At 45.9% G+C, this 72,089-nt stretch overlaps 2 protein-coding genes across 2 annotated transcripts; one reads left to right on the top strand and one right to left on the bottom strand.

Annotated features, from left to right (window-relative positions):
• Positions 1 to 40,204: 40,204 nt before the first annotated feature.
• Positions 40,205 to 52,684, bottom strand: LOC135556062 (COP9 signalosome complex subunit 6). Its single transcript, XM_064988948.1, has 10 exons — positions 52,612 to 52,684; positions 50,844 to 50,969; positions 46,085 to 46,216; positions 45,640 to 45,728; positions 45,383 to 45,445; positions 44,199 to 44,246; positions 43,992 to 44,106; positions 43,742 to 43,834; positions 40,834 to 40,934; positions 40,205 to 40,642 (listed from the first exon to the last, which is right to left on the bottom strand). The coding sequence occupies exons 1-10, from the start codon at positions 52,652 to 52,654 to the stop codon at positions 40,502 to 40,504; spliced, it is 951 nt and encodes a 316-aa protein (XP_064845020.1). The 5' UTR covers positions 52,655 to 52,684; the 3' UTR covers positions 40,205 to 40,501.
• A 264-nt stretch (positions 52,685 to 52,948) lies between these two features.
• On the top strand, positions 52,949 to 57,310 carry LOC135556061 (F-box/LRR-repeat protein 12-like). Its single transcript, XM_064988947.1, is given in 4 exon segments — positions 52,949 to 53,161; positions 53,283 to 53,358; positions 53,728 to 54,593; positions 54,595 to 57,310. Coding segments are annotated over 4 exon segments (1,203 nt in total). The 5' UTR covers positions 52,949 to 53,060; the 3' UTR covers positions 54,755 to 57,310.
• The last annotated feature ends 14,779 nt before the right edge of the window (positions 57,311 to 72,089 follow it).

Genomic DNA, 72,089 nt, shown 5'->3' with positions numbered 1-72,089 from the left:
ACTAACTAACTACCTCTATTTCTCTACCCCACTAACCTCCACCCCACACACTCTCTACCTCTCTAACCCACTAATTCTCTAACTCTCTACCCCACTAACCCACAAACTTTCTACCTCTCTACCCCACTCACTCTCTACCCCACTCACTCTCTCTACTCACTCACTCTCTACCTCTCTACCCCACTAACTCTCTATCTCTCTACCCCACTAACTATCTACCCCACTCACTCTCTACCTCTCTACCCCACCAACACACTCACTCTCTACCTCTCTACCCCACTCACTCTCTACCTCACTCACTCTCTACCTCTCTAACTCACTCACTCTCTACCCCACTAACTTACTACACCACTAACTCACTCACTCTCCGCCTCTCTACCCCACTAACTCTCTACCCCACTCACTCTCTACCTCTCTACCCCACTCACTCTCTGCATCTCTACCTCACACACTCTCTACCTCTCTACCCCACTCACTCTCTACCTCTCTACCCCACTCATTCTCTACCTCTCTACCCCACTCACTCTCTACCTCACTCACTCTCTACCCCACTAACTTACTACCCCACTAACTCACTCACTCTCTGCCTCTCTACCCCACTCACTCTCTACCTCACTACCCAACTACCTCTCTACCACACTACCCCACTACCTCTCTACCCCACTAACTTTCTACCTCTCTACCCCACTAACTCTCTCTACCTCTCTACCCAACTAACTTTCTACCTCCCTACCCAACTAACTTTCTACCTCTCTACCTCTCTACCCCACTCACTCTCTACCTCTCTACCCCATTCACTCTCGACCTCTCTACCCCATTCACTCTCTACCTCACAACCCTCTACCACACTAACTTACTACCCCATTTACTCACCCTATATACCTCTCTACCCACTAACTTTCTACCTCTCTACTGCTCTACCTCACTACCCCACTACCTCTCTACCTCTCTACACCTCTACATCTCTACCTCACTACCCGTCTCACTCTCTACCTCACTACCCCACTCACTCTCTACCTCTCTACCCCACTCACTCTCTACCTCTCTACCCCACTCACTCTCTACCTCACTAACTACCTACCTCTCTACCCCACTAACTACATACCTCTCTACCCCACTAACTACCCACCTCTCTATTTCTCTACCCCACTAACTCTCTACCCCACCCACTCTCTACCTCTCTAACCCACTAACTCTCTATCTCTCTACCCCACTCACTCCCTACCTCTACCTCACTCTACTCTCTACCTCTCTACCCCACTCACTCTCTACTTCTCTACCACACTCACTCTCTACCTCTCTACCTCACTCACTCTCTACCCCACTAACTTACTACCCCACTAACTCACTCACTCTCTGCCTCTCTACCCCACTCAGTCTCTACCTCTCTACCCCAATCACTCTCTACCTCTCTACCTCACTCACTCTCTACCTCTCTACCTCACTCACTCTCTACCTCTCTACCCCACTAACTCTCTACCCCACTAACTTTCTACCTCTCTACCCCACTAACTACCTACCTCTCTACCCCACTAACTAGCTACCTCTCTACCCCACTAACTAACTACCTCTCTATTTCTCTACCCCACACACTCTCTACCTCTCTAACCCACTAACTCTAACTCTCTACCCCACTAACCCACAAACTTTCTACCTCTCTACCCCAATCACTCTCTACCCCACTCACTCTCTCTACTCACTCACTCTCTACCTCTCTACCCCACTAACTCACTCACTCTCTACCTCTCTACCCCACTAACTCTCTATCTCTCTACCCCACTAACTATCTACCCCACTCACTCTCTACCTCTCTACCCCACCAACACACTCACTCTCTACCTCTCTACCCCACTCACTCTCTACCTCTCTACCTCACTCACTCTCTACCTCACCTCACTCTCTACCTCTCTACCTCACTCACTCTCTACCCCACTAACTTACTACCCCACTAACTCACTCACTCTCTACCTCTCTACCCCACTAACTCTCTACCCCACTCACTCTCTACCTCTCTACCCCACTCACTCTCTACATCTCTACCCCACTCACTCTCTACCTCTCTACCTCACACACTCTCTACCTCTCTACCTCACACACTCTCTACCTCTCTACCCCACTCACTCTCTACCTCTCTACCCCACTCATTCTCTACCTCTCTACCCCACTCACTCTCTACCTCACTCACTCTCTACCCCACTAACTTACTACCCCACTAACTCACTCACTCTCTGCCTCTCTACCCCACTCACTCTCTACCTCACTACCCAACTACCTCTCTACCACACTACCCCACTACCTCTCTACCCCACTCACTCTCTACCTCTCTACCACACTAACTCACTCACTCTCTACTCCACTCACTCTCTACCTCTCTACCCCACTAACTTTCTACCTCTCTACCCCACTAACTCTCTCTACCTCTCTACCCAACTAACTTTCTACCTCCCTACCCAACTAACTTTCTACCTCTCTACCTCTCTACCCCACTCACTCTCTACCTCTCTACCCCACTCACTCTCGACCTCTCTACCCCATTCACTCTCGACCTCACAACCCTCTACCACACTAACTTACTACCCCATTTACTCACTAACTATATACCTCTCTACCCACTAACTTTCTACCTCTCTACTGCTCTACCTCACTACCCCACTACCTCTCTACAACTCTACACCTCTACATCTCTACCTCACTACCCGTCTCACTCTCTACCCTACTCACTCTCTACCTCTCTACCCCACTCACTCTCTACCTCTCTACCCCACTCACTCTCTACTTCTCTACCACACTCACTCTCTACCTCTCTACATCACTCACTCTCTACTCCACTAACTTACTACCCCACTAACTCACTCACTCTCTGCCTCTCTACCACACTCAGTCTCTACCTCTCTACCCCAATCACTCTCTACCTCTCTACCTCACTCACTCTCTACCTCTCTACCCCACAAACTCTCTACCCCACTAACTTTCTACCTCTCTACCCCACTAACTACCTACCTCTCTACCCCACTAACTAGCTACTCTCTACCCCACTAACTAACTACCTCTCTATTTCTCTACCCCACACACTCTCTACCTCTCTAACCCACTAATTCTCTAACTCTCTACCCCACTAACCCACAAACTTTCTACCTCTCTACCCCACTCACTCTCTACCCCACTCACTCTCTCTACTCACTCACTCTCTACCTCTCTACCCCACTAACTCACTCACTCTCTACCTCTCTACCCCACTAACTCTCTATCTCTCTACCCCACTAACTATCTACCCCACTCACTCTCTACCTCTCTACCCCACCAACACACTCACTCTCTACCTCTCTACCCCACTCACTCTCTACCTCTCTACCTCACTCACTCTCTACCTCACTCACTCTCTACCTCTCTACCTCACTCACTCTCTACCCCACTAACTTACTACCCCACTAACTCACTCACTCTCTACCTCTCTACCCCACTAACTCTCTACCCCACTCACTCTCTACCTCTCTACCCCACTCACTCTCTGCATCTCTACCCCACTCACTCTCTACCTCTCTACCACACTCAGTCTCTACCTCTCTACCCCAATCACTCTCTACCTCTCTACCTCACTCACTCTCTACCTCTCTACCCCACAAACTCTCTACCCCACTAACTTTCTACCTCTCTACCCCACTAACTACCTACCTCTCTACCCCACTAACTAGCTACCTCTCTACCCCACTAACTAACTACCTCTCTATTTCTCACCCCACTCACTACCTCTCTAACCCACTAATTCTCTAACTCTCTACCCCACTAACCCACAAACTTTCTACCTCTCTACCCCACTCACTCTCTACCTCACTCTCCCTCACTCACTCTCTACCTCTCTACCCCACTAACTCACTCACTCTCTACCTCTCTACCCCACTGACTCTCTATCTCTCTACCCCACTAACTATCTACCCCACTCCTCTCTACCTCTCTACCCCACCAACACACTCACTCTCTACCTCTCTACCCCACTCACTCTCTACCTCTCTACCTCACTCACTCTCTACCTCACTCACTCTCTACCTCTCTACCTCACTCACTCTCTACCCCACTAACTTACTACCCCACTAACTCACTCACTCTCCGCCTCTCTACCCCACTAACTCTCTACCCCACTCACTCTCTACCTCTCTACCCCACTCACTCTCTGCATCTCTACCCCACTCACTCTCTACCTCTCTACCTCACACACTCTCTACCTCTCTACCCCACTCACTCTCTACCTCTCTACCCCACTCACGCTCTACCTCTCTACCCCACTCATTCTCTACCTCTCTACCCCACTCACTCTCTACCTCACTCACTCTCTACCCCACTAACTTACTACATCACTAACTCACTCACTCTCTGCCTCTCTACCCCACTCACTCTCTACCTCACTACCCAACTACCTCTCTACCACACTACCCCACTACCTCTCTACCCCACTCACTCTCTACCTCTCTACCACACTAACTCACTCACTCTCTACCCCACTCACTCTCTACCTCTCTACCCCACTAACTTTCTACCTCTCTACCCCACTAACTCTCTCTACCTCTCTACCCAACTAACTTTCTACCTCCCTACCCAACTAACTTTCTACCTCTCTACCTCTCTACCCCACTCACTCTCTACCTCTCTACCCCATTCACTCTCGACCTCTCTACCCCATTCACTCTCGACCTCACAACCCTCTACCACACTAACTTACTACCCCATTTACTCACTAACTATATACCTCTCTACCCACTAACTTTCTACCTCTCTACCTCACTACCCCACTACATCTCTACAACTCTACACCTCTACATCTCTACCTCACTGCCCCAGTCACTCTCTACCTCTCTACCCACTAACTTTCTACCTCTCTACCCCACTCACTCTCTACCTCTCTACCCCACTCACTCTCTACCTCTCTACCACACTCACTCTCTACCTCTCTACCCCATTCACTCTCTACCCACTAACTTACTACCCCACTAACTCACTCACTCTCTGCCTCTACCCCACTCAGTCTCTACCTCTCTACCCCAATCACTCTCTACCTCTCTACCTCCTCACTCTCTACCTCTCTACCCCACAAACTCTCTACCCCACTAACTTTCTACCTCTCTACCCCACTAACTACCTACCTCTCTACCCCACTAACTAGCTACCTCTCTACCCCACTAACTAACTACCTCTCTATTTCTCTACCCCACACACTCTCTACCTCTCTAACCCACTAATTCTCTAACTCTCTACCCCACTAACCCACAAACTTTCTACCTCTCTACCCCACTCACTCTCTACCCCACTCACTCTCTCTACTCACTCACTCTCTACCTCTCTACCCCACTAACTCACTCACTCTCTACCTCTCTACCCCACTAACTCTCTATCTCTCTACCCCACTAACTATCTACCCCACTCACTCTCTACCTCTCTACCCCACCAACACACTCACTCTCTACCTCTCTACCCCACTCACTCTCTACCTCTCTACCACACTAACTCACTCACTCTCTACACCACTCACTCTCTACCTCTCTACCCCACTAACTTTCTACCTCTCTACCCCACTAACTCTCTCTACCTCTCTACCCAACTAACTTTCTACCTCCCTACCCAACTAACTTTCTACCTCTCTACCTCTCTACCCCACTCACTCTCTACCTCTCTACCCCACTACCTCTCTACCCCACTCACTCTCGACCTCTCTACCCCATTCACTCTCGACCTCACAACTCTCTACCACACTAACTTACTACCCCATTTACTCACTAACTTTCTACCTCTCTACCTCACTACCCCACTACATCTCTACAACTCTACACCTCTACATCTCTACCTCACTGCCCCAGTCACTCTCTACCTCTCTACCCCACTCACTCTCTACCTCTCTACCCCACTCACTCTCTACCTCTCTACCCCACTCACTCTCTACCTCACTAACTACCTACCTCTCTACCCCACTAACTACATACCTCTCTACCCCACTAACTACCCACCTCTCTATTTCTCTACCCCACTAACTCTCTACCCCACCCACTCTCTACCTCTCTAACCCACTAATTCTCTATCTCTCTACCCCACTCACTCCCTACCTCTCGACCTCACTCGCTCTCTACCTCTCTACCCCACTCACTCTCTACTTCTCTACCACACTCACTCTCTACATCACTCACTCTCTACTCCACTAACTTACTACCCCACTAACTCACTCACTCTCTGCCTCTCTACCACACTCAGTCTCTACCTCTCTACGCCAATCACTCTCTACCTCTCTACCTCACTCACTCTCTACCTCTCTACCCCACAAACTCTCTACCCCACTAACTTTCTACCTCTCTACCCCACTAACTACCTACCTCTCTACCCCACTAACTAGCTACCTCTCTACCCCACTAACTAACTACCTCTCTATTTCTCTACCCCACACACTCTCTACCTCTCTAACCCACTAATTCTCTAACTCTCTACCCCACTAACCCACAAACTTTCTACCTCTCTACCCCACTCACTCTCTACCCCACTCACTCTCTCTACTCACTCACTCTCTACCTCTCTACCCCACTAACTCACTCACTCTCTACCTCCCTACCCCACTAACTATCTACCCCACTCACTCTCTACCTCTCTACCCCACCAACACACTCACTCTCTAACTCTCTACCCCACTCACTCTCTACTTCTCTACCACACTCACTCTCTACCTCTCTACCTCACTCACTCTCTACCTCTCTACCTCACTCACTCTCTACCTCTCTACCTCACTCACTCTCTACCCCACTAACTTACTACCCCACTAACTCACTCACTCTCTGCCTCTCTACCCCACTAACTCTCTACCCCACTCACTCTCTACCCCACTCACTCTCTGCGTCTCTACCCCACTCACTCTCTACTTCTCTACCCCACTCACTCTCTACTTCTCTACCCCACTCACTCTCTACCTCTCTACCTCACACACTCTCTACCTCTCTACCCCACTCACTCTCTACCTATCTACCCCACTCACTCTCTACCTCACTCACTCTCTACCTCTCTACCCCACTCACTCTCTACCTCACTCACTCTCTACCTCACTCACTCTCTACCCCACTACTTACTACACCACTAACTCACTCACTCACTCTCTGCCTCTCTACCCCACTCACTCTCTACCTCACTACCCAACTACCTCTCTACCACACTACCCCACTACCTCTCTACCCCACTCACTCTCTACCTCTCTACCACACTAACTCACTCACTCTCTACACCACTCACTCTCTACCTCTCTACCCCACTAACTTTCTACCTCTCTACCCCACTAACTCTCTCTACCTCTCTACCCAACTAACTTTCTACCTCCCTACCCAACTAACTTTCTACCTCTCTACCTCTCTACCCCACTCACTCTCTACCTCTCTACCCCACTCACTCTCGACCTCTCTACCCCATTCACTCTCGACCTCTCTACCCCATTCACTCTCGACCTCACAACCCTCTACCACACTAACTTACTACCCCATTTACTCACTAACTATATACCTCTCTACCCACTAACTTTCTACCTCTCTACCCACTCTACCTCACTACCCCACTACCTCTCTACAACTCTACACCTCTACATCTCTACCTCACTACCCGTCTCACTCTCTACCTCACTACCCCACTCACTCTCTACCTCTCTACCCCACTCACTCTCTACCTCTCTACCCCACTCACTCTCTACCTCACTAACTCCTACCTCTCTACCCCACTAACTACATACCTCTCTACCCCACTAACTACCCACCTCTCTATTTCTCTACCCCACTAACTCTCTACCCCACCCACTCTCTACCTCTCTAACCCACTAATTCTCTATCTCTCTACCCCACTCACTCTACCTCTCGACCTCACTCCTCTCTACCTCTCTACCCCACTCACTCTCTACTTCTCTACCACACTCACTCTCTCTCTACCTCACTCACTCTCTACTCCACTAACTTACTACCCCACTAACTCACTCACTCTCTGCCTCTCTACCTCAGTCTCTACCCCTACTCAATCACTCTCTACCTCTCTACCTCACTCACTCTCTACCTCTCTACCCCACAAACTCTCTACCCCACTAACTTTCTACCTCTCTACCCCACTAACTACCTACCTCTCTACCCCACTAACTAGCTACTCTCTACCCCACTAACTAACTACCTCTCTATTTCTCTACCCCACACACTCTCTACCTCTCTAACCCACTAATTCTCTAACTCTCTACCCCACTAACCCACAAACTTTCTACCTCTCTACCCCACTCACTCTCTACCCCACTCACTACTCTCTACTCACTCACTCTCTACCTCTCTACCCCACTAACTCACTCACTCTCTACCTCCCTACCCCACTAACTATCTACCCCACTCACTCTCTACCTCTCTACCCCACCAACACACTCACTCTCTAACTCTCTACCCCACTCACTCTCTACTTCTCTACCACACTCACTCTCTACCTCTCTACCTCACTCACTCTCTACCTCTCTACCTCACTCACTCTCTACCTCTCTACCTCACTCACTCTCTACCCCACTAACTTACTACCCCACTAACTCACTCACTCTCTGCCTCTCTACCCCACTAACTCTCTACCCCACTCACTCTCTACCCCACTCACTCTCTACCTCTCTACCCCACTCACTCTCTACTTCTCTACCCCACTCACTCTCTACTTCTCTACCCCACTCACTCTCTACCTCTCTACCTCACACACTCTCTACCTCTCTACCCCACTCACTCTCTACCTATCTACCCCACTCACTGTCTACCTCACTCACTCTCTACCTCTCTACCCCACTCACTCTCTACCTCACTCACTCTCTACCTCACTCACTCTCTACCCCACTACTTACTACACCACTAACTCACTCACTCACTCACTCTCTGCCTCTCTACCCCACTCACTCTCTACCTCACTACCCAACTACCTCTCTACCACACTACCCCACTACCTCTCTACCCCACTCACTCTCTACCTCTCTACCACACTAACTCACTCACTCTCTACACCACTCACTCTCTACCTCTCTACCCCACTAACTTTCTACCTCTCTACCCCACTAACTCTCTCTACCTCTCTACCCAACTAACTTTCTACCTCCCTACCCAACTAACTTTCTACCTCTCTACCTCTCTACCCCACTCACTCTCTACCTCTCTACCCCATTCACTCTCGACCTCTCTACCCCATTCACTCTCGACCTCACAACCCTCTACCACACTAACTTACTACCCCATTAACTCACTAACTATATACCTCTCTACCCACTAACTTTCTACCTCTCTACCTCACTACCCCACTACCTCTCTACAACTCTACACCTCTACATCTCTACCTCACTACCCGTCTCACTCTCTACCTCTCTACCCCACTCACTCTCTACCTCTCTACCCCACTCACTCTCTACCTCTCTACCCCACTAACTACCTACCTCTCTACCCCACTAACTACATACCTCTCTACCCCACTAACTACCTACCTCTCTATTTCTCTACCCCACTAACTCTCTACCCCACCCACCCTCTACCTCTCTAACCCACTAATTCTCTATCTCTCTACCCCACTCACTCCCTACCTCTCCCCACTCACTCGCCTCTACCTCTCTACCCCACTCACTCTCTACTTCTCTACCACACTCACTCTCTACCTCTCTACCTCACTCACTCTCTACCCCACTAACTTACTACCCCACTAACTCACTCACTCTCTGCCTCTCTACCCCACTCACTCTCTACCTCTCTACCCCAATCACTCTCTACCTCTCTACCCCACTCACTCTCTACCTCTCTACCTCACTCACTCTCTACCTCTCTACCTCACTCACTCTCTACCCCACTAACTTACTACCCCACTAACTCACTCACTCTCTGCCTCTCTACCCCACTCACTCTCTACCTCTCTACCTCACTCACTACCTCTCTACCCCACTACCTCACTCACTACCCCACTCACTCTCTACCTCTCTACCCCACTAACTCTCTACCTCTCTACCCCACTAACTCTCTACCTCTCTACCCCACTAACTCTCTACCTCTCTACCCCACTAACTTCTACCTCTCTACCCCACTACCTCTCTACCCCACTCACTCTCTACCTCTCTACCCCACTAACTCACTCACTCTCTACCCCACTCACTTTCTACCTCTCTACCCCACTAACTCTCTCTACCTCTCTACCCAACTAACTTTCTACCTCTCTACCCAACTAACTTTCTACCTCTCTACCCCACTCACTCTCTACCTCTCTACCCCATTCACTCTCGACCTCTCTACCCCATTCACTCTCGACCTCACAACCCTCTACCACACTAACTTACTACCCCATTTACTCACTAACTATCTACCTCTCTACCCACTAACTTTCTACCTCTCTACCTCTCTACCTCTCTACCTCACTACCCCACTCACTCTCTACCTCTCTACCTCACTCACTCTCTACCTCTCTACCTCACTCACTCTCTACCTCTCTACCTCACTCACTCTCTACCCCACTAACTTACTACCCCACTAACTCACTTTCTCACTCTCTGCCTCTCTACCCCACTCACTCTCTACCTCTCTACCCCACTCACTCTCTACCTCTCTACCTCACTCACTCTCTACCTCTCTACCTCACTCACTCTCTACCTCTCTACCTCACTCACTCTCTACCCCACTAACTCACTCACTCTCTGCCTCTCTACCCCACTCACTCTCTACCTCACTGCCCCACTACCTCTCTACCACACTACCCCACTACCTCTCTACCTCTCTACCTCACTCACTCTCTACCCCACTAACTTACTACCCCACTAACTCACTCACTCTCTGCCTCTCTACCCCACTCACTCTCTATCTCTCTACCCCACTCACTCCCTACCTCTCGACCTCACTCGCTCTCTACCTCTCTACCCCACTCACTCTCTACCTCTCTACCTCACTCACTCTCTACCTCTCTACCTCACTCACTCTCTACCCCACTAACTTACTACCCCACTAACTCACTCACTCTCTGCCTCTCTACCCCACTCACTCTCTACCTCTCTACCCCACTCACTCTCTACCTCTCTACCCCACTCACTCTCTACCTCTCTACCCCACTCACTCTCTACCTCTCTACCCCACTAACTACCTACCTCTCTACCCCACTAACTCACTACCTCTCTACCCCACTAACTCTCTACCCCACTCACTCTCTACCTCTCTAACCCACTAACTCTCTAACTCTCTACCCCACTAACCCACAAACTTTATACCTCTCTACCCCACTCACTCTCTACCCCACTCACTCTCTCTACTCACTCACTCTCTAACTCTCTACCCCACTAACTCACTCACTCTCTACCTCTCTTCCCCACTAACTCTATCTCTCTACCCCACTAACTATCTACCCCACTCACTCTCTCTACTCACTCACTCTCTACCTCTCTACCCCACCAACACACTCACTCTCTACCTCTCTACCCCACTCTCTACTCTCTACCCACTCACTCTCTACTCTCTACCACACTCACTCTCTACCTCTCTACCTCACTCACTCTCTACCTCTCTACCCCACTCACTCTCTACCTCTCTACCCCACTCACTCTCTACCTAACTCTACCCCACTAACTCACTACTCTCTACCTCTCTACCCCACTAACTCTCTACCTACCCCACTCACTCTCTACCTCTCTACCCCACTCACTCTCTACTTCTCTACCCCACTCACTCTCTACCTCTCTACCCCACTACACTCTCTACCTCTCTACCCCACTCACTCTCTACCTCTCTACCCCACTAACTCTCTACCTCACTCACTCTCTACCCCACTAACTTACTACCCCACTAACTCACTCACTCTCTGCCTCTCTACCCCACTCTCTCTACCTCACTACCCAACTACCTCTCTACCTCACTACCCCACTACCTCTCTACCCCACTCACTCTCTACCTCCACTCACTAACTCACTCACTCTCTACACCACTCACTCCCCACTACCTCTCTACCCCACTAACTCTACCTCTCTACCCCACTAACTCTCTAACTACCTCTCTACCCACTAACTCTACCTCCCTACCCAACTAACTCTACCTCTCTACCTCTCTACCCCACTCACTCTCTACCTCTCTACCCCACTCACTCTCTACCTCTCTACCCCACTCACTCTCTAACCCTCTACCCACTAACTTTCTACCCCATCTACTCACTAACTACCCTCTCTACCCCACTAACTTTCTACCTCTCTACCCCACTCACTCTCTACTTCTCTACCCCACTCACTCTCTACCTCTCTACCTCACTCTCTCTACCCCACTAACTCTACCCCACTAACTCACTCACTCTCTACCTCTCTACCCCACTCACTCTCTACCTCTCTACCCCACTCACTCTCTACCTCTCTACCCACTCTACTCTCTACCTCTCTACCCCACAACTCTCTACTACCCACTCCTTTCTACCTCTCTACCCCACTAACTACCTACCTCTCTACCCCACTAACTCTCTACCTCTCTACCCCACTAACTCTACCTCTCTACTCTCTACCCCACTACACTCTCTACCTCTCTACCCCACTAATTCTCTAACTCTCTACCTCTCTACCCCACTAACTCTCTACCTCTCTACCCCACTCACTCTCTACCTCTCACTCTCTCTACTCACTCACTCTCTACCTCTCTACCCCACTAACTCACTACCTCTCTACCCCACTACACTAACTATCTACCCCACTCACTCTCTACCTCTCTACCCCACTCACTCTCACTCTACTACTCTCTACCCCACTCACTCTCTACCTCTCTACCCACTCACTCTCTACCTCTCTACCTCACTCACTCTCTACCTCTCTACCTCACTCACTCTCTACCTCTCTACCTACCCCACTCACTCTCTACCCCACTAACTTACTACCCCACTAACTCAGTCACTCTCTACCTCTCTACCCCACTAACTCTCTACCCACTCACTCTCTACCCCACTCACTCTCTACCTCTCTACCCCACTAACTCACTCTCTCTACCCCACTCTCTCTACCCCACTAACTCTCTACCTCTCTACCCCACTCTTTCTCTACCTCTCTACCCCACTAACTTTCTACCTCTCTACCCCACTCTTTCTACCTCTCTACCCCACTCACTCTCTACCTCTCTACCCCACTCACTCTCTACCTCTCTACCCCACTCACTCTCTACCTCTCTACCTCACTCACTCCCTACCACACTAACTTACTACCCCATTTACTCACTAACTATCTACCTCTCTACCCACTAACTTTCTACCTCTCTACCTCTCTACCTCACTACCCCACTCACTCTCTACCTCTCTACCTCACTCACTCTCTACCTCTCTACCTCACTCACTCTCTACCTCTCTACCTCACTCACTCTCTACCCCACTAACTTACTACCCCACTAACTCACTCACTCACTCTCTACCTCTCTACCCCACTCTCTCTACTCTCTACCTCCACTCACTCTCTACCTCTCTACCCACTCACTCTCTACCTCTCTACCTCACTCCTCTCTACCTCTCTACCTCACTCACTCTCTACCCCACTAACTTACTACCCCACTAACTCACTCACTCTCTGCCTCTCTACCCCACTCACTCTCTACCTCACTGCCCCACTACCTCTCTACCACACTACCCCACTACCTCTCGACCTCTCTACCTCACTCACTCTCTACCCCACTAACTTACTACCCCACTAACTCACTCACTCTCTGCCTCTCTACCCCACTCACTCTCTATCTCTCTACCCCACTCACTCCCTACCTCTCTACCTCACTCCTCTCTACCTCTCTACCCCACTCCCTCTCTACCACACTACCCCACTCACTCTCTACCTCTCTACCTCACTCACTCTCTACCCCACTAACTTACTACCCCACTAACTCACTCACTCTCTGCCTCTCTACCCCACTCACTCTCTACCTCTCTACCCCACTCACTCCCTACCTCTCTACCCCACTCGCTCTCTACCTCTCTACCCCACTCACTCTCTACCTCTCTACCTCACTCACTCTCTACCCTCTACCCCTCTAACTTCTACCTCTCTACCCCACTAACTCTCTACCTCTCTACCCCACTAACTACCTACCTCTCTACCCCACTAACTAACTACCTCTCTATCACTCTACCCCACTAACTCTCTACCCCACTACTCTCTACCTCTCTACCCACTAATTCACTAACTCTATACCCCTCTACCCCACTACCTCTCTACCCCACTCACTCTCTACCCCACTCACTCTCTACCACTCCCTCTAACTCTCTACCCCACTACCCCACTCAACTCTACCTCTCTACCCCACTAACTCTACCTCTCTACCCCACTAACTATCTACCCCACTCACTCTCTCTCTCTCTACTCACTCTCTACCTCTCTACCCCACCAACACACTCACTCTCTACCTCTCTACCCCACTCACTCTCTACCTCTCTACCCCACTAACTCTCTACCTCTCTACCTCACTCACTCTCTACCTCTCTACCCCACTCACTCTCTACCTCTCTACCCCACTCACTCTCTACCTCTCTACCTCCACTCCTCTCTACCCCACTAACTCACTACCCCACTAACTTTCACTCTCTACCTCTCTACCCCACTAACTCTCTACCCCACTCACTCTCTACCTCTCTACCCCACTCCTCTCTACCTCTCTACCCACTAACTCTCTCTACCTCTCTACCACTACACTCTCTACCTCTCTACCCCACTAACTCTCTACCTCTCTACCCCACTCCCTCTCTACCTCACTCACTCTCTACCTCTCTACTACCCACTAACTCACTCACTCTCTGCCTCTCTACCCCACCCTTCTACCTCTCTACCCAACTACCTCTCTACCACAACCCCACTACCTCTCTACCCCACTCACTCTCTACCTCTCTACCCCACTAACTCACTACCTCTCTACACCCACTCACTCTCTACCTCTCTACCCCACTAACTCTCTACCTCTCTACCCCACTAACTCACTCTACCTCTCTACCCCACTCTTTCTACCTCTCTACCCCACTCACTCTCTACCTCTCTACCCCACTAACTCTCTACCCCACTCACTCTCTACCTCTCTACCCCACTCACTCTCTAACTCTCTACCTCTCTACCCCACTCACTCTCTACCCCTCTACCACACTCACTCTCTACCCCACTAACTTACTACCTCTCTAACCACTCACTCTCTACCTCTCTACCCACTCACTCTCTACCTCTCTACCTCACTCACTCTCTACCCCACTAACTCTACCCCACTAACTCACTCAATCTCTGCCTCTCTACCCCACTCACTCTCTACCTCTCTACTCACTACACTCTCTAACTCACTCTCTACCTCTTCTACCCCACTCTCTACCCCACTACTACACCTCACCTCACCCTCTACCCCACTAACTCTACTCTCTACCCCACTAACTCCCTCACCTCTCTATCTCTACCCCACTCGCTCTCTACCTCTCTACCCCACTCACTCTCTACTTCTCTACCACACTCACTCTCTACCTCTCGACTTCTCTACCCCACTCACTCTCTACCTCTCTACCCCACTCACTCTCTACCTCTCTACCCCACTCACTCTCTACCTCTCTACCTCACTCACTCTCTACCTCTCTACCTCATTCACTCTCTACCCCACTAACTTACTACCCCACTAACTCACTCACTCTCTGCCTCTCTACCCCACTCACTCTCTACCTCTACCTCACTGCCCCACTCCCTCTCTACCCCACAACCTCTCTACCCCACAACCTCTCTACCCCACTCACTCTCTACATCTCTACCCCACTGACTCACTCACTCACTCTCTACCCCACTCACTCTCTACCTCTCTACCCCACTAACTCTACCTCTTTAACTCTCTGCCCCACTACCTCTCTACCCCACTCACTCTCTACCTCTCTACTACACTAACTTACTACCCCATTTACTCACTCACTCTCTATCTCTCTACCCCACTCACTCTCTACCTCTCTACCCACTAACTTTCTACCTCTCTACCCACTAACTTTCTACCTCTCTACCCACTAACTTTCTACCTCTCTACCTCACTACCTCTCTACACATCGACACCTCTACATCTCTACCTCACTACCCCACTCACTCTCTACCTCACTACCTCTCTACCACACTACGCCACTACCTCTCTAACCCACTACCTCTCTACCCCACTCACTCTCTACCTCTCTACCCCACTCACAATCTCTACCTCCCTACCCCATTCACTCTCTACCTCACAACTCTCTACCTCTCTACCACACTAACTTACTAACCCATTTACCCACTCACTCTCTACCTCTCTACCCCACTAACTTTCTACCTCTCTACCCACTAACTTTCTACCTCTCTACCCCACTAACTCACTCACTCTCTACCCCACTCACTCTCTACCCCACTAACGTTCTAACTCTCTACCCCACTAACTACCTACCTCTCTACCCCACTAACTACTTACCTCTCTATTTCTCTACCCCACTAACTCTCTACCCCACTCACTCTCTACCTCTCTACCCCACTAACTCTCTACCTCTCTACCCCCTAACTCTCTACCTCTCTACCCCACTAACTCTCTACCTCTCTACCCCACTAACTTTCTACCTCTCTACCCCACTAACTCTCTAACCCACTAACTTTCTACCTCTCTACCCCACTCACTCTCTACCTCTCACTCTCTACCTCACTAACTCACTACCCCACCAACACACTCACTCTCTACCCCACTAAGTCTCTACCTCTCTAACCCTCTACCTCTCTAACCCTCGACCTCTCTAACGCCACTACCTCTCTTACGCCACTCCCTCTCTAACGACACTACCTCTCTACCTCACTCCCTCTGTACCCCACTCAGTCTCTACCTCTCTACCCCACTAACTCACTACCTCTCAACCCTTCTACCTATCTACACCACTATCTCTCTACCTCTCAACCTCACTACCTCTCTACCGCTCTTCCTTTCTACCCCACTAACTCTCTACATCTCTACCCCACTAACTCTCTACCCCACTCACTCTCTACCTCTCTACCTCACTCGCTCTCTACCTCTCTGCCACACTTACTCTCTACCTCTCTACCACACTGACTCTCTCCCTCTCGACCTCTCTAACCCACTCACTCTCTACCTCTCTACACCACTCACTCTCTACCTCTCTACCTCACTCACTCTCTACCCCACTAACTTACTACCCCACTAACTCACTCAATCTCTGCCTTTCTACCCCACTCACTCTCTACCTCTCTACCCCACTAACTCACTCACTCTCTACCCCACTCACTCTCTACCCCACTAACTCTCTACCTCTCTACCCAACTAACTTTCTACCTCTCTAACAACTAACTTTCTACCTCTCTATCTCTCTACCCCACTACCTCTCTACCCCACTCACTCTCTACCTCTCTACCCCATTCACTCTCTACCTCACAACTCTACCTCTCTACTACACTAACGTACTACCCCATTTACTCACTCACTCTCTATCCCACTCACTCTCTACCTCTCTACCCCACTCACTCTCTACCTCTCACTCTCTACCTCACTAACTCACTACCCCACCATCACACTCACTCTCTACCCCACTAAGTCTCTAACTCTCTACCCCACTAAGTCTCTACCTCTCTAACCCTCTACCTCTCTAACCCTCGACCTCTCTAACCCTCGACCTCTCTAACGCCACTACCTCTCTTACGCCACTACCTCTCTAACGACACTACCTCTCTACCTCACTCCCTCTGTACCCCACTCAGTCTCTACCTCTCTACCCCACTCACTCTCTACCTCACAACTCTACCTCTCTACTACACTAACTTACTACCCCATTTACTCACTCACTCTATACCTCTCTACCCCACTAACTTTCTACCTCTCTACCTCTCTACCTCACTACCCCACTACCTCTCTACCCCACTCACTCTCTACCTCTCTACCCCACTAACTTTCTACCTCTCTACCCCACTAACTACCTACCTCTCTACCCCATAACTACCTACCTCTCTACCCCATAACTACCTACCTCTCTATTTCTCTACCCCACTAACTCTCTACCCCACTCACTCTCTACCTCTCTACCTCGCTCACTCTCTACCCCACTAACTTACTACCCCACTAACTCACTCACTCTCTGCCTCTCTACCCCACTCACTCTCTACCTCACTACCCCACCACCTCTCTACCACACTACCCCACCACCTCTCTACCCCACTAACTCTCTTACCTCTCTACCCCACTCACACTCTACCTCTCTACCCCAATGACTCACTCACTCTCTACCCCACTAACTACCTACCTCTCTACCCCACTAACTACCTACCTCTCTTTTTCTCTACCCCACTCACTCTCTACCTCTCTAACCCACTAATTCTCTACCTCTCTATCCCACTCACTTTCTACCCCACTCACTCAATTCAATTCAATTCAAGGGGCTTTATTGGCATGGGAAACATGTGTTAACATTGCCAAAGCAAGTAAGGTAAACAATAAAAATTAACAGTAGACATCACACATACAGAAGTTTCAAAACAATAAAGACATTGAAAATGTCATATTATATATATATATATACAGTGTTTTTACAAGGTACAAATTTGAAAGGACACAAGATAAAATAAATAAGCATAGATATGGGTTGTATTTACAATGGTGTTTGTTCCTCACTGGTTGCCGTTTTCTCGTGGCAACAGGTCACAAATCTTGCTGCTCTGATGGCACACTGTGGAATTTCACCCAGTAGATATGGGAGTTTTTCAAAATTGGATTTGTTTTCAAATTCTTTGTGGATCTGTGTAATCTGAGGGAAATATGTCTCTCTAATATGGTTATACATTGGGCAGGAGGTTAGGAAGTGCAGCTCAGTTTCCACCTCATTTTGTGGGCAGTGAGCACATAGCCTGTCTTCTCTTGAGAGCCATGTCTGCCTACGGCGGCCTTTCTCAATAGCAAGGCTATGCTCGCTGAGTCTGTACATAGTCAAAGCTTTCCTTAATTTTGGGTCAGTCACAGTGGTCAGGTATTCTGCCGCTGTGTACTCTCTGTGTAGGGCCAAATAGCATTCTAGTTTGCTCTGTTTTTTTGTTAATTCTTTCCAATGTGTCAAGTAATTATCTTTTTGTTTTCTCATGATTTGGTTGGGTCTAATTGTGCTGCTGTCATGGGGCTCTGTAGGGTGTGTTTGTGTTTGTGAACAGAGCCCCAGGACCAGCTTGCTTAGGGGACTCTTCTCCAGGTTCATCTCTCTGTAGGTGATGGCTTTGTTGTGGAAGGTTTGGGAATCGCTTCCTTTTAGGTGGTTATAGAATTTAACAGCTCTTTTCTGGATTTTGATAATTAGTGGGTATCGGCCTAATTCTGCTCTGCATGCACTATTTGGTGTTCTACGTTGTACACGGAGGATATTTTTGCAGAATTCTGCGTGCAGAGTCTCAATTTGGTGTTTGTCCCATTTTGTAAAGTCTTGGTTGGTGAGCGGACCCCAGACCTCACAACCATAAAGGGCAATGGGCTCTATGACTGATTCAAGTATTTTTAGCCAAATCCTAATTGGTATGTTGAAATTTATGTTCCTTTTGATGGCATAGAATGCCCTTCTTGCCTTGTCTCTCAGATCGTTCACAGCTTTGTGGAAGTTACCTGTGGCGCTGATGTTTAGGCCAAGGTATGTATAGTTTTTTGTGTGCTCTCACTCTCTATCTCTCTATTCACTCACTCTCTACCTCTCTTCCCCGCTAACTCACTACCCCACCAACTCACTCACTCTCTACCTCTCTAACCCACTAATTCTCTACCTCTCTACCCCACTAACCCACAAACTTTCTACCTCTCTACCCCACTCACTCTCTATCTCTCTACTCACTCACTCTCTACCTCTCTTCCCCACTAACTCACTACCCCACCAACTCACTCACTCTCTACCTCTCTACCCCACTCACTTTCTACCTCTCTAACTACCTACCTCTCTATCTCTCTACCCCACTAACTCTCTATCCCACTCACTCTCTACCTCTCTAACCCACTAATTCTCTACCCCACTAACTCTCTACCTCACTAACCCTCTACCTCTCTAACCCACTCACTCTCTACCTCTCTACTCACTAACTCTCTACCTCTCTACTCCACTAACTCACTACCCCACCAACACACTCACTCTCTACCTCACTAAGTCTCTACCTCTCTACCATACTAAGTCTCTACCTCTCTACCCCTCTACCTCTCTTACGCCACTACCTCTCTAACGCCACTACCTCTCTATCGCCACTACCTCTCTAACGCCACTACCTCTCTACCTCACTCCCTCTGTACCCCACTCAGTCTCTACCTCTCTACCCCACTAACTCACTACCTCTCAACACTTCTAACGCTCTACACCACTATCTCTCTACCTCTCAACCTCACTACCTCTCTACAGCTCTTCCTTTCTACCCCACTAACTCTCTACCTCTCTACCCCACTAACTCTACACCACTCACTCTCTACCTCTCTACCCCACTCACTCTCTGCCTCTCTACCCCACTCACTCTCTACCTCTCTACCCCACTCACTCTCTACCTCTCTACCCCACTCACTCTCTACCTCTCTACCCCACTCACTCCCTACCTCTCGACCTCTCTACCCCACTCACTCCCTACCTCTCTACCCCACTCACTCTCTACCTCTCTACCTCACTCACTACCTACCTCTCTACCCCACTCACTCTCAACCCCACTAACTCACTCACTCTCTGCCTCTCACCCCACATACTCTCTACCTCTCTACCTCACTACCCCACTACCTCTCTACCACACTACCCCACTACCTCTCTACCACACTACCCCACTACCTCTCTAACTCTATACCCCACTAACTCACTCACTCTCTACCCCACTAACTTTCTACCTCTCTACCCACTAACTTTCTACCTCTCTCTCTCTCTACCCCACTACCTCTCTACCCCACTCACTCTCTACCTCTCTACCCCACTCACTCTCTACCTCTCTACCCCACTAACCCTATACCTCTTTAACTCTCTACCCCACTAACTCTCTACCTCTCTACCCCACTAACTCTCTACCTCTCTACCCCACTAACTTTCTACCTCTCCACCCCACTAACTTTCTACCTCTCCACCCCACTAACTACCTACCTCTCTACCCCACTAACTACTTACCTCTATATTTCTCTACCCCACTAACTCTCTACCCCACTCACTCTCTACCTCTCTACCCCACTCACTCTCTACCTCTCTACCCCATTCACTCTCTACCTCTCTACCCCATTCACTCTCTACCTCACAACTCTCTACCTCTCTACCACACTAACTTCCTACCCCATTTACTCACTCACTCTCTATCTCTCTACCCCACTCACTCTCTACCCCTCTACCCCACTAACTTTCTACCTCTCTACCCACTAACTTTCTACATCTCTACCCACTAACTTTCTACATCTCTACCCACTAACTTTCTACCTCACTACCCCACTACCCCACTACCCCTCTACACCTCTACACCTCTACACCTCTACCTCACTACCTCACTACCTCACTACCTCACTACCTCACTACCTCACTACCCGACTCACTCTCTACCTCTCTACCCCAATAACTCTCTACTTCTTTAACTCTCTACCCTTACTCACTCTCTACCCCACTCACTCTCTATCTCTCTACTCACTCACTCTCTACCTCTGTACCCCACTAACTCACTACCCCACCAACTCACTCACTCTCTACCTCTCTACCCACTCACTCTCTACCTCTCTACCCCACTAACTCTCTACCTCTCTACCCCCTAACTCTCTACCCCACTAACTTTCTACCTCTCTACCCCACTAACTACCTACCTCTCTATATCTCTACCCCACTAACTCTACCCCACTCACTCTCTACCTCTCTACTCACTCACTCTCTACCTCTCTACCCCACAAACTTTCTACCCCACCAACACACTCACTCTCTACCTCTCTACCCCACTCACTCTCTACCTCTCTACCCCACTCACTCTCTACCTCTCTACCCCACTAAGTCTCTACCTCTCTACCCCACTCACTCTCTACCCCACTAACTCACTCACTCTCTACCCCACTAACTCTCTACCTCTCTACCCCACTCACTCTCTACCTCTCTACCCCACTCACTCACTCACTCACTCACTCACTCTCTACCTCACTCACTCTCTTCCTCTCTACCCCACTCACTCTCTTCCTCTCTACCCCACAACCTCTCTAACTCTCTACCCCACTCACTCTCTACCTCTCTACCCCACTAACTCACTCACTCTCTACCCCACTCACTCTCTACCTCTCTACCCCACTAACTCTCTACCCCACTAACTCTCTACCTCTCTACCCTACTCACTACCTACCTCGCTATCTCTCTACCCCACTAACTCTCTACCCCACTGATAGAGGAAATTATGGTTGACATGACTAATTATGTATACATTCCAATCAGAACTGACTAGTCAAAATGCTATAATGTACTGTACATGTGAATTTTCTCTCTTGCTCCCATTCCCAATTGTATATAATGTAGTCAGGAGTTTAGTAACAATGAAGGTCTGTTCCTTAGTTCATTCAGTTGTACAATCTCCAGGTGGTGGGAACGGCCCATCTCCAGACTGTCTAGAATGTTGATTTATACTGACTGGCCTTGACTTCGTGCTGATAACGCGAAGGCTCCAGAGCTAGAGGGCCCCTCTACTTGTGAAATAGATAGAACGTTTAGAAAACGCTGACGTCATTTTCAGTTTATAACCTGTGGAAATATGGGTTAGTACTCTATTGTAATAAACGCTGTTACCTTTGGCTTTTAAGACTGGTCTCGATCTACTTCATGCATAATTAATGAACTTACAACTCATTAATGAATTAGAAATGAGTGCGAATTGGTTTTGGCAATAAAACATACAGGAATTTAGAATTCCTCTATCACCCACTAATTCTCTACCTCTCTACCTCTCTAACCCACTAATTCTCTACCTCTCTACCCCACTAACCCACTAACTTTCTACCTCTCTACCCCACTCACTCTCTACCCCACTCACTCTCTATCTCTCTACTCACTCACTCTCTACCCCACTCACTCACTCTCTACCCCACTCACTCTCTACCTCTCTACCCCCCTAACTCTCTACCTCTCTACCCCACTAACTCTCTAACCCCCTAACTCTCTACCCCACTCACTCTCTACCTCTCTAACTCACTAATTCTCTACCTCTCTACCCCACTAACTCTACCTCTCTACCCCACTAACCCTCTACCTCTCTAACCCACTAACTTTCTACCTCTCTACCCCACTCACTCTCTACCTCTGTACTCACTCACTCACTACCTCTCTACCCCACTAAATCATTACCCCACCAACACAATCACTCTCTACCTCTCTACCCCACTAACCCTCTACCTCTCTAACCCACTAACTTTCTCCCGCTCTACACCACTCACTCTCTACCCCACTCACTCTCTACTCACTCACTCTCTATGTCTCTAACCCCACTAACTCACTACCCCACCAACTCACTCACTCTCTACCTCTCTACCCCACTCACTCTCTACCCCACTCACTCTCTACCTCACTAACTCTCTACCTCACTAACTCTCTACCTCTCTACCCCACTAAGTCTCTACCTCTTTACCTCTCTAACCCTCGACCTCTCTAACCCTCGACCTCTCTAACGCCACTACCTCTCGACCTCACTCCCTCTGTACCCCACTCACTCTCTACCTCTCTAACCCACTCACTCTCTACCCCACTCACTTACTACCCCACTAACTCACTCAATCTCTACCCCACTCACTCTCTCCCTCTCTACCCCACTCACTCTCATTCTCTACCCCACTAACTCTCCAACCCACTAATTCTCTACCTCTCTACCCCTCTAAATTTCTACCTCTCTACCCACTACCTCTCTACCCCACTAACTCTCTAACCCTCTACCTCTCTAACCCTCTACCTCTCTAACCCTCTACCTCTCTAACCCACTCAGTCTCTACCTATCTACCCCACTAACTCACTACCTCTCAACCATTCTCTCTCTACCTCTCTACACCACTATCTCTCTATCTCACTACCTCTCCACCACTCTAACCTACTAACTCTCTACCTCTCTATCCCACTAACTCTCTAGCCCACTAACGTTCTACATCTCTACTCACTCACTCTCTACCCCACTAACTAACTCACTCTCTACCTCTCTACCCCATTAACTCTCTACCTCTCTACCCCATTAACTCTCTACCTCACTAACGATCTACCTATCTACCCCACTAACTCTCTACCCCACTCACTCTCTACCTCTCTACCCCACTCACTCTCGACCTCTCTACCCCACTCACTCTCGACCTCTCTACCCCACTCACTCTCGACCTCTCTACCCCACTCACTCTCGACCTCTCTACCCCACTCACTCTCGACCTCTCTACCCCACTCACTCTCGACCTCTCTACCCCACTCACTCTCGACCTCTCTACCCACTCACTCTCGACGTCTCTACCCACTCACTCTCGACCTCTCTACCTCACTCACTCTCCACCCCACTAACTTACTACCCCACTAATTCACTCACTCTCTGCCTCTCTACCCCACTCACTCTACCTCTCTACCCCACTAACTCACTCTCTCTCTACCCCACTCACTCTCTACCCCATTAACTCTCTACCCCACTAACTTTCTACCTCTCTACCCCACTAACTTTCTACGTCTCTACCCACTAACTTTCTACCTCTCTACCCACTAACTTTCTACCTCTCTACCCCACTAACTCACTCACTCTCCACCCCACTCACTCTATACCTCTCTACCCCACTAACTCTATACCTCTTTAACTCCCTACCCCACTAACTCTCTACCTCTCTACCCCACTAACTTTCTACCTCTCTACCCCACTAACTACCTACCTCTCTACCGAACTAACTACCTACCTCTCTAACCCACTAACTCTCTACCCCACTCACTCTCTACCTCTCTTACCCACTAATTCTCTACCTCTCTACCCCACTAACCCACAAACGATCTACCTCTCTACCCCACTCACTCTCTACCTCTCTACCCCACTAACTCACTACCCCACCTACTCACTCACTCTCTACCTCTCTACACCACTCACTCTCTACCTCTCTACCCCACTAACCTTCTACCTCTCTACTCCACTAACTACCTACCTCTCTACCCCACTAACCTTCTACCTCTCTACCACACTAACTTCCTACCCCATTTACTCACTCACTCTCTATCTCTCTACCCCACTCACTCTCTACCCCTCTAACTTTCTACCTCTCTACCCACTAACTTTCTACATCTCTACCCACTAACTTTCTACCTCTCTACCTCACTACCCCACTACCCCACTACCCCACTACACCTCTACACCTCTACACCTCTACCTCACTACCTCACTACCCGACTCACTCTCTACCTCTCTACCCCAATAACTCTCTACTTCTTTAACTCTCTACCCTTACTCACTCTCTACCCCACTCACTCTCTATCTCTCTACTCACTCACTCTCTACCTCTGTACCCCACTAACTCACTACCCCACCAACTCACTCACTCTCTACCTCTCTACCCACTCACTCTCTACCTCTCTACCCCACTAACTCTCTACCTCTCTACCCCCCTAACTCTCTACCCCACTAACTTTCTACCTCTCTACCCCACTAACTACCTACCTCTCTATATCTCTACCCCACTAACTCTACCCCACTCACTCTCTACCTCTCTACTCACTCACTCTCTACCTCTCTACCCCACAAACTTTCTACCCCACCAACACACTCACTCTCTACCTCTCTACCCCACTCACTCTCTACCTCTCTACCCCACTCACTCTCTACCTCTCTACCCCACTAAGTCTCTACCTCTCTACCCCACTCACTCTCTACCCCACTAACTCACTCACTCTCTACCCCACTCACTCTCTACCTCTCTACCCCACTCACTCACTCACTCTCTACCCCACTCACTCTCTTCCTCTCTACCCCACTCACTCTCTTCCTCTCTACCCCACTCACTCTCTACCCCACTCACTCACTCACTCTCTACCCCACTCACTCTCTACCTCTCTACCCCACTAACTCACTCACTCTCTACCCCACTCACTCTCTACCTCTCTACCCCACTAACTCTCTACCCCACTAACTCTCTACCTCTCTACCCTACTCACTACCTACCTCGCTATCTCTCTACCCCACTAACTCTCTACCCCACTGATAGAGGAAATTATGGTTGACATGACTAATTATGTATACATTCCAATCAGAACTGACTAGTCAAAATGCTATAATGTACTGTACATGTGAATTTTCTCTCTTGCTCCCATTCACAATTGTATATAATGTAGTCAGGAGTTTAGTAACAATGAAGGTCTGTTCCTTAGTTCATTCAGTTGTACAATCTCCAGGTGGTGGGAACGGCCCATCTCCAGACTGTCTAGAATGTTGATTTATACTGACTGGCCTTGACTTCGTGCTGATAACGCGAAGGCTCCAGAGCTAGAGGGCCCCTCTACTTGTGAAATAGATAGAACGTTTAGAAAACGCTGACGTCATTTTCAGTTTATAACCTGTGGAAATATGGGTTAGTACTCTATTGTAATAAACGCTGTTACCTTTGGCTTTTAAGACTGGTCTCGATCTACTTCATGCATAATTAATGAACTTGCAACTCATTAATGAATTAGAAATGAGTGCGAATTGGTTTTGGCAATAAAACATACAGGAATTTAGAATTCCTCTATCACCCACTCACTCTCTACCTCTCTAACCCACTAATTCTCTACCTCTCTACCTCTCTAACCCACTAATTCTCTACCTCTCTACCTCTCTAACCCACTAATTCTCTACCTCTCTACCCCACTAACCCACTAACTTTCTACCTCTCTACCCCACTCACTCTCTACCCCACTCACTCTCTATCTCTCTACTCACTCACTCTCTACCCCACTCACTCACTCTCTACCCCACTCACTCTCTACCTCTCTACCCCCCTAACTCTCTACCTCTCTACCCCACTAACCCTCTACCTCTCTAACCCACTCACTCTCTACCTCTGTACTCACTCACTCACTACCTCTCTACCCCACTAAATCATTACCCCACCAACACAATCACTCTCTACCTCTCTACCCCAATAACTCTCTACCCCACTAACCCTCTACCTCTCTAACCCACTAACTCTCTCCCGCTCTACACCACTCACTCTCTACCCCACTCACTCTCTACTCACTCACTCTCTATGTCTCTAACCCCACTAACTCACTACCCCACCAACTCACTCACTCTCTACCTCTCTACCCCACTCACTCTCTACCCCACTCACTCTCTACCTCACTAACTCTCTACCTCACTAACTCTCTACCTCTCTACCCCACTAAGTCTCTACCTCTTTACCTCTCTAACCCTCGACCTCTCTAACCCTCGACCTCTCTAACGCCACTACCTCTCTAACGCCACTACCTCTCGACCTCACTCCCTCTGTACCCCACTCACTCTCTACCTCTCTAACACACTCACTCTCTACCCCACTCACTTACTACCCCACTAACTCACTCAATCTCTACCCCACTCACTCTCTCCCTCTCTACCCCACTCACTCTCATTCTCTACCCCACTAACTCTCCAACCCACTAATTCTCTACCTCTCTACCCCTCTAAATTTCTACCTCTCTACCCACTACCTCTCTACCCCACTAACTCTCTAACCCTCTACCTCTCTAACCCTCTACCTCTCTAACCCACTCAGTCTCTACCTATCTACCCCACTAACTCACTAACTCACTACCTCTCAACCATTCTCTCTCTACACCACTATCTCTCTATCTCACTACCTCTCCACCACTCTAACCTACTAACTCTCTAGCCCACTAACGTTCTACATCTCTACTCACTCACTCTCTACCCCACTAACTAACTCACTCTCTACCTCTCTACCCCATTAACTCTCTACCTCTCTACCCCATTAACTCTCTACCTCTCTACCCCACTAACGATCTACCTATCTACCCCACTAACTCTCTACCCCACTCACTCTCTACCTCTCTACCCCACTCACTCTCGACCTCTCTACCCCACTCACTCTCGACCTCTCTACCCCACTCACTCTCGACCCCACTCACTCTCGACCTCTCTACCCCACTCACTCTCGACCTCTCTACCCCACTCACTCTCGACCTCTCTACCCCACTCACTCTCGACCTCTCTACCCACTCACTCTCGACCTCTCTACCTCACTCACTCTCGACCTCTCTACCTCACTCACTCTCTACCCCACTAACTTACTACCCCACTAATTCACTCACTCTCTGCCTCTCTACCCCACTCACTCTACCTCTCTACCCCACTAACTTTCTACCTCTCTACCCACTAACTTTCTACCTCTCTACCCACTAACTTTCTACCTCTCTACCCACTAACTTTCTACCTCTCTACCCCACTAACTCACTCACTCTCCACCCCACTCACTCTATACCTCTCTACCCAACTAACTCTATACCTCTTTAACTCCCTACCCCACTAACTCTCTACCTCTCTACCCCACTAAATTTCTACCTCTCTACCCCACTAACTACCTACCTCTCTACCGAACTAACTACCTACCTCTCTACCCCACTAACTACCTACCTCTCTACCCCACTAACTCTCTACCCCACTCACTCTCTACCTCTCTTACCCACTAATTCTCTACCTCTCTACCCCACTAACCCACAAACGTTCTACCTCTCTACCCCACTAACTCACTACCCCACCTACTCACTCACTCTCTACCTCTCTACACCACTCACTCTCTACCTCTCTACCCCACTAACTCTCTACCTCTCTACCCCACTAACCTTCTACCTCTCTACTCCACTAACTACCTACCTCTCTACCCCCCTACCTCTCTACCTCTCTACCACACTAACTTACTACCCCATTTACTCACTCACTCTCTATCTCTCTACCCCACTCACTCTCTACCTCTCTACCCCACTACCTCTCTACCCCACTCACTCTCTACCTCACTAACTCACTCACTCTCAACCCCTTCTACCTATCTAACACCACTAACTCACTACCTCTCTACCCCACTACCTCTCTACCTCTCTACCCCACTCAGTCTACCTCTCTACCCCACTAACTCACTACCTCTCAACCCCTTCTACCTCTCTAATGCCACTCACTCTCTACCTCTCTACCCCACTAACTCTACCTCACTTACTCTCTCCCCATCTAACTTTCTTCCTCTGCCCCACTAACTTTCTACCTCACTAACTCTCCCCTTACCCCACTAACTCTCTACGTCTCTACCCCACTACCTCTCTACCCCACTCAGTCTCTACCTCTCTACCACTCTACCCCACTAACTCTCTACCCCACTGACTCTCTACCCCACTAACGCTCTACCCCACTAACGCTCTACCCCACTAACTCTCTACCCCACTGACTCTCTACCCCACTAACTCTCTACCTCTCTAACCCACTAACTCTCTACCTCTCTAACCCACTAACTCTCTATCTCACTACATCCATTCCTTTCTACCCCACTAACTCTCTACAAAACTCACTCTCTACCTCATTCACTCTCCTCCTCACTAACTCTCTACCTCTCTACCCCACTCACTCACTACCCCACTAACTCTCTCACTCTCTACCCCACTCACTCTCTACCCCACTGACTCTCTACCTCACTACATCCATACCTTTCTACCCCACTAACTCTCTACAAAACTCACTCTCTACCTCATTCACTCTCTTCCTCACTAACTCTCTACCTCTCTACCCCACTCACTCACTACCCCACTAACTCTCTACCTCTCTCTCTCTCTACCCAACTACCTCTCTACCCCACTAACTCTCTACCCCACTAACTCTCTACCCCACTACCTCTCTATCCCACTAACTCTCAACCTCACTAACGCTCTACCTTTCTACCCCACTACTTCTCTACCCCATTACCTCTCTATCTCTCTACCCCACTACCTCCCTCCTTCACAGGATCTGGATCTTCTGCTGACCCAGGTGTGTGGTGTTATGGAGGCATCGCATGAAGGCGTGTGCCCTTTGCTTGGAAAAGTACACCTTCTCCACCCGTGCTCACCTGGTCGTTGGCCAGCTCCTGGACAGCCTGACTGTCCGCATCACGAGCACTCTGTGACAAACAATACACACACATGCTCTAAAAGCATGTTCTATCGCTGTTCTCAGGTACACTAGGGGTGTGTTTGTGTGTGTGTGTGTGTTGCACAAAGTGGTCCTGACAGGCGTTAAAGTTCTCCATTACTGTGACGCATTTACGTCATTGTGGATAGGTTGTTTTAGAGGTCGTGTAGAGGTCAATCAGATCTGAAATAAAACAACTCTGGGGGATGGGAGGGGGCTGGTGTCACGTTCTGACCTTAGTTTCTTTGTTTTTGTCTTTGTTTTAGTATGGTCAGGGCTTGAGTTGGGGTGGGCAGTCTATGTTTGTTTTTCTATGTATGTTGTTGAGTTTGAGGAAATCCGTTACAGCTGGTTTGGAGATGACATAGCCTAATATAGACGGAAGCAGTTTTGACCTTTGTTAAGCTTTTCATATGTGAGTTCCAAATATCTACAACCGTTGCCCCAGTGTGAGTTTCATTTATGCACGTGATGTCAGAATGCACTCACAGGAGAGTGCTGCCCTCAAACACATCCTGCTAATTATCTACAGGCTTTACTATGTTTTATTTTGAACAGTTTTTTGTTCCACCTCATTACTTCACAAAGACCACCATTTCACTGTTGCAGACAATTTATGTTCGAGGCTTTAAAAAATATATATATATTTCACCTTTATTTAATAATTAACTAGGAAGGCTAGTTGAGAACAAGTTCTCATTTACAACTGAGACCTGGCCAAGATAAAGCAAAGCAGTGCAACACAAACAACAACACAGAGTTACACATGGAATAAAGAAACATACAATCAATAATACAACATTTTTTTAAAGTCTATATACAGTGTGTAAATGAGGTAAGATAAGGGAGGCAATAAATAGGCCATAGTGGCGAAATAATTACAATATAGCTATTAAACACTAGTGATTGATGTGCAGAAGATGAGTGTGCAAGTAGAGATACTGGGGTGCAAATGAGCAAAATAAATAAATAGCTGTATGGGGATGAAGTAGTTGGAAGAGCAATTTACAGATGGGCTGTACAGGTGCAGTGATCTGTGAGCTGCTCTGCCAGCTGGTGCTTAAAGTTAGTGAGGGCGATATGAGTCTCCAGCTTCAGATATTTTTCCAGTTCTTTCCAATCATTGGCATTTAACATTACATTTACATTTAAGTCATTTAGCAGACGCTCTTATCCAGAGCGACTTACAAATTGGTGAATTCACCTTCTGACATCCAGTGGAACAGCCACTTTACAATAGTGCATCTAAATCATTTAAGGGGGGGGGTGAGAAGGATTACTTTATCCTATCCTAGGTATTCCTTGAAGAGGTGGGGTTTCAGGTGTCTCCGGAAGGTGGTGATTGACTCCGCTGTCCTGGCGTCGTGAGAGAGTTTGTTCCACCATTGGGGGGCCAGAGCAGCGAACAGTTTTGACTGGGCTGAGCGGGAACTGTACTTCCTCAGTGGTAGGGAGGCGAGCAGGCCAGAGGTGGATGAGCGCAGTGCCCTTGTTTGGGTGTAGGGCCTGATCAGAGCCTGGAGGTACTGCGGTGGCAGCAGAGAACTGGGAGGAAAGGTGGCCAAAGGAAGAATTAGCTTTAGGGGTGAAATATAGCTACTGGAGCACGTGCTACGGGTGGGTATTGCAATGGTGACCAGTGTGCTGAGATAAGTCTTTGCGAGGTAAAGCCCCAACTTATAGATGACCTGGAGCCATTGGGTTTGGCGACGAATATGAAGCGAGGGCCAGCCAACGAAAGCATACAGGTCGCAGTGGTGGATAGTATATGGGGTTTTGGTGACAAAACAGATGGCACTGTGATAGACTGCATTCAATCTGCTGACTAGTGTTGGAGGCTATTTTGTAAATGACATCCCCGAAGTCAAGGATCGGTAGGATAGTCAGTTTTACGAGGGTATGTAAGGAGGCTTTTTTGCGAAATAGGAAGCCGATTCTAGATTTATTTTTGGATTGGAGATGCTTAAACAATATCATAACCGGAAGGAGAGTTTACAGTCTAACCAGACACCTAGGTATTTATAGATGTCCACATATTCTAAGTCAGAACCGTCCAGAGTAATGATGCTTGGCAGGCGGGCAGGTGTGGGCAGCGATCGGTTGAAGAGCATGCATTTAGTTTTACTTGCATTCAAGAGCAGTTGGAAGCCACAGAAGGAGAGTTATATGGTATTGAAGCTCGTCTGGAGGTTAGTTAACACAGTGTCCAAGGAGGGGCCAGAAGTATACAGAATGGTGTCATCTGCGTAGAGGTGGATCAGAGAATCACCAGCAGCGAGAGCGACATCATTGATCATTGATATACAGAGAAGAAAGTCGGCCCGAGAATTGTACCCTGTGGTACCCCCATAGAGACTGCCAGAGGTTCGGACAACAGGCCCTCCAATTTGACACACTGAACTCTGTCTGAGAAGTTGTTGGTGAACCAGGCGAGGCAGTCATTTGAGAAACAAAGGCTGTTGAGTCTGCCAATGCCAATAAGAATGTGGTGATTTACTTAATCGAAAGCTTTGGCCAGGTCGATGAATACAGCTGCACAGTAATGTCTCTTATCGATGGCGGTTATGATATTGTTTAGGACCTTGAGCGTGGCTGAGGTGCACCCATGACCAGCTCTTAAACCAGATTGTATAGCTAAGAAGGTAAGGTGGGTTTCAAAATGGTTGGCGATCTGTTTGTTAACTTGGCTTTCGAAGATCTTAGAAAGGCAGGGTAGGATAGATCGATATAAGTCTGTAGCAGTTTGGGTCTGGAGTGTCTCCCCCTTTGAAGAGGGGGATGACCGTGGCAGCTTTCCAATCTTCGGGGATTTCAGATGATACGAAAGAGAGGTTGAACAGACTAGTAATAGGGTTTGCAAAAATTTAGGCGGATAATTTCTACCTGGTAGCAGGGACCGAGAGACTGAAAAACAGCTTCTATCTCAAGGCCATCAGACTGTTAAACAGCCACCACTAACATTGAGTGGCTGCTGCCAACATACTGACTCAACTCCAGCCACTTTAATAATGGAAATTGATTGGAATTGATGTAAAATGTATCACTAGCCACTTTAAACAATGCCGCTTAATATAATGTTTACATACCCTACATTATTACTCATCTCATATGTATATGTACATACTGTACTCTATCATCTACTGCATCTTGACATCTTTTTTTCAGAACTAGAAGCACAAGCATCTCACTACACTCGCATTAAAATCTGCTAACCATGTGTATGTGACAAATAAAATTTGATTTGATTTGGTAGGTTCATTGATCATTTGTGTGAGATTGAGGGAATCAAGCTTAGATTGTAGGATGGCCGGGGTGTTAAGCGTGTCCCAGTTTAGGTCACCTATCAGCAGTAGCTCAGAAGATAGATGGGGGGCAATCAATTCACATTTGGTGTCCAGGGCACAGCTGGGGGCAGAAGGTGATCTATAGCAAGTATCAACAGTGAGAGACTTGATTCTGGAAAGGTGGGTTTTAAACAGTAGAAGTTCAAATTGTTTGGGCACAGACCTCGATAGTAAAACAGAACTCTGAAGGCTATCTGCAGTAAATTGCAACTCCGCCCCCTTTGGCAGTTCTATCTTGTCGGAAAATGTTATAGTTAGGGATTGAAATTTCAGGGATCTTGGTGGTCTTCCTAAGCCAGGATTCAGACACGGCTAGGACATCCAGGTTGGCAGAGTGAATAAAACAAACTTAGGGAGGAGGCTTCTAATGTTAACATGAATGAAACCAAGGCTTTTACGGTTACAGAAGTCATCAAAAGAGAACGCCTGGGGAATAGGAGTGGAGCTAGGGGCTGCAGGGCCTGGGTTAACCTCTACATCACCAGAGGAACAGAGGAGGAGTAGGATAAGGGTACGGCTAAAGGCTATAAGAACAGGTCGTCTAGTGCGTTCGGAACAGAGAGTAAAAGGAGCAGGTTTCTGGGCACGGTAGAATAGATTCAAGGCATAATGTACAGACAAAGGTATGGTAGGATGTGAATACAGTGGAGGTAAAGCTAGGCATTGAGTGACGATGAGAGGGGTATTGTCTCTAGAAACATCATTTAAACCAGGTGCGGTCACTGCATATGTGGGGGGTGGAACTAAAGGGTTAGCTAAGGCATATTGAGTAGGTGTCACACCCTGACCATAGAGAGCCTTGTCATTCTCTCTTTTGGTTTGGTCGGGTGTGACTAGGCAGGTTCCTATCTAGGTTGATATTTTCTATGTTGGCCTGGTATGGTTTCCAATTAGAGACAGCGGTTTATCATTGTCTCTGATTGGTTATCATATTTAGGCAGCCATTTCCCCATTGTGCTTTGTGGGATCTTGTTTGTGTAGTTGCACGTTAGCACTCCATGACTTCAGGTTTCGTTTGTTTCTGTATTGTTTTGGTGAGTTTCATTAATTAAACATGTGGAACTCTACGCACTCTGCGCCTTGGTCCATTTCTTACAACAACGATCGTGACAGTAGGGCTGGAGGCTACAGTGAAATAAGACAATAATCACTAACCAAAACCGCAATGGACAAGGCATATTGCCATTTCGGAGAGCCATGCGTAGCCGAGTGATAGGGTCCAGTGAATAGCTAGTGAATAGCTAGGCAGGCTGGAGACACAGCGATTCAGACAGCTAGCGGGCCGGGGTTAGCAAGCTAACAGAAAAGCCTTAGAGGGACGTTGCGACGGAAGAAGACTGTTGTAGCCCCCTTGTGCGGTTACGCCGGCAGACCAGTCGTGATGGATCAGCAGGGCTCCGTGTAGTAAAAGGGTCCAGGCCAATTGGCAAAATAGGTATAGGGGCCCAAGAAATGGTCAGACGGGCCTCTTTAATTAAGCTAACAGTCAAATATGCTCTAGACAGCTAGCGGGCAGCGGATAGCAGGCTAGCAGGTGGGCTATTCAGGGCACGTTGCGACAGGGGAACCTATTGAAAAACCAACCTTGGGCAGATATATTTTAAAATATATGCGAAGATAAAAGATACAAAAAGATATACACAGGACAGAAGACAAAGACAAAGCCAAAAGACCTCCGACTGCTACACTGTCTTGGATTGAAAAAGTTACTGATGGCTTTACGGAGCCATCTTCGACGAGAGCCCAAGCACTTCCCCAGTGTTTCCCCAGATGAAGTATGCAGACCTTTGCGCATCTCCAGTCAGAACAGGACCTGCACAAACTCTTTCCCCTGGCACGTTTTACGGCTGGCGCCCACATTTACTTTCTTACTTTCTTTTTTTCTTACTAATAATAACTTTGGACATGTGTGTGTTCCAATCAAAGTGCCTCACTATAGTTTATGTATATCGTGTTGTCATTTCCACTGGAGCTCTTCATGCGTATGGAACATAATGTATACTGTTTTATTCACATGTTTTCAAGTTTTGGTGACAAATCATGCATTCCAATTCTTGCATAGATTGTAATGGACACATATGATAGGTGTAAAATACTTTTTGGAAGGTTGTACTGGTTATGCTGAGCTAATGCTAAGCTAAATACGACCTATGTCTGGCGGCATGTTTGTTGACAACATACAATATAAATCTTCTTAAGGCTAGACGTCCCGCTAGCGAGACAACTGCCGACAACATCTGGTGAAATTGGAGGGCGCAATTCAAATAAATAATCGTAATATTAAACATTTATGAACATACAAGTATCTTATATCGGTTAAAAGCTTTAAATTCTTGTTAATCTAACTGCATTGTCAGATTTACAATAAGCTTTACAGCAAAAGCATACCGTGTGATTGTTTGAGGACGGCGCCCCACAACATATTTTTCAACCAGCACAGGCTTCATCAAATCAAATCAAATTGATTTATATAGCCCTTATTACATCAGCTGATATCTCAAAGTGTTGTACAGAAACCCGGCCTAAAACCCCAAACAGCAAGCAACGCAGGTGTAGAAGCACGGTGGCTAGGAAAAACTCCCTAGAAAGGCCAAAACCTAGGAAGAAACCTAGAGAGGAACCAGGCTATGAGGGGTGGCCAGTCCTCTTCTGGCTGTGCCAGGTGGAGATTATAACAGAACATGGCCAAGATGTTCAAATGTTCATAAATTACCGGCATGGTCAAATAATAATCACAGTAGTTGTCGAGGGTGCAGCAAGTCAGCACCTCAGGAGAAAATGTCAGTTGGCTTTTCATTGCCGATCATTCAGAGTATTTCTACCGCTCCTGCTGTCTCTAGAGAGTTGAAAACAGCAGGTCTGGTACAGGTAGCACGTCCGGTGAACAGGTCAGGGTTCCGTAGCAGCAGTTGAAACTGGAGCAGCAAGGAGTCATCATGCAAGGTAGTCCTGAGGCATGGTCCTAGGGCTCAGGTCCTCCGAGAGAGAGAAAGAAAGAGAGAGAGCATACTTAAATTCACACAGGACACTGGATAAGACAGGAGAAGTACTCCAGATATAACAGACCGAGTATAGCCCACAGAGATCTCCGCCAGGGCACAACCCAAGAGGGGGCGCTAACCCAGACAGGAGGATCACAAATAGCTACAACATGCATGGTCGTTTTGTTAGATAAAATCCTTCTTTATACCCCAAAAAAGTCTGTTTAGTTGGCACCATCGATTTCAGTAATCCACTCTTTCAACATGCAGACAAAGGAATCCAAAAAACTACCGCTAAACTTTGTTAAAACAAGTCAAACTATGTTTCTATCCAATCCTCAGGTACCCTAAAATGTAAATAAACTATAATATTTAATACGGAAAGAAGTATGTTCAATAGAAAAACAAAATAAGAAGGTGCACGTCTTCATGGCGCGTGCCAAGACTGATTTTCAACTTTGACTCCCTGTATCCAAACTCATATTTTTCTTCATAATTATAAGTTACAAGCCTGAAACCTTGAACAAAACTGTTGACATATAGTGGAAGTCATAGGAATTGCAATCTGGGAGCTGGAATTACATAGGACCCATGGCTATCCATTGAAAGAACATGGGATCTCAACAAAAAAAATCCAGTTGATTTTTCTTTGGCTACCACCTCAATTGTGTTATAGTCTCATACATTACTTTAACATTTATACAAAATTCAAAGTCTTTTCTATCCAATGATACCAATTATATGCATACCCTGGCCTCTGGGCCTGAGTAACAGGCAGTTTACTTTGCCTATTATATTAGCCTAATTATATTATCAAAACGTGGTTAACCTTTCTAGCACAGGCGGAACCCCTCGACAACATTCCGCTGACAAGGCAGCGTGCAAAATTCCAAAATATTTCACACATTAAAACTTCTTATGGCTGGGGAGGCATTATTGAGAAGCTTTGGATGAATAAGGTTCCCAAAGTAAACGGCCTGCTCCTCAGTCTCAGTTGCTAATATATGCATATTATTATTAGTATTGGATATAACACTCTGAAGTTTCTAAAACTGTTTGAATGATGTCTGTGAGTATAACAGAACTCATATGGCAGGCAAAAACCTGAGGAGAAATCAAACCAGGAAGTGAGAAATCTGAGGCTGGTATGTACTCAACACAGTTCCCATTGAAATCTGCTTGAGATATTGATGTTGCACTTCCTAGGGCTTCCACTAGATGTCAACCGTCTATAGAAATTTGAATGAGGCTTCTACTTTGTTGTGGGACTGAATGACAGCAGAATGAATCAGGTGTCTGGCAGTCAGCCATTTTCTGGTCACCCGCATTGCACATGATTGCGACCTGCGTTCCATGGCTCCTGAAGACACAAAGGAATACTCTGGTTGAAGATTAATGTTAGAAACATCCAAATGATTAATTGTGTACTTAGTTTGAAATGTTTCTTCGACCTGTAATATAACTTTTTGAAGTTTTTGTCCGACGTAACGCTGACCAGAACGAGCGTTTGAATATGTATACCAAATGCGCTAACAAAAGTAGCTAATTGGACATAAATAACGGACATTATCGAACAAATCAAGCATTTATTGTGGACCTGAGATTCCTTGGAGTGCATTCTGATGAAGATCATCAAAGGTAAGGGAATATTTAGCATGTCATTTATGGTTTATGTTGACTACAACATGGCGGCTATTTTGACTTGATTGTTCTGAGCGCCGTCTCAGATTATTGCATGGTTTGCTTTTTCAGTAAAGTTTTTTTGAAATCAGACACAGCGGTTGCATTAAGGACAGGTATATATATAATTCCATGTGTATAACTTGTATTATCATCTACATTTATGATGAGTATTTCTGTTGAATCGATGTGCCTAAGCAAAATCACTGGATGCTTTTGGAACTAGTGAATGTAACGCGCCAATGTAAACTCAGATTTTGTAATATAAATTTGAAAGATACAACCTCCTTCCCTCAGTAAGAGCATTGAAGATGGGTCGTGGCTGGATCTTCCAGCATGACAACGACCCGAAACACACAGCCAGGGCAACAAAGGAGTGGCTCCGTAAGAAGCATCTCAAGGTCCTGGAGTGGCCAAGCCAGTCTCCAGACCTGAACCCAATAGAAAATCTTTGGAGGAAGCTGAAAGTCCGTATTGCCCAGCGACAGCCCTGAAACCTGAAGGATCTGGAGAAGGTCTGTAATGGAGGAGTGGGCCAAAATCCCTGCTGCAGTGTGTGCAAACCTGGTCAAGAACTCCAGGAAACGTACGATCTCTGTAATTGCAAACAAAGGTTTTTATACCAAATCTTAAGTATTTGATACATCAGAAAAGCAGAACTTATGTCATGCAATAAAATGCAAATTAATTACTTATACCTCATACAATGTGATTATCTGGATTTTTGTTTTAGATTCTGTCTCTCACAGTTGAAGTGTACCTATGATAAAAATTACAGACCTCTACATGCTGTGTAAGTAGGAAAACCTGCAAAATCGGCAGTGTAACAAATACTTGTTCTCCCCACTGTATATACTGTATTCTATACTATCATTTTAGCTTCAGCTTATGCCGCTCTGACATTGCTCATCCATATTTATATATTCTTATTCCATTCCTTATGTAGATTTGTGGGTTAGGTATTTGTTGTGGAATTGTTAGATAATGCTGCACTGTCAGAACTAGAAGCACAAGCATTTCCTTACACTCGCAATAACATCTGCTAACCATATACAGTTGAAGTCGGAAGTTTACATACACTTAGGTTACAGTCATTAAAACTTGTTTTTCAACCACTCCACAAGTTTCTTGTTAACAAATTAGTTTTGGCAAGTCGGTTAGGACATCTACTTTGTGCATGACAAGTATTTTTCCAACAATTGTTTACAGACAGATTATTTCACTTATAATTCACCGTATCACAATGTGTACATACACTAAATTGACTGTGCCTTTAAACAGCTTGGAAAATTCCAGTTAATGATGACATGGCTTTAGAAGCTTCTGATAGGCTAATTGACATACTTTGAGTCAATTGGAGGTGTACCTGTGGTTGTCTTTCAAGGCCTACCTTCAAACTCAGTGCATCTTTGCTTGACATCATGGGAAAATCAAAAGAAATCAGCCAAGACCTCAGAAAAGAAGTTGTAGATTCATCCTTGGGAGCGATTTCCAAACGCCTGAAGGTACCACGTTCATCTGTACAAACAATAGTACGCAAGTATAAACACCATGGGACCACGCAGCTGTCATACCACTCAGGAAGGAGATGTGTTCTGTCTCCTAGAGATGAACGTACTTTGGTGTGAAAAGTGCAAATCAATCCTAGAACAATAGTAATGGACCTTGTGATGGTTTGCTCATGTCAACATTGTGGGGTTATGGCAAAAGCTACGGACAACGGACACAATTGCATTATCAATGGCAATTTGAAAGCACAGGGATACCGTGACGAGATCCTGAGGCCCATTGTCATGCCGTTCATCCGCTGCCATCACCTTATGTTCCTCAAGGATCTACACACAATTCCTAGAAGCTGAAAACGTCCCAGTTCTTCTATGGCCTGCATACTCGCCAGACGTCACCCATTGAGCATGTTTAGGATGCTCTGAATCGATGTGTACGACAGTGTGGTCCAGTTTCCGCCAATATCCAGCAACTTCGCACAGCCATTGAAGAAAAGTGGGACAACGCTCCACAATCAACTCTATACAAAAGATGTTGCGCCGCATGGGTCAAATGGTCACACCAGATACTGACTGGTTTTCTGATCCACATTTAATTTTGTGATAAACAGGAATCAAAGTCCCACGAAAAATCAGCAGATTATTTATTACATTCAGAAACATGGAACAAAAAAAAGCAAAAATGTGATTTCTGTTCGTGTACATGGATTCGTTAATGTGAATAGTCACAAACCTTAAACTGCGAGTGAGAAGTTTGTGTGTGATTTTATGGTATAGACAAGTGGTCTGAGACACTTCTAGCATTTGCTACCTTTGAAAACAGTAAACTGGTTTGATGAGGCAACTTAACAAAATACAGACAAGCAAATGAACATGTGCAGTGCTTGACATCTTTCATGCCCCCCCTTCCTCCTTCCCTCCCGCTCAAAAGAACAGTCCTCTCATCCTCCGGCCGATGCCCTGTCTGTCGTACAAGACGTTGAACTTGTTGATGAACTGGTTCATGCTGTTGCAGGTCTTGGTGATGGTACCTAGGTAAGCCATGAGGCCCACGTCATTGCATTGCTGAGGATAGAAGGAAGGGGATTCATATGCTTTCACAGTACTGTGCCAATCCAACCCATCTAAGCTTAAATGATTAAACACCCTTGAGTGATTTAATGTTGGAATTCAGCAAAAAATGTATGTTCATTATCCTTCCAACTAGGCAGACTACCAGATAACTGAGGCCAAGTGCCTAAGTGGGGACAACTTACATCGTAGAAGTCGGTCTTGAATTTGATGGTGCTGAGAACAGGCAGTCTATGGCACAAAGCATTGGCTTCTCTGAGGATCTCGTGGTTAAATGGCACCTCTCCTGGGTGCCAAATCAGAAGGGGAGAGTAACAAAAGAGAGCATGAGGGAAGAAATAAACACATAAGAAATTTGTTTGGATATACAGTGCATTCGGAAAGTATTCAGAGTCCTTGATTTCCCCCACATTTTATTACACTAGCCTTATTCTAATACGGATTAAATAAAACATTTATCAAGCTACAACCAATATCCCATAATAACAAAGCAAATTTGAAGAAAAATAATATATATTATCACATTTGCATAAGTATTCACTCTTTACTCTGTAATTTGTTGAAGCACCTTTGGCAGCGATTACAGCCTCGAGTCTTCTTGGGTATCATGCTACAAGCTTGGTACACCTGTATTTGGAGAGTTTCTCCCATTCTTCTCTGCAGATCCTCTCAAGCCCTGTCAGGTTGGATGGGGAGCGTCGCTGCACAGCTATTTTCAGGTCTCTCCAGAGATGTTCGGTCAGTTTCAAGTCCAGGCGTTGGCTGGGCCACACAAGGATATTCAGACTTGTCCCAAAGCCACTCCTGCATTGTCTTGGCTGTATGCTTAGGGTCGTTGTCTTGTTGGAAGGTGAACCTTCACCCCAGTCTGGGGTCCTTAGTGCCGTGAGACAGGTTTTCATCAAGGATCTCTGTACTTTCCTCTGTTCATCTTTGCCTCAATACTGACTAGTCTCCTAGTCCCTGTCACTGAAAAACATCAACACAGGATGATGCTGCCACCACCATGCTTCACCGTAGGGATGGTGCCAGGTTTCCTCCAGACATGACTGTTGACATTCATGCCAAAGAGTTCAATCTTGGTTTCATCAGACCAGAGAATCTTGTTTCTCATCGTCCGAGAGTCTTCACATTGTCTGAGAGTCCTTTGGGTGCCTTTTGGTAAACTCCAAGCAGGCTGTCATGTGCCTTTTACTGAGGAGTGGCTTACGTATGGCCACTACCATAAAGACCTGATTGGTAGAGTACTGGGAGATGGGAGAGGAACTCTGGGACTCTGTCAGAGTGGCAATCAACTTCTTGGTCACCTCCCTGACCAAGATCCTTCTCCCCTGATGGCTCAGTTTGGCTGGGCATCCAACTCTAGGATGATTCTTGGTGGTTCCAAACTTCTTCCATTTAATAATGATGGAGGCCAATGTGTTCTTGGGGACTTCCAATGCTGCAGACATTTTTTAGTACAGTTTCCCCAGATCTGTGCCTCAACACAAACCTGTCTTATGTAAATATGGTCTTTTTTTCTATTTAATACATTTGCTAAAAATTCTAAACCTGTTTTCGCTTTGTCCTTATGGGGTATTCTGTGTCGATTGCTGAGGATGTTTTGTTAGAATAAGGCTGTAGGGGTCACAAAGTGAGAAAAAGGTCAAGGAGTCTGAATTAGAGGTCGACCGATTAATCGGAAAGTTTTCATAACAATCGAAAATCGGTATTTTTGGGCGCCGATGTGCCGAATTTTTATATACCTTTATTTAACTAGGCAAGTCAGTTAATTAAGAACACATTCTTATTTTCAATGACGGCCTAGGAACGGTGGGTTAACTGCCTTGTTCAGGGACAGAAAGACAGATTTTTACCTTGTCAGCTCGGGGGATCCAATCTTGCAACCTTACAGTTAACGAGTCCAAGGCAATAACGACCTGCCTCTCTCTCGTTGCGCTCCACAAGGAGCCTGCCTGTTACGCGAATGCAGTACGCTAAGGTAAGTTTAATGCTAGCTAGCAACTTATCTTATAAAAAACAATCAATCATAATCACTAGTTAACTACACATGGTTGATGATATTACTAGATATTATCTAGCGTGTCCTGCGTTGCATATAATCTCACTGAGCATACAAGTATCTGACTGAGCGGTGGTAGGCAGAAGCAGGCGTGTAAACATTCATTCAAACAGCACTTTCGTGCTTTTTGCCAGCAGCTCTATGCTGTGCTTCAAGCATTGCGCTGTTTATGACTTTATGACTTCAACTCCCGAGATGAGGTTGGTGTAACCGAAGTGAAATGGCTGGCTAGTTAGCGCACGCTAATTGCGTTTCAAACGTCACTCGCTCTGATTCTTCTAGTGGTTGTTTCCCTTGCTCTGCATGGGTAACGCTGCTTTAGGGGGGCTGTTGTCGTTGTGTTCCTCGTTCGAGCCCAGGGAGGAGTGAGGAGAGGGACGGAAGCTATACTGTTACACTGGCAATACTAAAGTGCCTATAAGAACATCCAATAGTCAAAGGTTAATGAAATACAAATGGTATTGAGGGAAATAGTCCTATAATTCCTATAATAACTCCAACCTAAAACTTCTTACCTGGGAATATTGAAGACTCATGTTAAAAGGAACCACCAGCTTTCATATGTTCTCATGTTCTGAACAAGGAACTTAAATGTTAGCTTTCTTACATAGCACATATTGCACCTTTACTTTCTTCTCCAACACTTTGTTTTTGCATTATTTAAACCAAATTGAACATGTTTCATTATTTATTTGAGGCTAAATGGATTTTATTGATGTATTATATTAAGTTAAAATAGGTGTTCATTCAGTATTGTCGTAATTGTCATTATTACAAATAAATAAATACATTTAAAAATAAATCTGCCAATTAATCGGTATAGACTTATTTGGTCGTCCAATAATCGGTAAGTGCGTTGAAAAAACATAATCGGTCGACCTCTAGTCTGAATAGTTTCCCGAAGGCACTGTAGATTGTTGAGAGATCAAGGGCTGGAAATGACTCCAAGGTAATAAAAGCATATTGTTTCCAGACTCACTTGAACAGTCATTCTTTCGGCCTTTTCATCACACAGACAGCGGTTCTCTCACCTGCTTCCACAGCTTTGACGTATTCCAGGATGACTTTCACCCTGCTGTGGAGCATCTTAATTGCACTGTGTTGGGCTATGAGATGTTCTGCCACTGAACAGAAGAGACACATAACAGGGAGAGGGGTTGAGAGTGCATTTGATACAGCCAAAGGATTACAGACGTACCAGGCAGATAATTTGCTGGGGAGGCGTTTTAAAATGGTGGGCCTTGTAAAATTGGGGGTATAGGCAGCCATTACTATAGTTACCTGTTGAATTCTCCCCAGTGCCAGTGGCTGTCATGCGAGCCACGTGGTCCACTCCGATTCGCTCCGCCTCTTCTGTGGCCAGAGTGTACCCCAGCTCAGCAAACAACATGGTCGCCTGCGATTGGGCAATAGGGGACAGCCAAGCTTACAACTCAGCCACTCGTACTAATCACAGTGATGTGTGTGTGGTAGGAGAGCTTGAGTTACCTCTCCATTGATGATGTCAATGACAGACTCGTACACGTTGACAGGGAGCTGGGAGAGACCGGACATATGTTAGAATTACCATATGTACTGTATAGCCAAGGAACGGTCTTGCATAAAAAGCAAGTAACGTTCATTTAAAGATGGAATCCATATCAGGGGAACCAGTTGTCCGCCCCAGCACCGTCCTTATTGGTTTTGTGTACAGTGGTAAAAAAAAGAAAGAACAGCAGAATATGTACTATGCCATGTTTGTCCGAGGGGGGAAAAAACAGCGTTTGTTGTTTGGAAAAACGTTTTTTTTTTTTTTGTCATATCCCAAAATGGAAAGTTTCACAATTAAGGATTTCACCTTTAAGAATGTTTTCTACATGAGTCTAAGCCAGTGGCGGGGGGGTTTCTAATAAGCTATATGGAATTGTTTTAAGAAAATCATACCAAGGATCATTTTACTATTTGATTTTGAATTAAGACCCCTTGAAGTATCGACATTTTGATGAAAATGTGTATTTGGCCTTCCTGCTGTTAGCCCAGACATACGCATTGAATAACAGAACTACAACCGATAGATTTAGTTTTTTCAAGGGGGGGGGGGGGGGGTGCCCATCCTATTTCTGAGAGATAATACTTGTATTTAACCCCTTATTGTCGTCACCATATACTTCCATAAATGTTTTCAACCATTACCGGGGGACCTTTAGACGAGTCAGATTGGCTGTACCGACTTCAGACGAGTCCCAAGATGCTTGTAAGGGTCATAGCGCAAACTGAAGAACATTGTGTTCCTGAGAGTCCTCTTTCATATAGGGTCATAACAGTTTATAGGCCAAACCGTTAGGAAGCTACATACTATTTTGTGAGAAGACAGATTTTTGGGATGTCTCATGGTCTGAAACTCCGCTCTAGCTCCATCACCTCATGTTACATTGGTGGACGCGGTGGATTGAAACACATCCAATACAAAAACACTATATCCAGTGGGGTTTTGGGGATGAAGAGTCAAGGGAGTGCAATTGAGTTTCTCCCTTGGCTTCTATTGGTTGACCTAGCTAGCTATAACTAGGCTACTCATGATGTATTGCTTGTATGTATTTTTAGCTTTTGAAAAAAAAATGTGTTATGAAAAAAGCACTAAAGAAGATTAATTTATTATTATTATATAAACAATTTCCAAATGAGAAACTCACATCTGTGTGTTTGGTCATTGGGTTGAGCTTGAGGAACAGAGGACTCTCAATGATCTCACACACCTGGTGAAAAGAGAAGAAAAGCCAATAAGAAAACAGCATCCTGTTGGCCAAACAACCTCAACTGACATTTCAAATCACAACAATCCACTGACCAATTAGTGTAAAAGTACATTTTAGCATGCCTATAATTACTCCCCCACGGAACATGCCCCACCTCATGGAAAATGAAATGTAGTCCCCTTTGCTCTGCCTACCTGCTTGTGAATGTGGATGTCTGATTGGTCACAAGGACCGCCTGTGGTATACCAGCCCAGGAATTCCATGTCCTTGAAAACCTGTTTGACTGAGAGGCAGGTGAAAGAGGTCAGGTGCCATTATGAATCAAGCAGAACAGGAATGCTGATCTGGGATCAGGTGCCCTACTAAAGTAAATCTTATTAATTGTGATTTAAAAAGGCAAAACCAAATCGTAGACCAGAACTCCTAATGAGGTTTAGTTCCACTTTGTCACAACGAGGGCTTCAGGCACAAGCCTACGATGACATGTTTAGCTTCAGAGATGGAGGGGAAACCGTGACACAGCACAACATACATCCCTTTTCATATTGCACTTTCCTCACCACCATTAATGCCATCTGACCATTTCTTTGTAAGGTAGGTTAGTGAAATTAACACACGTGTCTGTGTGATGAGACTCACATTGCTCCTCCTTGGTGTAGTAGTACTCCTTGTCAATGTGTGCTCGGTCATCTACCAACTGATGAAGCAGCTCAAAGGAGTTCATCACCTCAATGTTTCTACCCTCTTGCTTCCCGATCAGGGCGCCAATCACTGGGTGATAAAAGGAAAGGATCAAATGCAACATAAAAGAGCCAATTGGAACCGACACACATATAGGCTATAGCAAAGCCCATTGAAACTGTTATTAACTGGAACCCAGGGGTGTGACGGCCATGGAATTTTGGATGACAGTAATTGGCCAGCCAAATGACCGCAGTCTTTGATATAACTGTTCGAATAGGAACAGCTTTTTTTGACACATTTTCTCCTCTCCACCTGACTGCCATAGAAATAGAATGAATAGAACGGGCATCCCATTCAAGTCAGTGCTGGCATAATGGGTGGACTGGCGGCCATTGCGAGGGTATCCATAGGAGCGAAGCAAGAACTAAAATGTGCTGTGATTTGTTGATTCAACTCAACTGATGTTACAAAAAATACATTCCATGGCACGAGGCACCACATGATCATTTGGATGAACATTCTACATTAAAGAAAATCACTGCATCACAATAACAGGCAGCCGTTGTGAGTGTACCCATGAGTTTACCAGTCTAATTGGTTCCAAGCCCGTTCTAGTCATTCTATTTCTGTATGCTACATTGATGAGGGTATTGCATAAGCAACCAAAGCCTAGTTCGCTTGTTTCAACAAATACGTTTAATCACGTTAAGAGTCAAGAAACAGTCGAAACTAACCTAAACGCAAAAATACCATGCTATCCCATCTTCAGTCATCTGTTCGTTCCACACAAAAAAATAAGGGGTATTTAGAGGTATTTTATTCCATAAGCATCTTCAGCCATAACCCTTGGTTATATGGTAATTGTGGCAGCTCTACTGTAACCATACCCATGTAAGATGCCCTTACCACTGCTGTGTTTGTTCTCTTGCAGTTTCTTAACTATACTGAACAAAAATATAAAATGCTAAATGTAGGGTCACGTGTTTCATGAGCTGGAATAAGAGCTCAGAAATCTTCCATACGCAAACAATGTGTACATCCCTGGTGAGCATTTCTCCTTTGCCAAGATGGTCCATCCATCTGACAGGTGTGGCATATCAAGAAGCTGATTAAACAGCATGATCATTACACAGATGCACCTTGTGCTGGGGACAATAAAAGGCCACTCTAAAATATACAGTGGTGTCACATCACAATGCAGCAGATGTCCCAAATTTTGAGGGAATGTGCAATTGGCATGCTGACTGCAGGAATGTCCACCAGAGCTGTTGCCAGAGAAGTTCATTTCTCTACCCCAAGTTGTTTTAGAGAATTTGGTAGTACGTCCAACCAGCATCATACCACGTGTAACTGGGCAGGCCCAGGACCTCCACATCCGGATAACCAACTTTAGTGGGCAAATGCCCACCTTCGATGGCCACTGGCACACTGGAGAAGTGTGCCAGTAGTCACCCATTTCAACTCTACCGTGCAGATGGCAGACTGCGAGCAGTATGCTGATATCAACGTTGTGAACAGAGTGTGCCATTGTGGCGGCGGGGTTATGGTATGGGCAGGCATAAACTATCAAACTTAAAACTGTTTTACTTCATTTCTACCAGCATGTCACATGTGCAACCAGAGAGAGAGAGAGTAAAAAAATAAACTCTAGACCACCTTTACTCCACACACAGACGCATATAAAGCTCTCCATAGCCCTCCATTTGTCAAATCTGATCATAATTCTACACTCCTGATTCCTGCTAACAAGTAAAAAAGAAAGCAGGAAGTACCAGTAACTCGCTCAATACGGAAGTGGTCAGATGACGCAGATGCTACGCTACAGGACTGGTTTGCTAGCTGGAATATGTTCCGGGATTCATCAAATGGCATTGAGGAGTATACCACCTCAGTCGATGGCTTCATCAATAAATGCTTTGACGACGTCGTCCCCAGTGACCGTTCGTACATTTCCCAACCAGAAGATATGGATTACAGGCCACATCCGCACTGAGCTAAAGGGAAGAGCTGCCGCTTTCAAGGAGCGGGACACTAATCAGGACGCTTATAAGAAAACCCGCTATGCTCTCAGATGAACCATCAAACAGGCAAAGCGTCAATACAGGATTAAGATAGAATCCTACTAAACCGGCTCTGACGCTCGTCGGATGTGGCAGGGCTTGCAAACTATTACTGACTACAAAGAGAAACCCAGCGAGCTGCTCAGTGACACGAGCCTACCAAACGAGCTAAATGCATTTTTATTTCATGCTCCCTTAGAGGCAAGCAACACTGAAGCATGCATGAGAGCACCAGCTGTTCCGGACGATTGTGTGATCATTCTCTGTAGGCGGAGTGAGGAAGACCTTTAAACAAGTCAACATTCAAAGCCGTGGGGATAGACGGGTTACCAGGATGTATAGCCAAAGCATGTGTGGACCAACTGGCCAGTGTCTTCACTGACATTTTCAACCTCTCCCTGAGTCTGTAATACCTATATTTCAAACAGACCACCATAGTCCATGTGTCCAAGAAAGCGAAGGTAACCTGCCTAAATGATTACCGCCCTGTAGAACTCACGTCGGTAGCCATGAAGGGCTTTGAAAGGCTGGTCATGGCTCACATCAACACCATCAACCCAGAAACCCTAGACCAACTCCAATTCGCATACAGCCCCAACAGATCCACAGATGATGCAATCTCAATCCACACTGCCCTTTCACACCTGGATAAAAGGAACACCTATGTGAGAATGCTGTTCATTGACTGCAGCTCAGCATTCAACACCATGTACCCTCAAAGACCATCATTAAGCTAAGTATCCTGGGACTAAACACCACCCTCTGCAAATGGATCCTGGACTTCCTGACCCCTAGGTGGTAACGGTAGGCAGCAGCACATCTGCCACGCTGATCCTCAACACTGGGGCGACTGCGTGGCCAAGCACATTTCCAACACCATGATTAAGATTGCTGACACCAACAGTGCTAGGCCTGATCACCGACAACGATGAGACAGCCTATATGGATGAGGTCAAAGACCTGGCAGTGTGGTGCCAGGACAACAACCTTGCTCAATGTGAGCAAGACAAAGGAGCTGATTGTGGACTACAGGAAAAGGAGGGACGAACAGGCCCACATTAACATCAACGGGGCTGAAGTGGAGCAGGAGGAGAGTTTCAAGTTCCTTAGTGTCCACATCACCAACAAACTATCATGGTCCAAAACACACCAAGACAGTTGTGAAGAGGGCAGGACAACACCTTTTCCGCTCCAGGAGAGAGAAAAGATTTGGCATTGGTCCCCAGATCCTCAAAGACTTCTACAGCTGCACCATCGAGAGCATCCTGACCAGTTGCATCACTGCCTGGTATGGCAACTGCTCGGCATCTGACTATAAGACACTACAGAGGGTACTGCGTACGACCCAGTACATCACTAGGGCCAAGCTTCTTGACATCCAGGACCTATATACTCAGCGGTGTCAGAGGAAGGCCCCAAAAAATTGTTAGTGACTCCAGTCACTCATACTCTTTTCCCAGCTACCGCAGGGCAAGCGGTACCAGAACGCCAAATCTAGGACCAAAAGGCTCTTTTTAACAGCTTCTTCCCCCAAGCCATAAGACTGCTGAACAATTAATAGAATGGCTACCCGGACTATTTACATTGACCCCCCGCTCTTTGTTTTTACACTGCTGCTACTCGCTGTTTGTTATCTATGCATAGTCACTTTACAAATGACCTTGACTAACCTGTACCCCCACACATTGACTCAGTACCACCTGTATATAGCCTCGTTATTGTTATGTAATTTTCTTTCGTGTTACTTTTTACTTTAGTTTATTTAGTAACCTTAACTATTTCTTAAACTGCATTGTTGGTTAACAGCTTGTAAGTAAGCATTTCACGGTAATACTGTTATATTCAGCGCATGTGACAAATACAAATGTATTTGATTTGACAGTGAAAACAATTGCATTTTGTCAATGGCAATTTGAATGCACAAAGATGAGATCGATGAGATCCGGAGGCTCACTGTCATGCCATTCATCCTCCACCACCACCGCATGTTTCAGCATGATAATGCACGGCCCCATGTCGCAAGGATCAGTTACACTATTCCTGGAAGCTGAAAATGTCCCAGGTCTTCCATGGCCTGCATACTCACCAGGCATGTCACCCATTGAGCATGTTTGGGATGCTCTGGATTGACATGTACGACAGCGTATAACAGTTCCCTCCAATATCCAGCAACTTTGCACAGCCATGAGGAGTGGGAAAACATTCCACAGGCCACAATCAACAGCCTGATTAACTTTATGTGAAGGAGATGTGTCGCGCTGCATGAGGCAAATGGTTGTCACACCAAATACTGACTGGTTTTCTGATCCACGCCCCTACTTTATTTTTAGGAATCTGTGACCAACAGATCTGTATTCTCAGTCATGTGAAATCCATAGATTAGGGCCTAATTAATTAATTTAAATGGACTGATTTTATATGAACTGTTACTCAGTAAAATCTTTGAAATTGTGGCAAGTTCGGTTTAAATTTTTGTTCAGTGTGTTTTAATTATTGTCTTAAAGTTTAAATACTTTGTAAAAAGTTAAGACATTTACAGAGCAATATACTGAACCAATTTCAATCTCACCCCCATCCCCTTGTCCATTATTCCATGCCAAATGCAAGACAGTATAGAATTATTGGTATACTTGCAAACTGATCAGCACACATACCCTGCATGGGCCGCCCCTCCTGGGAGCGGATACGAATCCAGTGGTCTGAGATGTTGAGGATGACTAGAGGATGCAGGGCAACAGAGACACTGCCGGTGACCCCAGACGCCATAACACTGGGGCTGGCTGTGGGACAGACAGAAAGAGAGGGTGGGTTTCCTTTACTTTTGGCCATCGCAGCCAAACATGGCCTCAGCACAACCACCTGCTTTCGAGCAAACAAAGCATCTGTGTTCTTGTATTGAATATGGTTTTCTTTAGATGAATGTTACAATATCAGTGTGTCGATGAATTGAGCTGGATTTCAACAAACATGTACCACTTGGTAATATACAGGAAAGGTACAGTGAGGACATTGATTCTACTCAGCAGAGCTTCAATTGATCAACAATGCTATTCCAATTGACATGTCAATTGATGTGATCATGAAGTTAGCTAATCTCCATTGCTATAGTTAACCACTAGCTCGGTGTGGGGGACCAATTACGTCGCTGTAAATAAGCTAGCTAAGAAAGCAAAATATTTAGATAATTAGCTAGCAATAGACAAGCTAACGTTAGTTGTTTAAACTGCCGATGCTTAGCTAGCTAACTACTACAGACGGACCAATCAATGTGTGACAGTTGAGGTAAACTATTAACTAGCTAGTTAGCTAACAAGCTAATATTAACTGCAATCGTTTTTGAAATTGCATAGATAATAATTAAGGCTGGGAATTCCCAGAAACCTCACGAAACAATATCGCGATATGAAATGTATTTTATTTTACCTTTATTTATATATATCAATAAGAACACACTCTTATTTACAATGACGGACTAGGACCAGTGGGTTAACTGCCTGTTCAGGGGCAGAACGACAGATTTGTACCTTGTCAGCTCGGGGATTCAATCCTGCAACCTTTTGGTTTCCAGTCCAACGCTCTAACCACGAGGCTACCTGCCGACATGCATTTCGATTCTCACGATTCTATATTTATTGCAATTCGACGATCCAAACATATTGCTCACCATACAGTACGTCTGCTGCAGAGAGACAAGAGAGCCACTAGAAAACGATTCATGGAAATAAGTTGTGAAAACAAATGGTCTCCCTATTTAAAAAGATGGAAAACAAGCTACTGTATGTACACTCTTAGTGAAAGGGTGATATCTAGAACTTAAGAGTGAACCCTTTGAAAAACCCTTAGTGGTTGCAGGTAGAAAAATAAAACTTGTTCTATGTAAAAAAAACTTGTTCTACCTGAAACTAAAATGGGTTATAGCCGAAACTAAAATGGGTTATAGCCGAAACTAAAAAGGGTTACATCAGGAAACAAAAGGGGTTATACTATGGTGAAAGCCGGAGGACCATGCCATCTAAATGGGGACAGCCAAAGAACCCTTTACCTTTTTTCTAATAATGTATGAAAGAAAACTACTACAGTTGGTGCAGGTACTGCAAACTACCGCAAAAATTATATTGTCAAAACATACGATATATACTAAAAAATATAATATCCCGATATGTATCTATCATTTTCTCCCTCATCACTACTAATAACAACACCGGTACAGTACGCACAAATACTAGTGGGGACAGCCACGTTAGCTAAATGAGCTAGCTATGCTAACTAAACTTAGCTAGCCTCGCTGAAGTAACGTTAGAGAACGCAAATAAGAAATAATGGCAAGCTACACACCATCGACAAAGGAGTAAAGTTAGCGCCAAGACAATATATATACAACCTTGTCAAATTCAGATAAATTTTGCTTAGGGATATTATTACCGGCCCCATCCACTTCCATTCCACCACCATTGCTCGTCGCCATCTTGTCCGACTGACAGCTGCGCAAGCGCAATAGAACAATGCGTTTTTTTCTCAAACGCTAAGGAGCGGTGTTTGCTTGCTGCATTTACACAGCAGATTTGGTGATGCATGTTTTGGAAATTCTGAAGTTGTTATGCTTATTTATAAATAAATAAAATTACGCCTCTATATATATATGCAATTCAAGGGGCTTTATTGGCATGGGAAACATGTGTTAACATTGCCAAAGCAATATCTGGTAACGTTACTCTCAGATAAAAGGTGTTAATTTCGCACATAGAGTTTTTAAGAACGTGTAGGAACGTTTTCGCTTAAGCAACCGTTTCTGCGAGGTTCATTACTTGAATGCAACTTTGGTACGTCGGTGTATTTTGTCCGTGTACTCGACTGTACTTTTTGTTTACAAAATGGCAGACTTCAGAATTTCTACTCTCGATTATTTCCCAGAGAACATTTTAATTGATATTTTATCATATTTAGGTGTGCGAGAGCTCATCAGAACTGGAAGGTAAAACAAGTTAGCTCGTTGACGTCTGTGTTCAACATAAATATCCAAGATTGATAGCTAACTAACGTTAGCTTAAAAAAACACGTATCTTTGTCATGCCATTCATATGGTGTATTTGCAGGGTGTGTAAGAGATGGAGACGCCTTGTAAAAGACCAACGTCTATGGCGAGCTGTTGATCTAACTGCATGGAAAGGGGTAAGAATGGTGCCTATTGCATAATGATCTTACAATTTCATGACCTGACATGAAAATATTTCCGGGGCTGCTATGTCTAAAGAAGTCAGACGTTTTGTGATATATCCATGTTTCTCAGGTCCTACATACAATGATATTTCAGCAGACTTGATTCGATTATTGTTAACTTCCTGTTTAAGGTCTCTCACCTTCTGCAACAAAATACAATGTTGTTGCTTGGCCTGTTTCCTACCTGTAGACTAGCTAACTCTAAAGAATGTTCAAGTCATCACTCAAACACTAATGCATTGTTTCTTCTCCATTTCTCCCTCATTGGATGTTGTCGTTCTACAACTGCTCTCCCTGCCCTTGGTGTCCATTTTGGGTCAGGTGACGTCGCGCATGCTGTGGGTTCTACTGCGCCAGTATCTGGGCACTGGGCTCCGATGCCTGCGGCTGCGTGGCTTGCTGCTCTCTGCTAGAGGCGGGGCATTTCTCTCAGAGTCCTGGCTTAAGGCTTTGTCCTCCAAGTGCCCCCGTCTGCGCAGTCTTTCCCTGCTGCATGCAGACCTGAGAGGCTTGCGTAGTTGCCAGCTCCTGCCCACAACGCTGCAGGTCCTAGAGTTGCGTGGCTGTGAGCTGCCACAGAGCTTTTTCACCCAGACCCCACCCAGTCCTGAGAAACAAGCTGGAGCTGCATCAACTGCTTCTACTCAGCAACAGGGACGCGGTCAGACTGGGAAAGTGCCTGCCTCCACATCAGGGATTGCCATTGAGACGATGGTCCTTGATAACGTGCCCTCCTTCACAGACCTGCACCTGCAGAGTCTGGCTTCTTGGTTGAAGCTTAGCCGCCTAGAGCTGCGCAATGTCCTTCGGGTCACAGCGGAAGGCCTTAGGCGCAGTGCTGCCCAAGAAACCGACTCGGGCTTAAACGGGCTCTCCAGGCTCAAGTACCTGGAGATAGGGCACTTTGGACGGCCTGGCGCCCAGCTACAGATGGCCTCCCTGGGGCTGGGGGTGGGCTGGCTCGGCCTAGAGGAGCTAAGCCTTGGCGGTAAGGAGGTGGGACCAGGCCTGCTGTCTGCCAGCCGCCTGAGGGACCTGAAGCGCCTGCGCCTCAGAAGCTGCAAGCTGAGAGAGATGCAGGTGCTACGGAGCTGCAGGACGCTGCGGGAGCTGCGCCGGTTGGAGTTCTGTGAGGTGTTCTTCCAGGTTTGCCCAAAGACACCAGAGAGGGGGGGGGGGGTGGCAGGGTGAGGAGGGGAGGGAGGATGGCGCAGATGGTGGTGATGGGAGCAATGACAAGCTGGATGAGAATGACCCTGTGCCGAGTCTGCGCCGCTCACTTGCTGCTCTGCTGCCTCAATGTACACTACTATTCACCAACTGCACTGTTACAATAATATCAGACTAGATTACATACTGTGTTACACATCTGGTTACCTTATTCTACTGTTTGCAAACTCTCATGAATCACTTTTTTGTTGACATATGTAGAAAACAAATGTACCCCATTAACAAACCCAATCAAATTCTATTTTAAACTTTCATATAGCTGTGCTATTGAACATAAAAGAGACAGTGACTGAGTTCATTGCATGTGTAAAGTCTCAGGAAATGTAATGTTTCAATTCAACCCCTCGACCAGGGCTCTTCAGCTCTTAAAGGCACTGCATGGTCAATCCAATGTCTGCAGTGACCTCCATGCCTCCGGAGGCTGCCTTGAGAAGAGATTCAATGAATATATTGCAACTCTGGGGGGTTTCAGTAGGCTAGAAGTAGCCCACTAGTTTTGCTCACTGGCCCCCTCAAGTATAGGAAAAATACTCTGTGTGATTCTCCTAAGCATTATGTTGCCTGTATTCATTACGATTTGAGAAAGTACAAATGGGAACTGTTTTAACCTTTTTCCACCAAGAAACTTAACAAGAATGTGTTCTAAACTGACTTGCCCGTTAAATTAAATAAATAAATAGCAAAGTAGAACATATACCTCAATAGATCATGAATAAACAAATATCCAGGAAATATGATCAAGCTCTCTCAATCTGTAAAACACACAGCATTTATCCCAAACTTGGTCCTATCAGCTATTCCTATTTTTTTTTTTACAATTGATACTTTGAATACTTTTATGTGTGGTATGATTGCTCGTTAGCCTATTGCAGATCTGGACAAATGATCCACTATTGTCACCATGAATGGTGGATAGCGTTCAGGATAGACAGACTGGAAGACTATAGTGACCTGTGGTAGAGTAACGTGGAAAAGAGAGCATCACGTGTAAAAGCATAGGGCATAAGGGAAGTACCAAAACACCTTGATAAAGGGGATGCGCAGATGAGGAAATGTGTCTTGGATGGAAGAAATTCTATAGTAAAACCTGCAAATAGCACATTTAAACTGGGGAGGCGGGGGTGCACTACCCTCCCCTGTGCCCAGGATGAGAAAAAAAACTCCTCCCCTGAGCAAAAAAAAGAAAAAGGCTTCAGTTCCTCTTGGGTGCTTATTTTATATTGTTTAATGTTGTGTACGAAAGCACCTAAAGCAAGACAGAATGGCCTCGGACCCCTTATGGTCAGGGACCACTCGGAAATAAAAACACTCAAGAGAAATAAATGTAACACAAAAAACACGAACTACACACAGACATGAATTTGAAACAGAAACAATGACGCCTGGGTAAGGAAGCAAAGGGAGTGACACAGTTGAAAGTCGGAAGTTTACCTACATCTTAGCCAAATACATTTAAACTCAGTTTTTCACAATTCCTGACGTTTAATCCTAGTAAAAATTCCCTGTCTTAGGTCAGTTAGGATCACCACTTTATTTTAAGAATGTGACATGTCAGGCCTCCTTCCTCATACCAGCATGCAAAGGTTCAGGACCTGTCATAAACACACCCTGGAGAGGAGAGAAAACAGATTGTCTCGTGTAACGGTTTTGTGGTACAGTTTCCTGCCCTTACATCACACTGAGTGAAAATAAAATCTTTGGGCAAATTGACATATCATTATTCCATAACACGAGTGAGTGAGTGAGTGAGTGAGTGAGTCTGTCTGTCTCTCTCTCTCTCAAATACAAGTGTTATACATCGGCTTAAAGATATACTTCTCATTAATGCAAGCTCTGTGTCAGATTTCAAAAAAGTTTGTTTTGTTCGATAAAATCCATAATTTATGTCCAAATACCTCCTTTTTGTTCATGCGTTTAGTTCACAAATTCACAAGGTGCGAGCACTTGGTCCAGACAAAATCAAAATAGTTCCATTACAGTTCGTAGAAACATGTCAAACGATGTATCGAATCAATCTTTAGGATGTTTTTATTATAAATCTTGAATAATGTTCCAGCCGGACAATTCCTTTGTCTTTAGAAATTAAAAGGAACAGAACTCGCTCTCACGGCCGCGCGCCTGACTTAGCTCATGGCATTCTGCCAGACCCCTTAGTCAAACAGCTCTTATTCACCCCCCTTCACAGTAGAAGCCTGAAACAAGGTTCTAAAGACTTGACATCTAGTGGAAGCCTTAGGAAGTGCAATCAGACCAAATTTATACTGTATCTTGGATAGGATTTTTTGAGTTCTGTTATTCTGTTATTCTGTTCTGTTATTACTCACAAACATCATTCAAACAGTTTTAGAAACTCTGAGTGTTTTCTATCCAAATATACTAATAAGTTGCATATCTTAGCTTCTGGGCCTGAGTAACAGTCAGTTATGTTGGGCATGCTTTTCATCTGAAGTCAACTGAGGTAAGGAAGAAGTTGTTGTAAGATCAGCAGTCAACATTTTGCAAGAATAATAAGTAATTATATGGTCATAAACATGCAATTGTATCACAACAAACAATCAAATGTCTGTACACAACGGCATTCTCTTTAAATGACATGTAAAATAAAATGAATTCCCCTTCTCACCCATGCACAGGGCCCATGCAGTTGCACTGCAGGAAATGTCCTATATGTACTTCATGCTGCCAGTGTTTTAACTAGTTTATGACTTTAACTGAAAGGACAGTAGTAAGTAACAGTCTTTTTACATGAAATTCTTGAGAATAATTTAATTATCTCATTAAATGTTGTTAAAATAAGAATTGTATAATAACCGTGATTTATCAACCGGACAGCTGATCGTCCTCAGAGTGGCAGACCACATGTGACAACACCTACACAGGATCCGTACATCCGAACATCACACCTGCGGGACAGGTACAGGATGGCAACAACAACTGCACAAGTTACACCAGGAACGAACAATCCTGCCATCAGTGATCAGACTGTCAACAGTAGGCTGAGAGAGGCTGGACTGAGGGCTTGTAGGCCTGTTGTAATGCAGGTCCTCACCAGACATCACCGGCAATAATGTCACCTATGGGCACGAACCCACCGTCGCTGGACCAGACAGGACTGGCAAAAAGTGCTCTTCACTGACCAGTCGCGATTTTGTCTCACCAGGGGTGATGGTCGGATTTGCGTTTATCGTTGAGGGAATGAGCGTTACACCGAGGCCTGGAGCGGGATCGATTTGGAGGTGAAGGGTCCGTCATGGTCTGGGGTGCTGTGTCACGGCATCATCGGACTGAGCTTGTTGTCATTGAAGACATCCTCCTCCCTCATGTGGTACCCTTCCTGCAGGCTCATCCTGACATGACCCTCCAATACACTTCCTGCGCCGACAGAGATGGCCGCCTCGCTTCGCGTTCCTAGGAAACTCTGCAGTTTTTTGTTTTTTACGTGTTATTTCTTACATTAGTACCCCAGGTCATCTTAGGCTTCATTACATACAGTCGAGAAGAACTACTGAATATAAGAGCAGCGTCAACTCACCATCAGTACGACCAAGAATATGACTTTCCCGGAGCGGATCCTGTGTTCTGCCTTCCACCCAGGACAACGCAATGGATCCCAGCCTGCGACCCAAAACAACGACGTCGTAAAAGAGGCAAACAAAGCGGTCTTCTGGTCAGGCTCCGGAGACGGGCAGATCGCGCACCACTCCCTAGCATTCTACTCGCCAATGTCCAGTCTCTTGACAACAAGGTTGATGAAAGGGGACTGTAACGTTCTTTGCTTCATGGAAACATGGCTCACTGGAGAGACGCTATCGGAGTCGGTGCAGCCAGCTGGTTTCTCCACGCATCGCACCGACAGAAACAAACATCTTTCTGGTAAGAAGAGGGGCGGGGGCGTATGCTTTATGGTTAACGAGACGTGGTGTGGTCACAACAACATACAGGAACTCAAGTCCTTCTGTTCACCTGATTTAGAATTCCTCACAATCAAATGTCGACCGCATTATCTACCAAGGGAATTCTCTTCGATTATAATCACAGCCGTATATATTCCCCCCCAAGCAGACACATCGATGGCTCTGAACGAACTTTATTTGACTCTTTGCAAACTGGAATCCACATATCCTGAGGCTGCATTCATTGTAGCTGGGGATTTTAACAAGGCTAATCTGAAAACAAGACTCCCTAAATTGTATCAGCATATCGATTGCGCAACCAGGGCTGATAAAACCTTGGATCATTGCTATTCTAACTTCCGCGATGCATATAAGGCCCTGCCCCGCCCTCCTTTTTTGAAAAGCTGACCACGACTCCATTTTGTTGCTCCCTGCCTACAGACAAAAGCTAAAACAAGAAGCTCCCACGCTGATGTCTGTTCAACGCTGGTCCAACCAATCTGATTTCACGCTCCAAGACTGCTTCCATCACGTGGACTGGGATATGTTTCGTATTGCGTCAAACAACAACATTGATGAATACACTGATTCGGTGAGCGAGTTCATTAGAATGTGCGTTGAAGATGTCGTTCCCATAGCAGCGATTAAAACATTCCCAAACCAGAAACCGTGGATTGATGGCAGCATTCGCGTGAAACTGAAAGCGCAAACCACTGCTTTTAAATCAGGGCAAGGTGACCGGAAACATGACCGAATACAAACAGTGTAGCTATTCCCTCCGCAAGGCAATCAAACAAGCTAAGCGTCAGTATAGAGGAGACAAAGTAGAATCGCAATTCAACAGCTCAGACACAAGAGGTATGTGACAGGGTCTACAGTCAATCACGGATTACAAAAAGAAAACCAGCCCAGTCACGGACCAGGATGCCTTGCTCCCAGGCAGACTAAATAACTTTTTTGCCAACTTTGAGGACAATACAATGCGGACTCTCCTTCACTGCAGCCGAGGTGAGTAAAACATTTAAACGTGTTAACCCTCGCAAGGCTGCAGGCCCAGACGGCATCCCCAGCCGCGCCCTCAGAGCATGCGCAGACCAGCTGGCTGGTGTGTTTACGGACATATTCAATCAATCCCTATCCCAGTCTGCTGTTCCCACATGCTTCAAGAGGGCCACCATTGTTCCTGTTCCCAAGAAAGCTAAGGTAACTGAGCTAAACGACTACCGCCCCGTAGCACTCACTTCCGTCATCATGAAGTGCTTTGAGAGACTAGTCAAGGACCATATCACCTCCACCCTACCTGACACCCTAGACCCACTCCAATTTGCTTACCGCCCAAATAGGTCCACAGACGATGCAATCTCAACCACACTGCACACTGCCCTAACCCATCTGGACAAGAGGAATACCTATGTGAGAATGCTGTTCATCGACTACAGCTCGGCATTCAACACCATAGTACCCTCCAAGCTCGTCATCAAGCTTGAGACCCGGGGTCTCGACCCCGCCCTGTGCAACTGGGTACTGGACTTCCTGACGGGCCGCCCCCAGGTGGTGAGGGTAGGTAACAACATCTCCTCCCCGCTGATCCTCAACACTGGGGCCCCACAAGGGTGCGTTCTGAGCCCTCTCCTGTACTCCCTGTTCACCCACGACTGCGTGGCCACGCACGCCTCCAACTCAATCATCAAGTTTGCGGACGACACAACAGTGGTAGGCTTGATTACCAACAACGACGAGACGGCCTACAGGGAGGAGGTGAGGACCCTCGGAGTGTGGTGTCAGGAAAATAACCTCACACTCAACGTCAACAAAACTAAGGAGATGATTGTGGACTTCAGGAAACAGCAGAGGGAACACCCCCCTATCCACATCGATGGAACAGTAGTGGAGAGAGTAGCAAGTTTTAATTTCCTCGGCATACACATCACAGACAAACTGAATTGGTCCACTCACACAGACAGCATCGTGAAGAAGGCGCAGCAGCGTCTCTTCAACCTCAGGAGCCTGAAGAAATTCGGCTTGTCACCAAAAGCACACAAACTTCTACAGATGCACAATCGAGAGCATCCTGTCGGGCTGTATCACCGCCTGGTACGGCAACTGCTCCGCCCACAACCGTAAGGCTCTCCAGAGGGTAGTAAGGTCTGCACAACGCATCACCGGGGGCAAACTACCTGCCCTCCAGGACACCTACACCACCCGATGTCACAGGAAGGCCATAAAGATCATCAAGGACAACAACCACCCTAGCCACTGCCTGTTCACCCCGCTATCTTCCAGAAGGCGAGGTCAGTATAGGTGCATCAAAGCTGGGACCGAGAGACTGAAAAACAGCTTCTAGCTCAAGGCCATCAGACTGTTAAACAGCCACCACTAACATTGAGTGGGTGCTGCCAACACACTGACTCAACTCCAGCCACTTTAAATAATGGGAATTGATGTAAAATATATCACTAGCCACTTTAAACAATGCTACTTAATATAATGTTTACATACCCTACATTATTTATCTCATATGTATATACGTATATATGTATATATATGTACTCGATACCATCTACTGCATCTTGCCTATGCCGCTCTGTACCATCATTCATATATCTTTATGTACATATTCTTTATCCCTTTACACTTATGTGCATAAGGTAATAGTTTTGGAATTGTTAGCTAGATTACTCGTTGGTTATTACTGCATTGTCGGAACTAGAAGCACAAGCATTTCGCTACACTCGCATTACCATCTGCTAACCATGTGTATGCGACAAATAAAATTTGATTTGATTTGATTTAGAATGACAATGCCACCAGCCATACTGCTTGTTATGTGCATGATTTCCTACAAGACAGGAACGTCAGTGTCCTGCCATGGCCAGCAAAGAGCCCGGATCTCAATCCCATTGAGCACGTCTGGGACCTGTTGGATTGGAGGATGAGGGCTAGGGCCAGAGTAACATCTCACAGTAAGAACGGGCAAATCTGGTGCAGTCCATGAGTTCCACCAGGTGACACTGCTACACTGCAGGACTTAATGCAGCTGGTGGCCACACCAGATACTGACTTTCTTTTGACATTTCTTTAGCACATGACCTCATGTGACTCCTTATCGAGACGGGTGGGGCTGGCTTAAGAGGGTGTGAACAATGCTGAATGGGTGTAGACAAAGGAGAGCTCCCCAGTAGGTACCAAATTATTCAAAGAACCTTTTCTCAAAAGTGAGTTTACAAGTGTATCAACTTTCAAAGCATAATTATTTTCCTATTGTTCCTCCAAAATGTAGTGTGTAATATACAATTTTGTAGCTCTGAGTCTCTACTTTTATCCAATGTAAAAAACTGAAGTTCAAATTTTGCTACATCAGACCGAATCCAGGTGGTGAGTCACATATTGGAATGAGAAAAGTCAAGGATGCCAAATATTCAATAACACAATGGGGGGGGGGGAATAAAAAGTTATTCTACATACAGTGTGTGTAAATGAGGTAAGATTGGGGAGGTAAGACCATACTGGTGAAATAATTACAATTTAACAATTAAACACTGGAGGTGATAGATGTGCAGAGGATGCATGTGCAAGTAGAGATGATGGGGTGCAAAGGGGAAGAGAAAAAAAACAGTATGGGGATGAGGTAGTTGGATGGGCTATTTACAGATGAGCTATGTACAGGTGCAATGATCTCAAGTTAGTGAGGGTCAAGTTAGTGAGGGAGATATGAGTATCCAGCTTCAGTGATTTTTGCAATTCGTTCCAGTCATTGGCAGCAGAGAACTGGAAGGACAGACGGCCAAAGGAGGAATTGGTTTTGGGGTTGACCAGTGAAATATACCTGCTGGCGCCCATGCTACGGGTGGGTGCTGCTATGGTGACCAGTGAGCTGAGATAAGGTGGGGCTTTACCTAGCAAAGACTTATATGACCTGGAGCCAGTGGGTTTGGCGACGAGTATGAAGCGAGGGCCAGCCAACAAGAGCAACCAGGTCGCAGTGGTGTGTAGTATACGGGGCTTTGGTGCCAAAACGGATGGCTCTGTGATCGACTGCATCCAATTAGCTGAGTAGGGTGTTGGAGGCTATTTTGTAAATGACATCGCCAAAGTCAAGGATCGGTAGGATTGTCAGTTTTACGAGGGTGTGTTTGGCAGCATGAGTGAAGGATGCTTTGTTGCGAAATAGGAAGCCGATTCTGGATTTAATTTTGGATTGGAGATGCTTAATGTGAGTCGGGAAGGAGAGTTTACAGTATAACTAGACACCTAGGTATTTGTCGTTGTCCACATATCCTAAGTCAGAACCGTCCAGAGTAGTGATGCTGGACGGGCGGGCAGGTGCGGGCAGCGATCGGTTGAAGAGCATGCATTTAGTTTGACTTGGATTCAAGAGCAGTTGGAAGCCACAGAAGGAGAGTTATATGGCATTGAAGCTCGTCTGGAGGTTAGTTAACAGTGTCCAAAGAAGGGCCAGAAGTATACAGAATGGTGTCGTTTGAGTAGAGCTGGATCAGAGAATCACCAGCGACATCATTGATGTATACAGAGAAAAGAGTCGGCAACAGGTCTGCCAATGACATCATTGAACAACTTGGCAATTGAGAAACGTTTAGTATTTTTAAATGAACCTGTGTGTGATATAATTACATTCTCATAGCATACGTTTGTTGACAATACAATAGGTTGTCCTATGTACATTTGTTAGACATATGACGTCACCTCAAATTCAGTGAGATTTTTTTGCAATCATCAAACTGTTATCTAGATGAGGAAGCTCCGGGTGGAAATACAACAACTGCAAATATCTGAAATGATATGATCAGAGGTTCCTTTCTGATTCTGTTGAACGGGGCATTTTTCAAAACAAATCTAAAAATCACTACTTATTCAACATAAATGATGTATTAGCGCTACAATATATTATTTATCTATGTATTATTCATATAATAAAATACATAGGCCTGAGCCTATTTCGCGCAAAAAGAAATGTACAAATACTAATTACTCCTTTTAAATATTTTAATTTGCATGCCTTTTGTAGCCATATTGATTTAGGCTACTTGTTTTTTTTTTCGTAGAATGCAAAAATCAGCTGATTCATGGCCTGTATTTAGTGTTAATAGTACATCAAGTCTTGGCCTACTGATATCACTAACCTTCAATTAATATGACTCAATGTAAAAGCAGATAGTGGATAAATGCTTCAGTGACATGGCTAGAAATCGTAGTTATATGTTATATTATAATAACAACAATACCAATATTAGTTATACTATGAAATATATTATTATTATTAGCTAACCCAGACAAGACAACAATATTCAGACCAAATACATCTTAAGCCCTACTTCTACAAGACACACACTCATTTCTGGACTTCATTTTGTTTTTAATTATATCCCAAGCCAAATGTGCTATAACATGTCGATATGAATCAATCTGAAAGAGTAGTCTAAAATAGTGGTCTATATGTAAGTAATAGCATAACAATATCACTGCACGAGGACGAATTTATTTTGACATCCACTACACACGATCATTTTCCATTGCGGAAATAATTATTCCTCTACATCACTGGGCTGCAATATGCAGCCTAACGGCCTACAGACTATATCAATGATACCAGACGACTAATATAGGCCTAGATGAAGCAAACAATTAAAAACATAATATATGTGCATTGAAATTAAATTGCCTATGCGCAATTGCTTTATAATGATGTAACATACAGGAGGATAAGCATTTTGCCTATATCAATAATTTCACGGGAAGATGCTCCTCAGAACGAACCCCATACAAAAATCTTATTTGCGGAGTGGCAGGGTGGTTAGAGCGTTGGACTAGTAACCGAAAGATGTATTAGTACAAACTGCGTTCTTATTTTTAAGAGTCGGATTGGCTACAGTTTGTATGTCTATATATTGATGTGCTTTGGTTAAGACCAAAACAATTGTCTGGCCTACTCTCATTTCAAGGGTCGTTTTCTTTTCATGGTTGTTTTCATGGTTTGGCTTTTGAAGTGTTAACCTTTCAAAAAACGTACCTGTGATTCAGGTGGTTGTTATCCAGTAGCGGTGCTTGGGTAAAATCACTGGGAAGCCAAGCCAATAAAAAAGTAATATTATAACCTTTTGTGGTACTGTATTTGCGTTGTTTGCTCTATAACCCATTAGTTCATACACCACGGTGATACACAATAAGGCCGTGACAAAAAAAAGACAACAGTCACACTGGAATAAATTGAGGAATAAGGAATAAGGAATAATAACAGAGGAATAAATTGAACTACACATTGGTTTGTTTCAACACAAAACTCGAGAGCAACATCTGTCCGGTGAAGTCCACAAAACAAATATTGCACAACAGTTATATGACCTGAATCATGGTCAAGCAAGTTCGTGTTTTCAACAGTTTACTAAACAACTAGCTGCTCATTTATAACCACAGAGTTAAAGCAAGTCAGCACAAAGACAACAGGAGCACTGCCTCCAATATTCCAGCACCATTTCAACTTAAACATTTCAACAATATCAAATCAACAAGGCTACATATATGCTTAGTTTAATACACTGAAAACAAACTTAAAGATACCAAATATCATGTGGCGGTCCCTGGTACTGATTTCTGGTTGAGTGTGCGTGCGTGCAAGTTAAAATAATAAAGTTGACTCACCCTAATTCTAGACCAGTCGAATGCCAATCCCCGCCTCATCTCTTTCATGTTGGCAGAACAGTCTATACCTCTGTCATACAGTACCCTTTTAGTTTTCATAGGCTACCTAGCTAAAATTCTTCCTCACAAGGGCAAGAACGAAACAGCTAAGTTAGCTAGCTAGTTAACATGAGCCTACTAGGTTAACGTAAACTTGTACACCGCCTTGGTCCGTACAATTGCCCTTATTTTAGCACTCCAAAAACTTAATACTTCCAGATCAACTGTAATGTTAATACCATTGTAAAGCACAATTTCTTCCCTTTCCAACAAAATAAATGACATGACCTAAACTGCCCGTTTCTGCATAATTCAAGCAGGCAATGAGCCCCGTCGGGTCTTTTTAAAAATGGCGGATGGGGAAGCGAAACTAATGCGTGATAATGAGAAGGAGAGATGTCGTGTGGGAAAATTGCTTTTTTTTCACTCGATCTGTCCAACGTATCACCTTATCGCCTCTAAAATGTAAATAAAACGCTATCAAGAGTTTATATAATGTGCCATAACATACCTATTTGAAGGTTTGTGTCGAATTTGAATTGGTTTTTATGGCGGTGCTAAAGGGATCTTAGAAGTAACAGCGGCTTTGAGAATGATGATCGCATGCAATGATGACACAAAAATATGACTAGGTATCCCCCCCTTACCACCGTCACTGTCCATTTTTTGTTTTTAAATGATGATAGAAGTGCTATACCTGGTGGAGAGAGATTGTAAGACAGAAATACTTGCTTCATGCCTGCTGTACGTTACAACATCAAGATGTAACGGAGGGTCAGTTTTTTCAACTTTTCTCCAATACTAGACAGTCATTACCATGTCGCTTGAATAGAAACCTAGTTCACACCTCCGATTTTGACGTCAACACAGTCCCATTAGTTTTCTTTGTAGCCTCGTTTGAATGTTGCGGTTGCACACACTTGTACGGAATGGGGTGAGTTTACATTACATATTGAACTTCCTTCATCTCAGGCCAGTGGCACAATGTATGAATTTATGGTTAGATCAGAATCACATCATAATCATTGGCGTGTACAGAGAATTCAGTCAAAACCACAAGTCCAAATCCACATCTCCATCCATGGCTTAGGAAAGGGCCGGTTTAGCAAGCTAGCTACTGCGGGACATCAACACAGACCAGAAACATTTGTCTGACAATGATGATGTTTAGCTTAGGATGTGACTTGATTGGTGTGAAGCCAAATCCAAACTGGCCTCCCTTGGGGGCATTTTGCTGTGTCGGGACAACTCACAGTTGAGCTCAGCTCAAAGCTGATTGGCTAATTATTATTTTAAAAATTCTCCAAGGGATGCCAAATGCCTGCTGGCATTAATCAATCAAATGCTAAGGCAGCAACATGCCATGTTCCAGACAACAGACACATGGGCTAAACATAGGGGCGCTGTTTCCCCTCGCTTGGATGTTTTCTCTGATGAGATTCAGCCACTTGCGAATTGACGAAAATTATGAAAACACAGACAAGTTATTTTTTTTTTAGACAAGTTATTTTTATTGGTCAAATATTTTGGGAAGCCTGGTTTCCCTTGGCATATAATAATGCACGCCATTGTTGGTATCTACAGTAGAGCAAACTGTAGGCCTACAGCTGTATGTGTGGATAGGGAGAAGAACAGCCACCAAGGTAGGCTGTATAAGTATTAACCTCGAAGTTCAATTTATTATGAGTCAGATTGGCTACAGTTGTGGCTACAGTTGTGGTTAGAGTGTTGGACTAGTAACCGGAAGCTTACAAGTTCAAGCCCCTGAGCTGACAAGGTACAAATCTGTCGTTCTGCCCCTGAACAGGCAGTTAACCCACTGTTCCTAGGCCGTCATTGAAAATAAGAATTTGTTCTTAACTGACTTGCCTAGTTAAATAAAGGTTAAAAAAATTCAAGGGGTCGTTTTCTTTTCATAGTTATTGGTTTGGCTTGTGAGGGGTTAAACCCTTCAAAAGGGTATTTATTACCAGACTGTTAAGGGAATTTTTGTCAATGATGACTAATCATGTATACATTTCAATCAGGACTGACTAGTCCAAATGCTATTATGTACTGTACATATATGAATTTTCTCTCTTGCTCCCATTCCCAATTGTAGATAATATAGTCAGGAGTTTAGAACAGTGCCTTGGTACAAATGAATGAACTATCTCCAGATGGCAGGGACGGACTATCTACACAAACTGACCTTGGCTACAGGCGAGGAGGGAAGGCTCGAGAACTATAGGGCCTCTCTACCGGTGTCATGAAGAGATAGAACGTTTAGAAAACGCTGACGTCATTTTCAGTTTATAACCTGTGGAAAAATGTGTATATACCCAGTACTCTCTTGAATTAAATGCTGTTACCTGACTTAAGACCGGGGCTCTGTCCATTCTTATAAAGTATTAGGGTCTTTAAAACCCTTCGAATGCAGTGACAGACTATTCAATTCTGATTGGGAAATAATACAGAGGAATTTAGAATTCCTTTATCACAGACGCAGTGAGCGTGTCGTAATTTATGGTGGCCAATCACCACAAGACTTTCCTCTCCTCTTGTCCAATAGGAAATGGAGTGGGATCACGGTCAGTCACAGGTGATGTTGGATATGCAGGAAACGAGAGAAAGCTTTGGCTGATGCAGGAGCTACACAGAGCAGAAGCAGAATTTGTTCTTAACTGACTTGACTAGTTAAATAAAGGTTCAATAAAGAATACCTTTACAAAAAATAGCAGTTTTGAAACTGCAGCAAAAGTGCAGTAACTAGTCCACCGTGGTATTTTGGACACAGTAATTGCAGTTATACTGCACTCTGAATTTTTTTCTCCGAAGGTATGATTTTGTGGCTATAGCCTATGTGATGATAAACATGCTATTCTACTCACAAGATGCAACGCCTTTATGCACGAGGCAGCGGGATGTTATGCCATGGCATACACACATTTTTAAGCCTTATTGCAATGTACATATATGTCATTAACATATTAATATGGCCATGATAGTGTGGTTTATGAAGGTGTGAGGTTCGTTTTCAGACAGCCTTGGATACATTTTCCATCTTGTTGTGCACTATATCTTCTTTCAGATTCCAACAACGTAGACGATGCCAGTCGTGATAAAAGTTTGGATCAGCCCAAACACAGGAAATAACGCTCAAGGGCTGTGTTCTCCCACGCGCAAGTGTTCAAACTCGAGCGGAGGTTACCTATCCGGACCGGAGAGAGCAGACCTGGCGGCTTCCCTGAAGCTGACAGAGACGCAGGTCAAAATATGGTTCCAGAACTGTAGATATAAAACAAAAGGTCGTCAAATGGCTGCTGACTTGATTGCCTCGGTCCCTGCAGCAAAGAAAGTGGCGTTGAAAGTGTTAGTTCGAGACGACCAGAGACCGTACAACCCCGGAGAACTACTGCGGCCTCCTCTCCTCTCTCTCTCCAGCCGTCTTATTACTACCCCTATGCCTATTGCCTCCCTGCATGGACGCTCTCTACTTGTGCTGGGAATCAATGAGATTTGAATAGTCTACGTTGTAGTTATTTGTCCCCATTAGGAAATCGAGGCATTTGCTTTCTTGGCCCTTTAAGAAGAAACCAGGAGAGATTAAATAAACTCGGAAATTGTTATGTCTGTCACACCCTGACCATAGTTTGCTTTGTACGTTTCTATGTTTTGTTTGGTCAGGGTGTGATCTGAGTGGGCATTCTATATTACATGTCTAGTTTGTCTAGTTCTATGTTTGGCCTGATATGGTTCTCAATCAGAGGCAGGTGTTAGTCATTGTCTCTGATTGGGAACCATATTTAGGTAGCCTGTTTGGTGTTGGGTTTTGTGGGTGATTGTTCCTGTCTCTGTGTTTGTTTGCACCAGATAAACCAAAGTGACTGAGCCTTTCTTTTTTCCTTGTTTTGGAAGAGAAGAGAACGTGAGCCGGGTGCGCCATTCTCCTTGCGGAGATGGTGCAAAATTCATCAACACGGTCGGTCCCTGGGATTGGGCTGGCCAACACAATTCGGTTTGCTTGGAAGGAAAAGGAGTTGGAGCCTTTAGGACAAGAAACTTTTGGAAGGACAATATTGATGGGGATTCTAAAGCTGACGGTGAAGGACGTGTTTTGTTTCCAAGGCAACTCGGAGGGAGCATACGACGTGGCACTACATACAGAGGAAAAACACGATACTATCCTGAGAAGGGCAAGAGCAGTGGGAGGTGAGAAGCCGATGAGCCACTATGAAATAACAAGCCTGGCGAAGAACAACTTTAGGGTTGTAACTGTCAACATATACAACCCATACGTTAAGGACGAAGAGGTGAGGGCCTTTCTGGGGAGATACATGGATAACGTCTCCTCAGCAAGGCACTTCAAAGACTCTCTTGGGTTTTGGAATGGGAGGAGAGGTTTCCAGGCCCTCCTCAGGGAGGACCCAAAGGGACATGGTGGCTACCTCCATCCTCCTGCTATGTTCTCCCTGGGGGCTGACAGGGGGACGTTGTTTTATGCACGTCAGCCTCCATTTTGCAGGCGCTGTATGGCCTACGGCCATATCTTCGCCTTGTGCAGCGCAAGAAAATGCAGATTTTGTGGGGAGCACGAGGCGAGGAGCACGAGGCGAGGGATTGTGATAAGCCTAAGGCGTGCCACGGGTGTGGCTCGGCAGCACACCTGTGGCGAGGGTGCCCGGCTCGTCAGAGGTCATACGCGTCTGCGGCTGGTGGGGGAGCAGGAGCGGGGGATGGGGGAAGAAGAGGAGGGGAAGGAAGCACGCCTCATGACCAGAGTACAGGTCCAGAGGGGAAGGCCGCAAGGAAGGAGGAGCAAGAAGCGGCGGATGGAAGAGAGAAGGAAACGGAAGGCACGGGAGTAGGAGAACCAGGAAAAGCGGCGGAAGAAGGCAAGCGAGTGGAGGAGCATGAGAGAGAAGAAAGCGAGGGAGGGGTGGTGGAGAAGGAGACGGTGGAAGAGCAAGTGGAGTGGGGGGAAAGTGCCCTGGTGGAAGAGACAAGGGGTATGGTGGAGGAGCTGGCGGGGGGAGGGTGGTATCTCTCCACTGCCGCCATCAAGAGAATGAATGAAGAGAATGAAGAGGGTGCGATTGGCCGACAATGAGAGGGAGGGGATGGTCAAGAGAGCGATGGGGGTGGGAGAAACCTCTGGGGCTGGTTTCCCCAGACCCTCAACTTCTGGTGGGTGGGGTCACACCTAACAAGACTCAGGACTGGGTACAGGAGGAGGTGGGGAGTTTTGTTTGGGGACTCAGCCTCCCCTATTTTTTTCCAAACCAGCTGCAGCACTGGGGAGGGGGAGGAGTGTGGGGGTAGACCCAGGGTGCAGGGCACCCCGGAGCCAAACACTATTCCTGCATCCTGGGTTGGTGAGATGGAGGAAGAGGGGGGGGATGTCAATGGTGTTTTCACAGGTAGATATGGAGCAGGGGAGCATCGGGTGAGTCTCCTGTTTGTTTTTTTGTGTCTGGGTTTAGTATGAGTGTATTACATGTTTTTATTTCATGGGGTCTAATTTTACTTTTGTTAGTTTAAATGTAAGGGGTTTAAGGGATTTTGTTAAGAGGAGGGCGGTTTTTAGTTATTTGGAGGGTGTGGGGTTTGATTTTTGTTTTTTCCAGGAGGTTCACCTGAGGGATGGAGGGGATGTTAGTAGGTTTAAGAGGGAGTGGGACAAGGGGGAGTCAGTTTGGGGTATTGGGGGGTGCACTCATCGGGGGTAGGGATTTTGTGTGGGCACAGGGAGGTAAAAGTGGAGGGTTCTTTTGTGGTGATGCAGGGGAGGGTTATAGGGGTGGATGTCACGATAAGGGATTGTAAATTTAGATTAGTGGTGGTGTATGGGCCACAGGTGGTGGCAGACAGGAGGGAGATGGTGGACTGTCTGGCGCCCCTGTGTGTCACAAATAGGAAATTAGTGATAGGGGGGATTTTAATACAGATTTAGGAATAGGGGGGGGATAGCAGTGCAGGCGCCATCACCGGGCTAATGGCTTGCAATGGTCTGGTTGATGGTGGCCTGCACACTACTCCGAAAATGGCCGGTCCTACATGGCGCAACTCCAGGGGGGTTGCACGGAGGCTCGACTATATTTTTGTACCCAGGTCTTTGGGTAGGTAAGTTGTTTGGGCGGCTGTTGCTTGTTTTCTTTTCGGATCACGACGGGGTGCTCCTGCAGGTGGGGTCGCCAGTCTGCCTCTTTGGTAGGGGGTACTGGAAGTTAGATCGGGAGGTGCTGGAGGAGCACGCTTTTGTTAACAAGTTTTTTGGTTTCTTTTGGAGGCTTGAAGGCCTCCGGTCCATGTGCGAGGGGGTGTTAGAGTGGTGGGAATTAGTTAAGGTGAGGATTAGGGCTTTTATAATAGGGTATTGCAAGAGGAAAAAAGGGAGGAGAGGAGGGAGGTGGATCGTATCAAAAGGTTAATTGAACTCGAGTACGAGGCAGGCAACCTCGGCGGGTTTGACTGGGAGAGATCCGCAACCCTAAAGGCGCAGCTCAGGGAGTTGCAGGAGCGGACGGCTCGAGTTTTCCTGGAGCATGCGCATAGTGGCTTTCTAGAACACAATGAGAGTTGTTCTGCTATGTTCTTTAAGTCGGTTAGGGCCAGACAGAGTAGGAAGGTAATGCATGGCGTTAGGGAAGAAAATGGTAGTATAGTTAGAGAACCAGAGGATATGGTCAGGGTGACAACTGATCATTTCCAAGGTTTATTTAAGGAAAGGGAAATAGATGTAGAGCAGGGAAATGTGTTTTTAGAACACTTGTCCAGGCAGTTGCCGGTGGACATTAGAGAAGTGATGGAGGCCCAGATCTCACTAGAAGAGGTTGAGAGCGCTCTTAGGACGATGGGAAAAGGGAAGGTGCCCGGGATGGATGG

This window comes from Oncorhynchus masou, chromosome 15, assembly GCF_036934945.1.
Source record: "Oncorhynchus masou masou isolate Uvic2021 chromosome 15, UVic_Omas_1.1, whole genome shotgun sequence".
Taxonomy (NCBI): Eukaryota; Metazoa; Chordata; class Actinopteri; order Salmoniformes; family Salmonidae; genus Oncorhynchus; species Oncorhynchus masou.
This window is presented reverse-complemented; position numbering and strand designations above follow the sequence as displayed.

What these genes read in the sequence shown, in the direction of transcription:
- LOC135556062 (XM_064988948.1), bottom strand. Translation starts at nt 52,654, where the DNA reads ATGGCGACGAGCAATGGTGGTGGAATGGAAGTGGATGGGGCCG. An exon ending in ACATCCACATTCACAAGCAG is followed by an intron (nt 45,446 to 45,639) that starts GTAGGCAGAGCA and finishes TCTTTTCACCAG; the next exon opens with GTGTGTGAGATCATTGAGAG. An exon ending in TCAAGACCGACTTCTACGAT is followed by an intron (nt 40,643 to 40,833) that starts GTAAGTTGTCCC and finishes TTCTATCCTCAG; the next exon opens with CAATGCAATGACGTGGGCCT.